Genomic DNA, 72,089 nt, shown 5'->3' on the forward strand with positions numbered 1-72,089 from the left:
GTAATGCACAAAGCATTCCCCTCCTGGAGGAAGAGTGACACGACGTGGCCACTCAGGAGTAACACACAAACAATCCCCCGCTCCCCCCCACCCCACCCCGGAGCAACAGTGATGTGTGTGGCCAATTCAGGTCATGCAGAAAGCATTTCCCTACTGGAGCAACAGTGACACTGGGTGGCCACTTGGAGTAATGCAGAAAGCATTTCCCTCACGGAGCAATGGTGACACTGCGTGGCCAATTCAGGTAGTGCTCAAATAAATTTCCTTCCTGGAGCAACAGTGACACCGGGCAGCCCCTTGGAGTAATACACACAAATCATTTCCTCACGGAGCACCAGTTGCACAAACTGAGTTTAATAATAAATGATAAAAATAATAATAATAAAACTAAACAAAAAATAGATAGCTAGATTTTCAGTGATTAGAAGGGATAGCAAAGAGAAGAAGGCAGATTGCTAAGCAACTACAAATACGCACGCATACTGAGCCTAAGATCTTCAACAGACTGGATTCAAGAAGTAATTTCCCATCCTACATGTCTTTCGGCAACTTGAAGAGTTTCTGTAGCTTCGACTTCCCGTTGTTTCTCTTTACAGACTACACTCCTGTTTCAGGCTGGACTTCCCCCTTCTCATTTTCTTTGTCACTTCAGGTACTTTCAGCAGCCTTTCTACTGCCCTGCATGATTTTCGTCCGCTCCGACTTTTCCATGGCTCCCGAGACCTCCCTTGTGGGAATGCACACCTACCCGTGTCCTGTGAAGGGACACGGCACGAGGAGAGAAGAGAAAGAGTGAGTTGGCAAACACAGGAGAGAAAACAGAGAAACATGAGAGCAAGGTGGGCAACTCACCACCTGGAGTCATCCTCTTGGATCCAAGCTTCAGTTGTGGAGAAGACACCGTTCCTGACCAGAGAAACGAGCAGCCTCTGAAAATGGGACCTTTTCTCCCTCGTAACCACAGCTGATCAGGAACCTTTTCTTACACACCGAACCCTAATGGACGGGGCTTCCCGACCCGGACTCAGGTGGGGCGTGAGCAGAGTCCTCACCAAACCAGACACTTCTCTCACCAAGACTGGCGAGAGCTCGGCTCCCAGATGGAGGGCTCTTGCCTGGTATCCCCAACGGTCACAGGCTCGCTGCTCTCACTCACATTCCGTCGCATGAGGGCAGTAGACTCTGAGGCTTGACTTCTTTTTCCTTGCTACTAAACCCAGCCCAAGGGGAAAAAAACAAGTAAGTTACCATTCTCAGTCGGCAACGTCTCGGAGGCTCCTCTCTTTGCCTCTCCCACACGGCGGGGATCCGCCCTCCACTCTCCTCCCATTACACCTGGAGCATCCCAACCAAAATCTCCTTTTCTAACGGCACCCCACAGAGTCACTCTGCTCAAGAGACTCTGGCCCCTCCCCACCTTCATCCCCCCGAGCCCCGTCCCCAGCGAGGACGCCCACGGCCGCTGAGGAGGACGACGACAGCGAGTGCGGACAAGGAACTGGAAGCACTGACCTGGCAGCCAGGTCTGCAGAGGGCAGAGAGCGGAGGCCTGGTTCCGCCTCCTTGGAAAGAGGCCCAAGCGGCTCAGGCCTCCTCCTGCCGTCTTCCCCTCCGGCGAGAGCTCCGGCACCATTCCTCGCCAGAGCCGCTGCGAAAGCCGAGCCGGAGCCCTCGCTCCACAGCGCTCGACATGTTGTGGGTCGTCTTGTGTTGAGTGAGTGTGTGTTTGTGAGATGTTGTGGGTCGTGTGTGTGATGTTTTGTGGGTGATGCTTTCCGTGTCGCGGTGTGTGTGTGTCTTTATCGTGTGTTATTTTGGTGTGTCGTGTTCTGTGCCCTTCTGTGTCATCGTATCGAAAAGCATTTTGGTTAATCATTCGAGGAGAGCTTTAGCACTAGTACTTGTCAATAATTTAAGTCTCCTTCGGAGTAATTTTCTTGAACCAATCGCTACGAACTCACCAGGAGAGAAGCTGGATTGCTGGAGTCTTTACCACTAGGGACTTGTAAAGAATGATTTTCTACCTTGAGTGATTTGCACGAACCTATCTGTTCCAACGCACCAAGGGGGAATGCCTTTGCTTTTCTGCTGGATGATTCCGTGGGAAATTTATCAGAAGACGGATGAGGAATGAATTGTCTCATTCCTAGTCATTTTCACGAACCGATTTGAGTCCAAATCTCCAGGAGCTAATTATGAATATAGTCCGGAGGATGATTCCATGTGTAATTAATTGCTAACATTGATCAGAAAGAACTGCCTCCTTTTTAGTAATTTCTACCAAATCGTCAACTGATATCTACCTAATCACAGGGAGCCAATCTGAAAGGCTTTTGGAGGATGATTCCATTTGTCATTGATTATTAGCATTGATCAGTTATAACGTTCTCTTCTTTAGCAATTTTCACGATAAATCTCTGCCAAATGCCGCAGAGAGAATAGACTTGCTTTTTGGTGGATGGTTCCATGAGAAAGACCTCAGGATACCTGATTACGAATGACGTTCTCATTCTGAGTAATTTTCGCAAACTGCTCTGTACCGTCTGACGAGAAGTGAATCCTCGGGGCTTTCAGGAAGATTCCCTCTCAAATTTATCTGTCGCACAGGTCAAAGATGAATTTCTCTAGTTTAGTACATTGCAAGAAACGATTTCTTCCAAATCACCAGCAGGGGATCGAAAAGCGTTTTGGTGAATCATTCGAGGAGAAATTGATGACTAGTACTTGTCAATAATGTATGTCTCATTAGGAGTACTTTTCTTGAACAGATCTCTACCAAATCATCAGGCGAGACTACGTATGGCTTTTCGAGGAAGAGTGCATGAGACGTCAACGGCTACATCTGATTAGTAATGAATGTCTCATTTTTAGCAATTTACACTACTCATCTGTATGTGTGACGTGTTCTGTGTGTGTCTGCGTCGGTGTCGTGCTGTGTGTGTTGTCTTGGGTGGCCACACAGGGTAATGCACAAAGCATTCCCCTCCTGGAGGAAGAGTGACACGACGTGGCCACTCAGGAGTAACACACAAACAATCCCCCGCCTCCCCCCCCCCCCACCCCCCACCCCGGAGCAACAGTGATGTGTGTGGCCAATTCAGGTCATGCAGAAAGCATTTCCCTCCTGGAGCAACAGTGACACTGGGTGGCCACTTGGAGTAATGCAGAAAGCATTTCCCACACGGAGCAATGGTGACACTGCGTGGCCAATTGAGGTAGTGCTCAAATCATTTCCCTCCTGGAGCAACAGTGACACCGGGCAGCCCCTTGGAGTAATACACACAAATCATTTCCTCACGGAGCACCAGTTGCACAAACTGAGTTTAATAATAAATAATAATAATAATAATAATAAAACTAAACAAAAAATAGATAGCTAGATTTTCAGTGATTAGAAGGGATAGCAAACAGAAGAAGGCAGATTGCTAAGCAACTACAAATACGCACGCATACTGAGCCTAAGATCTTCAACAGACCTGATTCAAGAAGTAATTTCCCATCCTACATGTCTTTCGGCAACTTGAAGAGTTTCTGTAGCTTAGACTTCCCGTTGTTTCTCTTTACAGACTACACTCCTGTTTCAGGCTGGACTTCCCCCTTCTCATTTTCTTTGTCACTTCAGGTACTTTCAGCAGCCTTTCTACTGCCCTGCATGATTTTCGTCCGCTCCGACTTTTCCATGGCTCCCGAGACCTCCCTTGTGGGAATGCACACCTACCCGTGTCCTGTGAAGGGACACGGCACGAGGAGAGAAGAGAAAGAGTGAGTTGGCGAACACAGGAGAGAAAACAGAGAAACATGAGAGCAAGGTGGGCAACTCACCACCTGGAGTCATCCTCTTGGATCCAAGCTTCAGTTGTGGAGAAGGCACCGTTCCTGACCAGAGAAACGAGCAGCCTCTGAAAATGGGACCTTTTCTCCCTCGTAACCACAGCTGATCAGGAACCTTTTCTTACACACCGAACCCTAATGGACGGGGCTTCCCGACCCGGACTCAGGTGGGGCGTGAGCAGAGTCCTCACCAAACCAGACACTTCTCTCACCGAGACTGGCGAGAGCTCGGCTCCCAGATGGAGGGCTCTTGCCTGGTATCCCCAACGGTCACAGGCTCGCTGCTCTCACTCACATTCCGTCGCATGAGGGCAGTAGACTCTGAGGCTTGACTTCTTTTTCCTTGCTACTAAACCCAGCCCAAGGGGAAAAAAACAAGTAAGTTACCATTCTCAGTCGGCAACGTCTCGGAGGCTCCTCTCTTTGCCTCTCCCACACGGCGGGGATCCGCCCTCCACTCTCCTCCCATTACACCTGGAGCATCCCAACCAAAATCTCCTTTTCTAACGGCACCCCACAGAGTCACTCTGCTCAAGAGACTCTGGCCCCTCCCCACCTTCATCCCCCCGAGCCCCGTCCCCAGCGAGGACGCCCACGGCCGCTGAGGAGGACGACGACAGCGAGTGCGGACAAGGAACTGGAAGCACTGACCTGGCAGCCAGGTCTGCAGAGGGCAGAGAGCGGAGGCCTGGTTCCGCCTCCTTGGAAAGAGGCCCAAGCGGCTCAGGCCCCCTCCTGCCGTCTTCCCCTCCGGCGAGAGCTCCGGCACCATTCCTCGCCAGAGCCGCTGCGAAAGCCGAGCCGGAGCCCTCGCTCCACAGCGCTCGACATGTTGTGGGTCGTCTTGTGTTGAGTGAGTGTGTGTTTGTGAGATGTTGTGGGTCGTGTGTGTGATGTTTTGTGGGTGATGCTTTCCGTGTCGCGGTGTGTGTGTGTCTTTATCGTGTGTTATTTTGGTGTGTCGTGTTCTGTGCCCTTCTGTGTCATCGTATCGAAAAGCATTTTGGTTAATCATTCGAGGAGAGCTTTAGCACTAGTACTTGTCAATAATTTAAGTCTCCTTCGGAGTAATTTTCTTGAACCAATCGCTACGAACTCACCAGGAGAGAAGCTGGATTGCTGGAGTCTTTACCACTAGGGACTTGTAAAGAATGATTTTCTACCTTGAGTGATTTGCACGAACCTATCTGTTCCAACGCACCAAGGGGGAATGCCTTTGCTTTTCTGCTGGATGATTCCGTGGGAAATTTATCAGAAGACGGATGAGGAATGAATTGTCTCATTCCTAGTCATTTTCACGAACCGATTTGAGTCCAAATCTCCAGGAGCTAATTATGAATATAGTCCTGAGGATGATTCCATGTGTAATTAATTGCTAACATCGATCAGAAAGAACTGCCTCCTTTTTAGTAATTTCTACCAAATCGTCAACTGATATCTACCTAATCACAGGGAGCCAATCTGAAAGGCTTTTGGAGGATGATTCCATTTGTCATTGATTATTAGCATTGATCAGTTATAACGTTCTCTTCTTTAGCAATTTTCACGATAAATCTCTGCCAAATGCCGCAGAGAGAATAGACTTGCTTTTTGGTGGATGGTTCCATGAGAAAGACCTCAGGATACCTGATTACGAATGACATTCTCATTCTGAGTAATTTTCGCAAACTGCTCTGTACCGTCTGACGAGAAGTGAATCCTCGGGGCTTTCAGGAAGATTCCCTCTCAAATTTATCTGTCGCACAGGTCAAAGATGAATTTCTCTAGTTTAGTACATTGCAAGAAACGATTTCTTCCAAATCACCAGCAGGGGATCGAAAAGCGTTTTGGTGAATCATTCGAGGAGAAATTGATGACTAGTACTTGTCAATAATGTATGTCTCATTAGGAGTACTTTTCTTGAACAGATCTCTACCAAATGATCAGGCGAGACTACGTATGGCTTTTCGAGGAAGAGTGCATGAGACGTCAACGGCTACATCTGATTAGTAATGAATGTCTCATTTTTAGCAATTTACACTACTCATCTGTATGTGTGACGTGTTCTGTGTGTGTCTGCGTCAGTGTCGTGCTGTGTGTGTTGTCTTGGGTGGCCACACAGGGTAATGCACAAAGCATTCCCCTCCTGGAGGAAGAGTGACACGACGTGGCCACTCAGGAGTAACACACAAACAATCCCCCGCTCCCCCCCACCCCACCCCGGAGCAACAGTGATGTGTGTGGCCAATTCAGGTCATGCAGAAAGCATTTCCCTACTGGAGCAACAGTGACACTGGGTGGCCACTTGGAGTAATGCAGAAAGCATTTCCCTCACGGAGCAATGGTGACACTGCGTGGCCAATTCAGGTAGTGCTCAAATAAATTTCCTTCCTGGAGCAACAGTGACACCGGGCAGCCCCTTGGAGTAATACACACAAATCATTTCCTCACGGAGCACCAGTTGCACAAACTGAGTTTAATAATAAATGATAAAAATAATAATAATAATAATAATAATAATAATAATAAAACTAAACAAAAAATAGATAGCTAGATTTTCAGTGATTAGAAGGGATAGCAAACAGAAGAAGGCAGATTGCTAAGCAACTACAAATACGCAGGAAAACTGAGCCTAAGATCTTCAACAGACTGGATTCAAGAAGTAATTTCCCATCCTACATGTCTTTCGGCAACTTGAAGAGTTTCTGTAGCTTAGACTTCCCGTTGTTTCTCTTTACAGACTACACTCCTGTTTCAGGCTGGACTTCCCCCTTCTCATTTTCTTTGTCACTTCAGGTACTTTCAGCAGCCTTTCTACTGCCCTGCATGATTTTCGTCCGCTCCGACTTTTCCATGGCTCCCGAGACCTCCCTTGTGGGAATGCACACCTACCCGTGTCCTGTGAAGGGACACGGCATGAGGAGAGAAGAGGAGAGAAGAGAAAGAGCGAGTTGGCGAACACAGGAGAGAAAACAGAGAAACATGAGAGCAAGGCGGGCAACTCACCACCTGGAGTCATCCTCTTGGATCCAAGCTTCAGTTGTGGAGAAGGCACCGTTCCTGACCAGAGAAACGAGCAGCCTCTGAAAAGGAGACCTTTTCTCCCTCGTAACCACAGCTGATCAGGAACCTTTTCTTACACACCGAACCCTAATGGACGGGGCTTCCCGACCCGGACTCAGGTGGGGCGTGAGCAGAGTCCTCACCAAACCAGACACTTCTCTCACCGAGACTGGCGAGAGCTCGGCTCCCAGATGGAGGGCTCTTGCCTGGTGTCCCCAACGGTCACAGGCTCGCTTCTCTCACTCACATTCCGTCGCATGAGGGCAGTAGACTCTGAGGCTTGACTTCTTTTTCCTTGCTACTAAACCCAGCCCAAGGGGAAAAAAACAAGTAAGTTACCATTCTCAGTCGGCAACGTCTCGGAGGCTCCTCTCTTTGCCTCTCCCACACGGCGGGGATCCGCCCTCCACTCTCCTCCCATTACACCTGGAGCATCCCAACCAAAATCTCCTTTTCTAACGGCACCCCACAGAGTCACTCTGCTCAAGAGACTCTGGCCCCTCCCCACCTTCATCCCCCCGAGCCCCGTCCCCAGCGAGGACGCCCACGGCCGCTGAGGAGGACGTCGACAGCGAGTGCGGACAAGGAACTGGAAGCACTGACCTGGCAGCCAGGTCTGCAGAGGGCAGAGAGCGGAGGCCTGGTTCCGCCTCCTTGGAAAGAGGCCCAAGCGGCTCAGGCCCCCCCCTGCCGTCTTCCCCTCCGGCGAGAGCTCCGGCACCATTCCTCGCCAGAGCCGCTGCGAAAGCCGAGCCGGAGCCCTCGCTCCACAGCGCTCGACATGTTGTGGGTCGTCTTGTGTTGAGTGAGTGTGTGTTTGTGAGATGTTGTGGGTCGTGTGTGTGATGTTTTGTGGGTGATGCTTTCCGTGTCGCGGTGTGTGTGTGTCTTTATCGTGTGTTATTTTGGTGTGTCGTGTTCTGTGCCCTTCTGTGTCATCGTATCGAAAAGCATTTTGGTTAATCATTCGAGGAGAGCTTTAGCACTAGTACTTGTCAATAATTTAAGTCTCCTTCGGAGTAATTTTCTTGAACCAATCGCTACGAACTCACCAGGAGAGAAGCTGGATTGCTGGAGTCTTTACCACTAGGGACTTGTAAAGAATGATTTTCTACCTTGAGTGATTTGCACGAACCTATCTGTTCCAACGCACCAAGGGGGAATGCCTTTGCTTTTCTGCTGGATGATTCCGTGGGAAATTTATCAGAAGACGGATGAGGAATGAATTGTCTCATTCCTAGTCATTTTCACGAACCGATTTGAGTCCAAATCTCCAGGAGCTAATTATGAATATAGTCCTGAGGATGATTCCATGTGTAATTAATTGCTAACATTGATCAGAAAGAACTGCCTCCTTTTTAGTAATTTCTACCAAATCGTCAACTGATATCTACCTAATCACAGGGAGCCAATCTGAAAGGCTTTTGGAGGATGATTCCATTTGTCATTGATTATTAGCATTGATCAGTTATAACGTTCTCTTCTTTAGCAATTTTCACGATAAATCTCTGCCAAATGCCGCAGAGAGAATAGACTTGCTTTTTGGTGGATGGTTCCATGAGAAAGACCTCAGGATACCTGATTACGAATGACGTTCTCATTCTGAGTAATTTTCGCAAACTGCTCTGTACCGTCTGACGAGATCTGAATCCTCGGGGCTTTCAGGAAGATTCCCTCTCAAATTTATCTGTCGCACAGGTCAAAGATGAATTTCTCTAGTTTAGTACATTGCAAGAAACGATTTCTTCCAAATCACCAGCAGGGGATCGAAAAGCGTTTTGGTGAATCATTCGAGGAGAAATTGATGACTAGTACTTGTCAATAATGTATGTCTCATTAGGAGTACTTTTCTTGAACAGATCTCTACCAAATCATCAGGCGAGACTACGTATGGCTTTTCGAGGAAGAGTGCATGAGACGTCAACGGCTACATCTGATTAGTAATGAATGTCTCATTTTTAGCAATTTACACTACTCATCTGTATGTGTGACGTGTTCTGTGTGTGTCTGCGTCGGTGTCGTGCTGTGTGTGTTGTCTTGGGTGGCCACACAGGGTAATGCACAAAGCATTCCCCTCCTGGAGGAAGAGTGACACGACGTGGCCACTCAGGAGTAACACACAAACAATCCCCCGCCTCCCCCCCCCCCACCCCCCACCCCGGAGCAACAGTGATGTGTGTGGCCAATTCAGGTCATGCAGAAAGCATTTCCCTCCTGGAGCAACAGTGACACTGGGTGGCCACTTGGAGTAATGCAGAAAGCATTTCCCACACGGAGCAATGGTGACACTGCGTGGCCAATTGAGGTAGTGCTCAAATCATTTCCCTCCTGGAGCAACAGTGACACCGGGCAGCCCCTTGGAGTAATACACACAAATCATTTCCTCACGGAGCACCAGTTGCACAAACTGAGTTTAATAATAAATAATAATAATAATAATAATAAAACTAAACAAAAAATAGATAGCTAGATTTTCAGTGATTAGAAGGGATAGCAAACAGAAGAAGGCAGATTGCTAAGCAACTACAAATACGCACGCATACTGAGCCTAAGATCTTCAACAGACCTGATTCAAGAAGTAATTTCCCATCCTACATGTCTTTCGGCAACTTGAAGAGTTTCTGTAGCTTAGACTTCCCGTTGTTTCTCTTTACAGACTACACTCCTGTTTCAGGCTGGACTTCCCCCTTCTCATTTTCTTTGTCACTTCAGGTACTTTCAGCAGCCTTTCTACTGCCCTGCATGATTTTCGTCCGCTCCGACTTTTCCATGGCTCCCGAGACCTCCCTTGTGGGAATGCACACCTACCCGTGTCCTGTGAAGGGACACGGCACGAGGAGAGAAGAGAAAGAGTGAGTTGGCGAACACAGGAGAGAAAACAGAGAAACATGAGAGCAAGGTGGGCAACTCACCACCTGGAGTCATCCTCTTGGATCCAAGCTTCAGTTGTGGAGAAGGCACCGTTCCTGACCAGAGAAACGAGCAGCCTCTGAAAATGGGACCTTTTCTCCCTCGTAACCACAGCTGATCAGGAACCTTTTCTTACACACCGAACCCTAATGGACGGGGCTTCCCGACCCGGACTCAGGTGGGGCGTGAGCAGAGTCCTCACCAAACCAGACACTTCTCTCACCGAGACTGGCGAGAGCTCGGCTCCCAGATGGAGGGCTCTTGCCTGGTATCCCCAACGGTCACAGGCTCGCTGCTCTCACTCACATTCCGTCGCATGAGGGCAGTAGACTCTGAGGCTTGACTTCTTTTTCCTTGCTACTAAACCCAGCCCAAGGGGAAAAAAACAAGTAAGTTACCATTCTCAGTCGGCAACGTCTCGGAGGCTCCTCTCTTTGCCTCTCCCACACGGCGGGGATCCGCCCTCCACTCTCCTCCCATTACACCTGGAGCATCCCAACCAAAATCTCCTTTTCTAACGGCACCCCACAGAGTCACTCTGCTCAAGAGACTCTGGCCCCTCCCCACCTTCATCCCCCCGAGCCCCGTCCCCAGCGAGGACGCCCACGGCCGCTGAGGAGGACGACGACAGCGAGTGCGGACAAGGAACTGGAAGCACTGACCTGGCAGCCAGGTCTGCAGAGGGCAGAGAGCGGAGGCCTGGTTCCGCCTCCTTGGAAAGAGGCCCAAGCGGCTCAGGCCCCCTCCTGCCGTCTTCCCCTCCGGCGAGAGCTCCGGCACCATTCCTCGCCAGAGCCGCTGCGAAAGCCGAGCCGGAGCCCTCGCTCCACAGCGCTCGACATGTTGTGGGTCGTCTTGTGTTGAGTGAGTGTGTGTTTGTGAGATGTTGTGGGTCGTGTGTGTGATGTTTTGTGGGTGATGCTTTCCGTGTCGCGGTGTGTGTGTGTCTTTATCGTGTGTTATTTTGGTGTGTCGTGTTCTGTGCCCTTCTGTGTCATCGTATCGAAAAGCATTTTGGTTAATCATTCGAGGAGAGCTTTAGCACTAGTACTTGTCAATAATTTAAGTCTCCTTCGGAGTAATTTTCTTGAACCAATCGCTACGAACTCACCAGGAGAGAAGCTGGATTGCTGGAGTCTTTACCACTAGGGACTTGTAAAGAATGATTTTCTACCTTGAGTGATTTGCACGAACCTATCTGTTCCAACGCACCAAGGGGGAATGCCTTTGCTTTTCTGCTGGATGATTCCGTGGGAAATTTATCAGAAGACGGATGAGGAATGAATTGTCTCATTCCTAGTCATTTTCACGAACCGATTTGAGTCCAAATCTCCAGGAGCTAATTATGAATATAGTCCTGAGGATGATTCCATGTGTAATTAATTGCTAACATCGATCAGAAAGAACTGCCTCCTTTTTAGTAATTTCTACCAAATCGTCAACTGATATCTACCTAATCACAGGGAGCCAATCTGAAAGGCTTTTGGAGGATGATTCCATTTGTCATTGATTATTAGCATTGATCAGTTATAACGTTCTCTTCTTTAGCAATTTTCACGATAAATCTCTGCCAAATGCCGCAGAGAGAATAGACTTGCTTTTTGGTGGATGGTTCCATGAGAAAGACCTCAGGATACCTGATTACGAATGACATTCTCATTCTGAGTAATTTTCGCAAACTGCTCTGTACCGTCTGACGAGAAGTGAATCCTCGGGGCTTTCAGGAAGATTCCCTCTCAAATTTATCTGTCGCACAGGTCAAAGATGAATTTCTCTAGTTTAGTACATTGCAAGAAACGATTTCTTCCAAATCACCAGCAGGGGATCGAAAAGCGTTTTGGTGAATCATTCGAGGAGAAATTGATGACTAGTACTTGTCAATAATGTATGTCTCATTAGGAGTACTTTTCTTGAACAGATCTCTACCAAATGATCAGGCGAGACTACGTATGGCTTTTCGAGGAAGAGTGCATGAGACGTCAACGGCTACATCTGATTAGTAATGAATGTCTCATTTTTAGCAATTTACACTACTCATCTGTATGTGTGACGTGTTCTGTGTGTGTCTGCGTCAGTGTCGTGCTGTGTGTGTTGTCTTGGGTGGCCACACAGGGTAATGCACAAAGCATTCCCCTCCTGGAGGAAGAGTGACACGACGTGGCCACTCAGGAGTAACACACAAACAATCCCCCGCTCCCCCCCACCCCACCCCGGAGCAACAGTGATGTGTGTGGCCAATTCAGGTCATGCAGAAAGCATTTCCCTACTGGAGCAACAGTGACACTGGGTGGCCACTTGGAGTAATGCAGAAAGCATTTCCCTCACGGAGCAATGGTGACACTGCGTGGCCAATTCAGGTAGTGCTCAAATAAATTTCCTTCCTGGAGCAACAGTGACACCGGGCAGCCCCTTGGAGTAATACACACAAATCATTTCCTCACGGAGCACCAGTTGCACAAACTGAGTTTAATAATAAATGATAAAAATAATAATAATAATAATAATAATAATAATAATAAAACTAAACAAAAAATAGATAGCTAGATTTTCAGTGATTAGAAGGGATAGCAAACAGAAGAAGGCAGATTGCTAAGCAACTACAAATACGCAGGAAAACTGAGCCTAAGATCTTCAACAGACTGGATTCAAGAAGTAATTTCCCATCCTACATGTCTTTCGGCAACTTGAAGAGTTTCTGTAGCTTAGACTTCCCGTTGTTTCTCTTTACAGACTACACTCCTGTTTCAGGCTGGACTTCCCCCTTCTCATTTTCTTTGTCACTTCAGGTACTTTCAGCAGCCTTTCTACTGCCCTGCATGATTTTCGTCCGCTCCGACTTTTCCATGGCTCCCGAGACCTCCCTTGTGGGAATGCACACCTACCCGTGTCCTGTGAAGGGACACGGCATGAGGAGAGAAGAGGAGAGAAGAGAAAGAGCGAGTTGGCGAACACAGGAGAGAAAACAGAGAAACATGAGAGCAAGGCGGGCAACTCACCACCTGGAGTCATCCTCTTGGATCCAAGCTTCAGTTGTGGAGAAGGCACCGTTCCTGACCAGAGAAACGAGCAGCCTCTGAAAAGGAGACCTTTTCTCCCTCGTAACCACAGCTGATCAGGAACCTTTTCTTACACACCGAACCCTAATGGACGGGGCTTCCCGACCCGGACTCAGGTGGGGCGTGAGCAGAGTCCTCACCAAACCAGACACTTCTCTCACCGAGACTGGCGAGAGCTCGGCTCCCAGATGGAGGGCTCTTGCCTGGTGTCCCCAACGGTCACAGGCTCGCTTCTCTCACTCACATTCCGTCGCATGAGGGCAGTAGACTCTGAGGCTTGACTTCTTTTTCCTTGCTACTAAACCCAGCCCAAGGGGAAAAAAACAAGTAAGTTACCATTCTCAGTCGGCAACGTCTCGGAGGCTCCTCTCTTTGCCTCTCCCACACGGCGGGGATCCGCCCTCCACTCTCCTCCCATTACACCTGGAGCATCCCAACCAAAATCTCCTTTTCTAACGGCACCCCACAGAGTCACTCTGCTCAAGAGACTCTGGCCCCTCCCCACCTTCATCCCCCCGAGCCCCGTCCCCAGCGAGGACGCCCACGGCCGCTGAGGAGGACGTCGACAGCGAGTGCGGACAAGGAACTGGAAGCACTGACCTGGCAGCCAGGTCTGCAGAGGGCAGAGAGCGGAGGCCTGGTTCCGCCTCCTTGGAAAGAGGCCCAAGCGGCTCAGGCCCCCCCCTGCCGTCTTCCCCTCCGGCGAGAGCTCCGGCACCATTCCTCGCCAGAGCCGCTGCGAAAGCCGAGCCGGAGCCCTCGCTCCACAGCGCTCGACATGTTGTGGGTCGTCTTGTGTTGAGTGAGTGTGTGTTTGTGAGATGTTGTGGGTCGTGTGTGTGATGTTTTGTGGGTGATGCTTTCCGTGTCGCGGTGTGTGTGTGTCTTTATCGTGTGTTATTTTGGTGTGTCGTGTTCTGTGCCCTTCTGTGTCATCGTATCGAAAAGCATTTTGGTTAATCATTCGAGGAGAGCTTTAGCACTAGTACTTGTCAATAATTTAAGTCTCCTTCGGAGTAATTTTCTTGAACCAATCGCTACGAACTCACCAGGAGAGAAGCTGGATTGCTGGAGTCTTTACCACTAGGGACTTGTAAAGAATGATTTTCTACCTTGAGTGATTTGCACGAACCTATCTGTTCCAACGCACCAAGGGGGAATGCCTTTGCTTTTCTGCTGGATGATTCCGTGGGAAATTTATCAGAAGACGGATGAGGAATGAATTGTCTCATTCCTAGTCATTTTCACGAACCGATTTGAGTCCAAATCTCCAGGAGCTAATTATGAATATAGTCCTGAGGATGATTCCATGTGTAATTAATTGCTAACATTGATCAGAAAGAACTGCCTCCTTTTTAGTAATTTCTACCAAATCGTCAACTGATATCTACCTAATCACAGGGAGCCAATCTGAAAGGCTTTTGGAGGATGATTCCATTTGTCATTGATTATTAGCATTGATCAGTTATAACGTTCTCTTCTTTAGCAATTTTCACGATAAATCTCTGCCAAATGCCGCAGAGAGAATAGACTTGCTTTTTGGTGGATGGTTCCATGAGAAAGACCTCAGGATACCTGATTACGAATGACGTTCTCATTCTGAGTAATTTTCGCAAACTGCTCTGTACCGTCTGACGAGATCTGAATCCTCGGGGCTTTCAGGAAGATTCCCTCTCAAATTTATCTGTCGCACAGGTCAAAGATGAATTTCTCTAGTTTAGTACATTGCAAGAAACGATTTCTTCCAAATCACCAGCAGGGGATCGAAAAGCGTTTTGGTGAATCATTCGAGGAGAAATTGATGACTAGTACTTGTCAATAATGTATGTCTCATTAGGAGTACTTTTCTTGAACAGATCTCTACCAAATGATCAGGCGAGACTACGTATGGCTTTTCCAGGAAGAGTGCATGAGACATCAACGGCTACATCTGATTAGTAATGAATGTCTCATTTTTAGCAATTTACACTACCCATCTGTATGTGTGACGTGTTCTGTGTGTGTGTGCGTCGGTGTCGTGCTGTGTGTGTTGTCTTGGGTGGCCACACAGGGTAATGCACAAAGCATTCCCCTCCTGGAGGAAGAGTGACACGACGTGGCCACTCAGGAGTAACACACAAACAATCCCCCGCCTCCCCCCCCCACCCCCCACCCCGGAGCAACAGTGATGTGTGTGGCCAATTCAGGTCATGCAGAAAGCATTTCCCTCCTGGAGCAACAGTGACACTGGGTGGCCACTTGGAGTAATGCAGAAAGCATTTCCCTCACGGAGCAATGGTGACACTGCGTGGCCAATTCAGGTAGTGCTCAAATCATTTCCCTCCTGGAGCAACAGTGACACCGGGCAGCCCCTTGGAGTAATACACACAAATCATTTCCTCACGGAGCACCAGTTGCACAAACTGAGTTTAATAATAAATAATAATAATAATAATAATAATAATAAAACTAAACAAAAAATAGATAGCTAGATTTTCAGTGATTAGAAGGGATAGCAAACAGAAGAAGGCAGATTGCTAAGCAACTACAAATACGCACGCATACTGAGCCTAAGATCTTCAACAGACTGGATTCAAGAAGTAATTTCCCATCCTACATGTCTTTCGGCAACTTGAAGAGTTTCTGTAGCTTAGACTTCCCGTTGTTTCTCTTTACAGACTACACTCCTGTTTCAGGCTGGACTTCCCCCTTCTCATTTTCTTTGTCACTTCAGGTACTTTCAGCAGCCTTTCTACTGCCCTGCATGATTTTCGTCCGCTCCGACTTTTCCATGGCTCCCGAGACCTCCCTTGTGGGAATGCACACCTACCCGTGTCCTGTGAAGGGACACGGCACGAGGAGAGAAGAGAAAGAGTGAGTTGGCGAACACAGGAGAGAAAACAGAGAAACATGAGAGCAAGGTGGGCAACTCACCACCTGGAGTCATCCTCTTGGATCCAAGCTTCAGTTGTGGAGAAGACACCGTTCCTGACCAGAGAAACGAGCAGCCTCTGAAAATGGGACCTTTTCTCCCTCGTAACCACAGCTGATCAGGAACCTTTTCTTACACACCGAACCCTAATGGACGGGGCTTCCCGACCCGGACTCAGGTGGGGCGTGAGCAGAGTCCTCACCAAACCAGACACTTCTCTCACCAAGACTGGCGAGAGCTCGGCTCCCAGATGGAGGGCTCTTGCCTGGTATCCCCAACGGTCACAGGCTCGCTGCTCTCACTCACATTCCGTCGCATGAGGGCAGTAGACTCTGAGGCTTGACTTCTTTTTCCTTGCTACTAAACCCAGCCCAAGGGGAAAAAACCAAGTAAGTTACCATTCTCAGTCGGCAACGTCTCGGAGGCTCCTCTCTTTGCCTCTCCCACACGGCGGGGATCCGCCCTCCACTCTCCTCCCATTACACCTGGAGCATCCCAACCAAAATCTCCTTTTCTAACGGCACCCCACAGAGTCACTCTGCTCAAGAGACTCTGGCCCCTCCCCACCTTCATCCCCCCGAGCCCCGTCCCCAGCGAGGACGCCCACGGCCGCTGAGGAGGACGACGACAGCGAGTGCGGACAAGGAACTGGAAGCACTGACCTGGCAGCCAGGTCTGCAGAGGGCAGAGAGCGGAGGCCTGGTTCCGCCTCCTTGGAAAGAGGCCCAAGCGGCTCAGGCCCCCTCCTGCCGTCTTCCCCTCCGGCGAGAGCTCCGGCACCATTCCTCGCCAGAGCCGCTGCGAAAGCCGAGCCGGAGCCCTCGCTCCACAGCGCTCGACATGTTGTGGGTCGTCTTGTGTTGAGTGAGTGTGTGTTTGTGAGATGTTGTGGGTCGTGTGTGTGATGTTTTGTGGGTGATGCTTTCCGTGTCGCGGTGTGTGTGTGTCTTTATCATGTGTTATTTTGGTGTGTCGTCTTCTGTGCCCTTCTGTGTCATCGTATCGAAAAGCATTTTGGTTAATCATTCGAGGAGAGCTTTAGCACTAGTACTTGTCAATAATTTAAGTCTCCTTCGGAGTAATTTTCTTGAACCAATCGCTATGAACTCACCAGGAGAGAAGCTGGATTGCTGGAGTCTTTACCACTAGGGACTTGTAAAGAATGATTTTCTACCTTGAGTGATTTGCACGAACCTATCTGTTCCAACGCACCAAGGGGGAATGCCTTTGCTTTTCTGCTGGATGATTCCGTGGGAAATTTATCAGAAGACGGATGAGGAATGAATTGTCTCATTCCTAGTCATTTTCACGAACCGATTTGAGTCCAAATCTCCAGGAGCTAATTATGAATATAGTCCGGAGGATGATTCCATGTGTAATTAATTGCTAACATTGATCAGAAAGAACTGCCTCCTTTTTAGTAATTTCTACCAAATCGTCAACTGATATCTACCTAATCACAGGGAGCCAATCTGAAAGGCTTTTGGAGGATGATTCCATTTGTCATTGATTATTAGCATTGATCAGTTATAACGTTCTCTTCTTTAGCAATTTTCACGATAAATCTCTGCCAAATGCCGCAGAGAGAATAGACTTGCTTTTTGGTGGATGGTTCCATGAGAAAGACCTCAGGATACCTGATTACGAATGACGTTCTCATTCTGAGTAATTTTCGCAAACTGCTCTGTACCGTCTGACGAGAAGTGAATCCTCGGGGCTTTCAGGAAGATTCCCTCTCAAATTTATCTGTCGCACAGGTCAAAGATGAATTTCTCTAGTTTAGTACATTGCAAGAAACGATTTCTTCCAAATCACCAGCAGGGGATCGAAAAGCGTTTTGGTGAATCATTCGAGGAGAAATTGATGACTAGTACTTGTCAATAATGTATGTCTCATTAGGAGTACTTTTCTTGAACAGATCTCTACCAAATGATCAGGCGAGACTACGTATGGCTTTTTGAGGAAGAGTGCATGAGACATCAACGGCTACATCTGATTAGTAATGAATGTCTCATTTTTAGCAATTTACACTACCCATCTGTATGTGTGACGTGTTCTGTGTGTGTGTGCGTCGGTGTCGTGCTGTGTGTGTTGTCTTGGGTGGCCACACAGGGTAATGCACAAAGCATTCCCCTCCTGGAGGAAGAGTGACACGACGTGGCCACTCAGGAGTAACACACGAACAATCCCCCGCCTCCCACCCCCCACCCCGGAGCAACAGTGATGTGAGTGATGTGTGTGGCCAATTCAGGTCATGCAGAAAGCATTTCCCTCCTGGAGCAACAGTGACACTGGGTGGCCACTTGGAGTAATGCAGAAAGCATTTCCCTCACGGAGCAATGGTGACACTGCGTGGCCAATTCAGGTAGTGCTCAAATCATTTCCCTCCTGGAGCAACAGTGACACCGGGCAGCCCCTTGGAGTAATACACACAAATCATTTCCTCACGGAGCACCAGTTGCACAAACTGAGTTTAATAATAAATAATAATAATAATAATAATAATAATAAAACTAAACAAAAAATAGATAGCTAGTTTTTCAGTGATTAGCAGGGATAGCTAACAGAAGAAGGCAGACTTCTAAGCAACTACAATATGCACGCATACTGAGCCTAAGATCTTCAACAGACTGGATTCAAGAAGTAATTTCCCATCCTACATGTCTTTCGGCAACTTGAAGAGTTTCTGTAGCTTAGACTTCCCGTTGTTTCTCTTTACAGACTACACTCCTGTTTCAGGCTGGACTTCCCCCTTCTCATTTTCTTTGTCACTTCAGGTACTTTCAGCAGCCTTTCTACTGCCCTGCATGATTTTCGTCCGCTCCGACTTTTCCATGGCTCCCGAGACCTCCCTTGTGGGAATGCACACCTACCCGTGTCCTGTGAAGGGACACGGCACGAGGAGAGAAGAGGAGAGAAGAGAAAGAGCGAGTTGGCGAACACAGGAGAGAAAACAGAGAAACATGAGAGCAAGGCGTTCAACTCACCACCTGGAGTCATCCTCTTGGATCCAAGCTTCAGTTGTGGAGAAGACACCGTTCCTGACCAGAGAAACGAGCAGCCTCTGAAAATGGGACCTTTTCTCCCTCGTAACCACAGCTGATCAGGAACCTTTTCTTACACACCGAACCCTAATGGATGGGGCTTCCCGACCCGGACTCAGGTGGGGCGTGAGCAGAGTCCTCACCAAACCAGACACTTCTCTCACCGAGACTGGCGAGAGCTCGGCTCCCAGATGGAGGGCTCTTGCCTGGTATCCCCAATGGTCACAGGCTCGCTGCTCTCACTCACATTCCGTCGCATGAGGGCAGTAGACTCTGAGGCTTGACTTCTTTTTCCTTGCTACTAAACCCAGCCCAAGGGGAAAAAACCAAGTAAGTTACCATTCTCAGTCGGCAACGTCTCGGAGGCTCCTCTCTTTGCCTCTCCCACACGGCGGGGATCCGCCCTCCACTCTCCTCCCATTACACCTGGAGCATCCCAACCAAAATCTCCTTTTCTAACGGCACCCCACAGAGTCACTCTGCTCAAGAGACTCTGGCCCCTCCCCACCTTCATCCCCCCGAGCCCCGTCCCCAGCGAGGACGCCCACGGCCGCTGAGGAGGACGACGACAGCGAGTGCGGACAAGGAACTGGAAGCACTGACCTGGCAGCCAGGTCTGCAGAGGGCAGAGAGCGGAGGCCTGGTTCCGCCTCCTTGGAAAGAGGCCCAAGCGGCTCAGGCCCCCTCCTGCCGTCTTCCCCTCCGGCGAGAGCTCCGGCACCATTCCTCGCCAGAGCCGCTGCGAAAGCCGAGCCGGAGCCCTCGCTCCACAGCGCTCGACATGTTGTGGGTCGTCTTGTGTTGAGTGAGTGTGTGTTTGTGAGATGTTGTGGGTCGTGTGTGTGATGTTTTGTGGGTGATGCTTTCCGTGTCGCGGTGTGTGTGTGTCTTTATCGTGTGTTATTTTGGTGTGTCGTGTTCTGTGCCCTTCTGTGTCATCGTATCGAAAAGCATTTTGGTTAATCATTCGAGGAGAGCTTTAGCACTAGTACTTGTCAATAATTTAAGTCTCCTTTGGAGTAATTTTCTTGAACCAATCGCTACGAACTCACCAGGAGAGAAGCTGGATTGCTGGAGTCTTTACCACTAGGGACTTGTAAAGAATGATTTTCTACCTTGAGTGATTTGCACGAACCGATCTGTTCCAACGCACCAAGGGGGAATGCCTTTGCTTTTCTGCTGGATGATTCCGTGGGAAATTTATCAGAAGACGGATGAGGAATGAATTGTCTCATTCCTAGTCATTTTCACGAACCGATTTGAGTCCAAATCTCCAGGAGCTAATTATGAATATAGTCCGGAGGATGATTCCATGTGTAATTAATTGCTAACATTGATCAGAAAGAACTGCCTCCTTTTTAGTAATTTCTTCCAAATCGTCAACTGATATCTACCTAATCACAGGGAGCCAATCTGAAAGGCTTTTGGAGGATGATTCCATTTGTCATTGATTATTAGCATTGATCAGTTATAACGTTCTCTTCTTTAGCAATTTTCACGATAAATCTCTGCCAAATGCCGCAGAGAGAATAGACTTGCTTTTTGGTGGATGGTTCCATGAGAAAGACCTCAGGATACCTGATTACGAATGACGTTCTCATTCTGAGTAATTTTCGCAAACTGCTCTGTACCGTCTGACGAGAAGTGAATCCTCGGGGCTTTCAGGAAGATTCCCTCTCAAATTTATCTGTCGCACAGGTCAAAGATGAATTTCTCTAGTTTAGTACATTGCAAGAAACGATTTCTTCCAAATCACCAGCAGGGGATCGAAAAGCGTTTTGGTGAATCATTCGAGGAGAAATTGATGACTAGTACTTGTCAATAATGTATGTCTCATTAGGAGTACTTTTCTTGAACAGATCTCTACCAAATGATCAGGCGAGACTACGTATGGCTTTTCGAGGAAGAGTGCATGAGACGTCAACGGCTACATCTGATTAGTAATGAATGTCTCATTTTTAGCAATTTACACTACCCATCTGTATGTGTGACGTGTTCTGTGTGTGTCTGCGTCGGTGTCGTGCTGTGTGTGTTGTCTTGGGTGGCCACACAGGGTAATGCACAAAGCATTCCCCTCCTGGAGGAAGAGTGACACGACGTGGCCACTCAGGAGTAACACACGAACAATCCCCCGCCTCCCACCCCCCACCCCGGAGCAACAGTGATGTGAGTGATGTGTGTGGCCAATTCAGGTCATGCAGAAAGCATTTCCCTCCTGGAGCAACAGTGACACTGGGTGGCCACTTGGAGTAATGCAGAAAGCATTTCCCTCACGGAGCAATGGTGACACTGCGTGGCCAATTCAGGTAGTGCTCAAATCATTTCCCTCCTGGAGCAACAGTGACACCGGGCAGCCCCTTGGAGTAATACACACAAATCATTTCCTCACGGAGCACCAGTTGCACAAACTGAGTTTAATAATAAATAATAATAATAATAATAATAATAATAAAACTAAACAAAAAATAGATAGCTAGTTTTTCAGTGATTAGCAGGGATAGCTAACAGAAGAAGGCAGACTGCTAAGCAACTACAATATGCACGCATACTGAGCCTAAGATCTTCAACAGACTGGATTCAAGAAGTAATTTCCCATCCTACATGTCTTTCGGCAACTTGAAGAGTTTCTGTAGCTTAGACTTCCCGTTGTTTCTCTTTACAGACTACACTCCTGTTTCAGGCTGGACTTCCCCCTTCTCATTTTCTTTGTCACTTCAGGTACTTTCAGCAGCCTTTCTACTGCCCTGCATGATTTTCGTCCGCTCCGACTTTTCCATGGCTCCCGAGACCTCCCTTGTGGGAATGCACACCTACCCGTGTCCTGTGAAGGGACACGGCACGAGGAGAGAAGAGGAGAGAAGAGAAAGAGCGAGTTGGCGAACACAGGAGAGAAAACAGAGAAACATGAGAGCAAGGCGTTCAACTCACCACCTGGAGTCATCCTCTTGGATCCAAGCTTCAGTTGTGGAGAAGACACCGTTCCTGACCAGAGAAACGAGCAGCCTCTGAAAATGGGACCTTTTCTCCCTCGTAACCACAGCTGATCAGGAACCTTTTCTTACACACCGAACCCTAATGGATGGGGCTTCCCGACCCGGACTCAGGTGGGGCGTGAGCAGAGTCCTCACCAAACCAGACACTTCTCTCACCGAGACTGGCGAGAGCTCGGCTCCCAGATGGAGGGCTCTTGCCTGGTATCCCCAATGGTCACAGGCTCGCTGCTCTCACTCACATTCCGTCGCATGAGGGCAGTAGACTCTGAGGCTTGACTTCTTTTTCCTTGCTACTAAACCCAGCCCAAGGGGAAAAAACCAAGTAAGTTACCATTCTCAGTCGGCAACGTCTCGGAGGCTCCTCTCTTTGCCTCTCCCACACGGCGGGGATCCGCCCTCCACTCTCCTCCCATTACACCTGGAGCATCCCAACCAAAATCTCCTTTTCTAACGGCACCCCACAGAGTCACTCTGCTCAAGAGACTCTGGCCCCTCCCCACCTTCATCCCCCCGAGCCCCGTCCCCAGCGAGGACGCCCACGGCCGCTGAGGAGGACGACGACAGCGAGTGCGGACAAGGAACTGGAAGCACTGACCTGGCAGCCAGGTCTGCAGAGGGCAGAGAGCGGAGGCCTGGTTCCGCCTCCTTGGAAAGAGGCCCAAGCGGCTCAGGCCCCCTCCTGCCGTCTTCCCCTCCGGCGAGAGCTCCGGCACCATTCCTCGCCAGAGCCGCTGCGAAAGCCGAGCCGGAGCCCTCGCTCCACAGCGCTCGACATGTTGTGGGTCGTCTTGTGTTGAGTGAGTGTGTGTTTGTGAGATGTTGTGGGTCGTGTGTGTGATGTTTTGTGGGTGATGCTTTCCGTGTCGCGGTGTGTGTGTGTCTTTATCGTGTGTTATTTTGGTGTGTCGTGTTCTGTGCCCTTCTGTGTCATCGTATCGAAAAGCATTTTGGTTAATCATTCGAGGAGAGCTTTAGCACTAGTACTTGTCAATAATTTAAGTCTCCTTTGGAGTAATTTTCTTGAACCAATCGCTACGAACTCACCAGGAGAGAAGCTGGATTGCTGGAGTCTTTACCACTAGGGACTTGTAAAGAATGATTTTCTACCTTGAGTGATTTGCACGAACCGATCTGTTCCAACGCACCAAGGGGGAATGCCTTTGCTTTTCTGCTGGATGATTCCGTGGGAAATTTATCAGAAGACGGATGAGGAATGAATTGTCTCATTCCTAGTCATTTTCACGAACCGATTTGAGTCCAAATCTCCAGGAGCTAATTATGAATATAGTCCGGAGGATGATTCCATGTGTAATTAATTGCTAACATTGATCAGAAAGAACTGCCTCCTTTTTAGTAATTTCTTCCAAATCGTCAACTGATATCTACCTAATCACAGGGAGCCAATCTGAAAGGCTTTTGGAGGATGATTCCATTTGTCATTGATTATTAGCATTGATCAGTTATAACGTTCTCTTCTTTAGCAATTTTCACGATAAATCTCTGCCAAATGCCGCAGAGAGAATAGACTTGCTTTTTGGTGGATGGTTCCATGAGAAAGACCTCAGGATACCTGATTACGAATGACGTTCTCATTCTGAGTAATTTTCGCAAACTGCTCTGTACCGTCTGACGAGAAGTGAATCCTCGGGGCTTTCAGGAAGATTCCCTCTCAAATTTATCTGTCGCACAGGTCAAAGATGAATTTCTCTAGTTTAGTACATTGCAAGAAACGATTTCTTCCAAATCACCAGCAGGGGATCGAAAAGCGTTTTGGTGAATCATTCGAGGAGAAATTGATGACTAGTACTTGTCAATAATGTATGTCTCATTAGGAGTACTTTTCTTGAACAGATCTCTACCAAATGATCAGGCGAGACTACGTATGGCTTTTCGAGGAAGAGTGCATGAGACGTCAACGGCTACATCTGATTAGTAATGAATGTCTCATTTTTAGCAATTTACACTACCCATCTGTATGTGTGACGTGTTCTGTGTGTGTGTGCGTCGGTGTCGTGCTGTGTGTGTTGTCTTGGGTGGCCACACAGGGTAATGCACAAAGCATTCCCCTCCTGGAGGAAGAGTGACACGACGTGGCCACTCAGGAGTAACACACAAACAATCCCCCGCCTCCCACCCCCCACCCCGGAGCAACAGTGATGTGAGTGATGTGTGTGGCCAATTCAGGTCATGCAGAAAGCATTTCCCTCCTGGAGCAACAGTGACACTGGGTGGCCACTTGGAGTAATGCAGAAAGCATTTCCCTCACGGAGCAATGGTGACACTGCGTGGCCAATTCAGGTAGTGCTCAAATCATTTCCCTCCTGGAGCAACAGTGACACCGGGCAGCCCCTTGGAGTAATACACACAAATCATTTCCTCACGGAGCACCAGTTGCACAAACTGAGTTTAATAATAAATAATAATAATAATAATAATAATAATAAAACTAAACAAAAAATAGATAGCTAGTTTTTCAGTGATTAGCAGGGATAGCTAACAGAAGAAGGCAGACTGCTAAGCAACTACAATATGCACGCATACTGAGCCTAAGATCTTCAACAGACTGGATTCAAGAAGTAATTTCCCATCCTACATGTCTTTCGGCAACTTGAAGAGTTTCTTTAGCTTAGACTTCCCGTTGTTTCTCTTTACAGACTACACTCCTGTTTCAGGCTGGACTTCCCCCTTCTCATTTTCTTTGTCACTTCAGGTACTTTCAGCAGCCTTTCTACTGCCCTGCATGATTTTCGTCCGCTCCGACTTTTCCATGGCTCCCGAGACCTCCCTTGTGGGAATGCACACCTACCCATGTCCTGTGAAGGGACACGGCACGAGGAGAGAAGAGGAGAGAGGAGAAAGAGCGAGTTGGCGAACACAGGAGAGAAAACAGAGAAACATGAGAGCAAGGCGTTCAACTCACCACCTGGAGTCATCCTCTTGGATCCAAGCTTCAGTTGTGGAGAAGACACCGTTCCTGACCAGAGAAACGAGCAGCCTCTGAAAATGGGACCTTTTCTCCCTCGTAACCACAGCTGATCAGGAACCTTTTCTTACACACCGAACCCTAATGGATGGGGCTTCCCGACCCGGACTCAGGTGGGGCGTGAGCAGAGTCCTCACCAAACCAGACACTTCTCTCACCGAGACTGGCGAGAGCTCGGCTCCCAGATGGAGGGCTCTTGCCTGGTATCCCCAACGGTCACAGGCTCGCTGCTCTCACTCACATTCCGTCGCATGAGGGCAGTAGACTCTGAGGCTTGACTTCTTTTTCCTTGCTACTAAACCCAGCCCAAGGGGAAAAAACCAAGTAAGTTACCATTCTCAGTCGGCAACGTCTCGGAGGCTCCTCTCTTTGCCTCTCCCACACGGCGGGGATCCGCCCTCCACTCTCCTCCCATTACACCTGGAGCATCCCAACCAAAATCTCCTTTTCTAACGGCACCCCACAGAGTCACTCTGCTCAAGAGACTCTGGCCCCTCCCCACCTTCATCCCCCCGAGCCCCGTCCCCAGCGAGGACGCCCACGGCCGCTGAGGAGGACGACGACAGCGAGTGCGGACGAGGAACTGGAAGCACTGACCTGGCAGCCAGGTCTGCAGAGGGCAGAGAGCGGAGGCCTGGTTCCGCCTCCTTGGAAAGAGGCCCAAGCGGCTCAGGCCCCCCCCTGCCGTCTTCCCCTCCGGCGAGAGCTCCGGCACCATTCCTCGCCAGAGCCGCTGCGAAAGCCGAGCCGGAGCCCTCGCTCCACAGCGCTCGACATGTTGTGGGTCGTCTTGTGTTGAGTGAGTGTGTGTTTGTGAGATGTTGTGGGTCGTGTGTGTGATGTTTTGTGGGTGATGCTTTCCGTGTCGCGGTGTGTGTGTGTCTTTCTCGTGTGTTATTTTGGTGTGTCGTCTTCTGTGCCCTTCTGTGTCATCGTATCGAAAAGCATTTTGGTTAATCATTCGAGGAGAGCTTTAGCACTAGTACTTGTCAATAATTTAAGTCTCCTTCGGAGTAATTTTCTTGAACCAATCGCTACGAACTCACCAGGAGAGAAGCTGGATTGCTGGAGTCTTTACAACTAGGGACTTGTAAAGAATGATTTTCTACCTTGAGTGATTTGCACGAACCGATCTGTTCCAACGCACCAAGGGGGAATGCCTTTGCTTTTCTGCTGGATGATTCCGTGGGAAATTTATCAGAAGACGGATGAGGAATGAATTGTCTCATTCCTAGTAATTTTCACGAACCGATTTGAGTCCAAATCTCCAGGAGCTAATTATGAATATAGTCCGGAGGATGATTCCATGTGTAATTAATTGCTAACATTGATCAGAAAGAACTGCCTCCTTTTTAGTAATTTCTACCAAATCGTCAACTGATATCTACCTAATCACAGGGAGCCAATCTGAAAGGCTTTTGGAGGATGATTCCATTTGTCATTGATTATTAGCATTGATCAGTTATAACGTTCTCTTTATTAGCAATTTTCACGATAAATCTCTGCCAAATGCCGCAGAGAGAATAGACTTGCTTTTTGGTGGATGGTTCCATGAGAAAGACCTCAGGATACCTGATTACGAATGACGTTCTCATTCTGAGTAATTTTCGCGAACTGCTCTGTACCGTCTGACGAGAAGTGAATCCTCGGGGCTTTCAGGAAGATTCCCTCTCAAATTTATCTGTCGCACAGGTCAAAGATGAATTTCTCTAGTTTAGTACATTTCAAGAAAATATTTCTTCCAAATCACCAGCAGGGGATCGAAAAGCGTTTTGGTGAATCATTCGAGGAGAAATTGATGACTAGTACTTGTCAATAATGTATGTCTCATTAGGAGTACTTCTCTTGAACAGATCTCTACCAAATGATCAGGCGAGACTACGTATGGCTTTTCAAGGAAGAGTGCATGAGACATCAACGGCTACATCTGATTAGTAATGAATGTCTCATTTTTAGCAATTTACACTACCCATCTGTATGTGTGACGTGTTCTGTGTGTGTGTGCGTCGGTGTCGTGCTGTGTGTGTTGTCTTGGGTGGCCACACAGGGTAATGCACAAAGCATTCCCCTCCTGGAGGAAGAGTGACACGACGTGGCCACTCAGGAGTAACACACAAACAATCCCCCGCCTCCCCCCCCCACCCCCCACCCCGGAGCAACAGTGATGTGTGTGGCCAATTCAGGTCATGCAGAAAGCATTTCCCTCCTGGAGCAACAGTGACACTGGGTGGCCACTTGGAGTAATGCAGAAAGCATTTCCCTCACGGAGCAATGGTGACACTGCGTGGCCAATTCAGGTAGTGCTCAAATCATTTCCCTCCTGGAGCAAGAGTGACACCGGGCAGCCCCTTGGAGTAATACACACAAATCATTTCCTCACGGAGCACCAGTTGCACAAACTGAGTTTAATAATAAATAATAATAATAATAATAATAAAACTAAACAAAAAATAGATAGCTAGATTTTCAGTGATTAGAAGGGATAGCAAAGAGAAGAAGGCAGATTGCTAAGCAACTACAAATACGCACGCATACTGAGCCTAAGATCTTCAACAGACTGGATTCAAGAAGTAATTTCCCATCCTACTTGTCTTTCGGCAACTTGAAGAGTTTCTGTAGCTTAGACTTCCCGTTGTTTCTCTTTACAGACTACACTCCTGTTTCAGGCTGGACTTCCCCCTTCTCATTTTCTTTGTCACTTCAGGTACTTTCAGCAGCCTTTCTACTGCCCTGCATGATTTTCGTCCGCTCCGACTTTTCCATGGCTCCCGAGACCTCCCTTGTGGGAATGCACACCTACCCGTGTCCTGTGAAGGGACACGGCATGAGGAGAGAAGAGGAGAGAAGAGAAAGAGCGAGTTGGCGAACACAGGAGAGAAAACAGAGAAACATGAGAGCAAGGCGGGCAACTCACCACCTGGAGTCATCCTCTTGGATCCAAGCTTCAGTTGTGGAGAAGACACCGTTCCTGACCAGAGAAACGAGCAGCCTCTGAAAATGGGACCTTTTCTCCCTCGTAACCACAGCTGATCAGGAACCTTTTCTTACACAGCGAACCCTAATGGACGGGGCTTCCCGACCCGGACTCAGGTGGGGCGTGAGCAGAGCCCTCACCAAACCAGACACTTCTCTCACCGAGACTGGCGAGAGCTCGGCTCCCAGATGGAGGGCTCTTGCCTGGTATCCCCAACGGTCACAGGCTCGCTGCTCTCACTCACATTCCGTCGCATGAGGGCAGTAGACTCTGAGGCTTGACTTCTTTTTCCTTGCTACTAAACCCAGCCCAAGGGGAAAAAAACAAGTAAGTTATCATTCTCAGTTGGCAACGTCTCGGAGGCTCCTCTCTTTGCCTCTCCCACACGGCGGGGATCCGCCCTCCACTCTCCTCCCATTACACCTGGAGCATCCCAACCAAAATCTCCTTTTCTAACGGCACCCCACAGAGTCACTCTGCTCAAGAGACTCTGGCCCCTCCCCACCTTCATCCCCCCGAGCCCCATCCCCAGCGAGGACGCCCACGGCCGCTGAGGAGGACGACGACAGCGAGTGCGGACGAGGAACTGGAAGCACTGACCTGGCAGCCAGGTCTGCAGAGGGCAGAGAGCGGAGGCCTGGTTCCGCCTCCTTGGAAAGAGGCCCAAGCGGCTCAGGCCCCCTCCTGCCGTCTTCCCCTCCGGCGAGAGCTCCGGCACCATTCCTCGCCAGAGCCGCTGCGAAAGCCGAGCCGGAGCCCTCGCTCCACAGCGCTCGACATGTTGTGGGTCGTCTTGTGTTGAGTGAGTGTGTGTTTGTGAGATGTTGTGGGTCGTGTGTGTGATGTTTTGTGGGTGATGCTTTCCGTGTCGCAGTGTGTGTGTGTCTTTCTCGTGTCTTATTTTGGTGTGTCGTGTTCTGTGCCCTTCTGTGTCATCGTATCGAAAAGCATTTTGGTTAATCATTCGAGGAGAGCTTAAGCACTAGTACTTGTCAATAATTTAAGTCTCCTTCGGAGTAATTTTCTTGAACCAATCGCTACGAACTCACCAGGAGAGAAGCTGGATTGCTGGAGTCTTTACCACTAGGGAATTGTAAAGAATGATTTTCTACCTTGAGTGATTTGCACGAACCGATCTGTTCCAACGCACCAAGGGGGAATGCCTTTGCTTTTCTGCTGGATGATTCCGTGGGAAATTTATCAGAAGACGGATGAGGAATGAATTGTCTCATTCCTAGTCATTTTCACGAACCGATTTGAGTCCAAATCTCCAGGAGCTAATTATGAATATAGTCCGGAGGATGATTCCATGTGTAATTAATTGCTAACATTGATCAGAAAGAACTGCCTCCTTTTTAGTAATTTCTACCAAATCGTCAACTGATATCTACCTAATCACAGGGAGCCAATCTGAAAGGCTTTTGGAGGATGATTCCATTTGTCATTGATTATGAGCATTGATCAGTTATAACGTTCTCTTTTTTAGCAATTTTCACGATAAATCGCTGCCAAATGCCGCAGAGAGAATAGACTTGCTTTTTGGTGGATGGTTCCATGAGAAAGACCTCAGGATACCTGATTACGAATGACGTTCTCATTCTGAGTAATTTTCGCAAACTGCTCTGTACCGTCTGACGAGAAGTGAATCCTCGGGGCTTTCAGGAAGATTCCCTCTCAAATTTATCTGTCGCACAGGTCAAAGATGAATTTCTCTAGTTTAGTACATTTCAAGAAACGATTTCTTCCAAATCACCAGCAGGGGATCGAAAAGCGTTTTGGTGAATCATTCGAGGAGAAATTGATGACTAGTACTTGTCAATAATGTATGTCTCATTAGGAGTACTTCTCTTGAACAGATCTCTACCAAATGATCAGGCGAGACTACGTATGGCTTTTCGAGGAAGAGTGCATGAGACATCAACGGCTACATCTGATTAGTAATGAATGTCTCATTTTTAGCAATTTACACTACCCATCTGTATGTGTGACGTGTTCTGTGTGTGTGTGCGTCGGTGTCGTGCTGTGTGTGTTGTCTTGGGTGGCCACACAGGGTAATGCACAAAGCATTCCCCTCCTGGAGGAAGAGTGACACGACGTGGCCACTCAGGAGTAACACACAAACAATCCCCCGCCTCCCCCCCCCACCCCCCACCCCGGAGCAACAGTGATGTGTGTGGCCAATTCAGGTCATGCAGAAAGCATTTCCCTCCTGGAGCAACAGTGACACTGGGTGGCCACTTGGAGTAATGCAGAAAGCATTTCCCTCACGGAGCAATGGTGACACTGCGTGGCCAATTCAGGTAGTGCTCAAATCATTTCCCTCCTGGAGCAACAGTGACACCGGGCAGCCCCTTGGAGTAATACACACAAATCATTTCCTCACGGAGCACCAGTTGCACAAACTGAGTTTAATAATAAATAATAATAATAATAAAACTAAACAAAAAATAGATAGCTAGATTTTCAGTGATTAGAAGGGATAGCAAACAGAAGAAGGCAGATTGCTAAGCAACTACAAATACGCACGCATACTGAGCCTAAGATCTTCAACAGACTGGATTCAAGAAGTAATTTCCCATCCTACATGTCTTTCGGCAACTTGAAGAGTTTCTGTAGCTTAGACTTCCCGTTGTTTCTCTTTACAGACTACACTCCTGTTTCAGGCTGGACTTCCCCCTTCTCATTTTCTTTGTCACTTCAGGTACTTTCAGCAGCCTTTCTACTGCCCTGCATGATTTTCGTCCGCTCCGACTTTTCCATGGCTCCCGAGACCTCCCTTGTGGGAATGCACACCTACCCGTGTCCTGTGAAGGGACACGGCACGAGGAGAGAAGAGGAGAGAAGAGAAAGAGCGAGTTGGCGAACACAGGAGAGAAAACAGAGAAACATGAGAGCAAGGCGGGCAACTCACCACCTGGAGTCATCCTCTTGGATCCAAGCTTCAGTTGTGGAGAAGACACCGTTCCTGACCAGAGAAACGAGCAGCCTCTGAAAATGGGACCTTTTCTCCCTCGTAACCACAGCTGATCAGGAACCTTTTCTTACACAGCGAACCCTAATGGACGGGGCTTCCCGACCCGGACTCAGGTGGGGCGTGAGCAGAGCCCTCACCAAACCAGACACTTCTCTCACCGAGACTGGCGAGAGCTCGGCTCCCAGATGGAGGGCTCTTGCCTGGTATCCCCAACGGTCACAGGCTCGCTGCTCTCACTCACATTCCGTCGCATGAGGGCAGTAGACTCTGAGGCTTGACTTCTTTTTCCTTGCTACTAAACCCAGCCCAAGGGGAAAAAAACAAGTAAGTTATCATTCTCAGTCGGCAACGTCTCGGAGGCTCCTCTCTTTGCCTCTCCCACACGGCGGGGATCCGCCCTCCACTCTCCTCCCATTACACCTGGAGCATCCCAACCAAAATCTCCTTTTCTAACGGCACCCCACAGAGTCACTCTGCTCAAGAGACTCTGGCCCCTCCCCACCTTCATCCCCCCGAGCCCCATCCCCAGCGAGGACGCCCACGGCCGCTGAGGAGGACGACGACAGCGAGTGCGGACGAGGAACTGGAAGCACTGACCTGGCAGCCAGGTCTGCAGAGGGCAGAGAGCGGAGGCCTGGTTCCGCCTCCTTGGAAAGAGGCCCAAGCGGCTCAGGCCCCCTCCTGCCGTCTTCCCCTCCGGCGAGAGCTCCGGCACCATTCCTCGCCAGAGCCGCTGCGAAAGCCGAGCCGGAGCCCTCGCTCCACAGCGCTCGACATGTTGTGGGTCGTCTTGTGTTGAGTGAGTGTGTGTTTGTGAGATGTTGTGGGTCGTGTGTGTGATGTTTTGTGGGTGATGCTTTCCGTGTCGCAGTGTGTGTGTGTCTTTCTCGTGTGTTATTTTGGTGTGTCGTGTTCTGTGCCCTTCTGTGTCATCGTATCGAAAAGCATTTTGGTTAATCATTCGAGGAGAGCTTAAGCACTAGTACTTGTCAATAATTTAAGTCTCCTTCGGAGTAATTTTCTTGAACCAATCGCTACGAACTCACCAGGAGAGAAGCTGGATTGCTGGAGTCTTTACCACTAGGGAATTGTAAAGAATGATTTTCTACCTTGAGTGATTTGCACGAACCGATCTGTTCCAACGCACCAAGGGGGAATGCCTTTGCTTTTCTGCTGGATGATTCCATGGGAAATTTATCAGAAGACGGATGAGGAATGAATTGTCTCATTCCTAGTCATTTTCACGAACCGATTTGAGTCCAAATCTCCAGGAGCTAATTATGAATATAGTCCGGAGGATGATTCCATGTGTAATTAATTGCTAACATTGATCAGAAAGAACTGCCTCCTTTTTAGTAATTTCTACCAAATCGTCAACTGATATCTACCTAATCACAGGGAGCCAATCTGAAAGGCTTTTGGAGGATGATTCCATTTGTCATTGATTATGAGCATTGATCAGTTATAACGTTCTCTTTTTTAGCAATTTTCACGATAAATCGCTGCCAAATGCCGCAGAGAGAATAGACTTGCTTTTTGGTGGATGGTTCCATGAGAAAGACCTCAGGATACCTGATTACGAATGACGTTCTCATTCTGAGTAATTTTCGCAAACTGCTCTGTACCGTCTGACGAGAAGTGAATCCTCGGGGCTTTCAGGAAGATTCCCTCTCAAATTTATCTGTCGCACAGGTCAAAGATGAATTTCTCTAGTTTAGTACATTTCAAGAAACGATTTCTTCCAAATCACCAGCAGGGGATCGAAAAGCGTTTTGGTGAATCATTCAAGGAGAAATTGATGACTAGTACTTGACAATAATGTATGTCTCATTAGGAGTACTTTTCTTGAACAGATCTCTACCAAATGATCAGGCGAGACTACGTATGGCTTTTCGAGGAAGAGTGCATGAGACATCAACGGCTACATCTGATTAGTAATGAATGTCTCATTTTTAGCAATTTACACTACCCATCTGTATGTGTGACGTGTTCTGTGTTTGTGTGCGTCGGTGTCGTGCTGTGTGTGTTGTCTTGGGTGGCCACACAGGGTAATGCACAAAGCATTCCCCTCCTGGAGGAAGAGTGACACGACGTGGCCACTCAGGAGTAACACACAAACAATCCCCCGCCTCCCCCCCACCCCCACCCCAGAGCAACAGTGATGTGTGTGGCCAATTCAGGTCATGGAGAAAGCATTTCCCTCCTGGAGCAACAGTGACACTGGGTGGCCACTTGGAGTAATGCAGAAAGCATTTCCCTCACGGAGCAATGGTGACACTGCGTGGCCAATTCAGGTAGTGCTCAAATCATTTCCCTCCTGGAGCAACAGTGACACCGGGCAGCCCCTTGGAGTAATACACACAAATCATTTCCTCACGGAGCACCAGTTGCACAAACTGAGTTTAATAATAAATAATAATAATAATAAAACTAAACAAAAAATAGATAGCTAGATTTTCAGTGATTAGAAGGGATAGCAAACAGAAGAAGGCAGATTGCTAAGCAACTACAAATACGCACACATACTGAGCCTAAGATCTTCAACAGACTGGATTCAAGAAGTAATTTCCCATCCTACATGTCTTTCGGCAACTTGAAGAGTTTCTGTAGCTTAGACTTCCCGTTGTTTCTCTTTACAGACTACACTCCTGTTTCAGGCTGGACTTCCCCCTTCTCATTTTCTTTGTCACTTCAGGTACTTTCAGCAGCCTTTCTACTGCCCTGCATGATTTTCGTCCGCTCCGACTTTTCCATGGCTCCCGAGACCTCCCTTGTGGGAATGCACACCTACCCGTGTCCTGTGAAGGGACACGGCACGAGGAGAGAAGAGGAGAGAAGAGAAAGAGCGAGTTGGCGAACACAGGAGAGAAAACAGAGAAACATGAGAGCAAGGCGGGCAACTCACCACCTGGAGTCATCCTCTTGGATCCAAGCTTCAGTTGTGGAGAAGACACCGTTCCTGACCAGAGAAACGAGCAGCCTCTGAAAATGGGACCTTTTCTCCCTCGTAACCACAGCTGATCAGGAACCTTTTCTTACACAGCGAACCCTAATGGACGGGGCTTCCCGACCCGGACTCAGGTGGGGCGTGAGCAGAGCCCTCACCAAACCAGACACTTCTCTCACCGAGACTGGCGAGAGCTCGGCTCCCAGATGGAGGGCTCTTGCCTGGTATCCCCAACGGTCACAGGCTCGCTGCTCTCACTCACATTCCGTCGCATGAGGGCAGTAGACTCTGAGGCTTGACTTCTTTTTCCTTGCTACTAAACCCAGCCCAAGGGGAAAAAAACAAGTAAGTTATCATTCTCAGTCGGCAACGTCTCGGAGGCTCCTCTCTTTGCCTCTCCCACACGGCGGGGATCCGCCCTCCACTCTCCTCCCATTACACCTGGAGCATCCCAACCAAAATCTCCTTTTCTAACGGCACCCCACAGAGTCACTCTGCTCAAGAGACTCTGGCCCCTCCCCACCTTCATCCCCCCGAGCCCCGTCCCCAGCGAGGACGCCCACGGCCGCTGAGGAGGACGACGACAGCGAGTGCGGACAAGGAACTGGAAGCACTGACCTGGCAGCCAGGTCTGCAGAGGGCAGAGAGCGGAGGCCTGGTTCCGCCTCCTTGGAAAGAGGCCCAAGCGGCTCAGGCCCCCTCCTGCCGTCTTCCCCTCCGGCGAGAGCTCCGGCACCATTCCTCGCCAGAGCCGCTGCGAAAGCCGAGCCGGAGCCCTCGCTCCACAGCGCTCGACATGTTGTGGGTCGTCTTGTGTTGAGTGAGTGTGTGTTTGTGAGATGTTGTGGGTCGTGTGTGTGATGTTTTGTGGGTGATGCTTTCCGTGTCGCGGTGTGTGTGTGTCTTTCTCGTGTCTTATTTTGGTGTGTCGTGTTCTGTGCCCTTCTGTGTCATCGTATCGAAAAGCATTTTGGTTAATCATTCGAGGAGAGCTTAAGCACTAGTACTTGTCAATAATTTAAGTCTCCTTCGGAGTAATTTTCTTGAACCAATCGCTACGAACTCACCAGGAGAGAAGCTGGATTGCTGGAGTCTTTACCACTAGGGACTTGTAAAGAATGATTTTCTACCTTGAGTGATTTGCACGAACCGATCTGTTCCAACGCACCAAGGGGGAATGCCTTTGCTTTTCTGCTGGATGATTCCGTGGGAAATTTATCAGAAGACGGATGAGGAATGAATTGTCTCATTCCTAGTCATTTTCACGAACCGATTTGAGTCCAAATCTCCAGGAGCTAATTATGAATATAGTCCGGAGGATGATTCCATGTGTAATTAATTGCTAACATTGATCAGAAAGAACTGCCTCCTTTTTAGTAATTTCTACCAAATCGTCAACTGATATCTACCTAATCACAGGGAGCCAATCTGAAAGGCTTTTGGAGGATGATTCCATTTGTCATTGATTATTAGCATTGATCAGTTATAACGTTCTCTTTTTTAGCAATTTTCACGATAAATCTCTGCCAAATGCCGCAGAGAGAATAGACTTGCTTTTTGGTGGATGGTTCCATGAGAAAGACCTCAGGATACCTGATTACGAATGACGTTCTCATTCTGAGTAATTTTCGCAAACTGCTCTGTACCGTCGACGAGAAGTGAATCCTCGGGGCTTTCAGGAAGATTCCCTCTCAAATTTATCTGTCGCACAGGTCAAAGATGAATTTCTCTAGTTTAGTACATTTCAAGAAACGATTTCTTCCAAATCACCAGCAGGGGATCGAAAAGCGTTTTGGTGAATCATTCGAGGAGAAATTGATGACTAGTACTTGTCAATAATGTATGTCTCATTAGGAGTACTTTTCTTGAACAGATCTCTACCAAATGATCAGGCGAGACTACGTATGGCTTTTCGAGGAAGATTGCATGAGACATCAACGGCTACATCTGATTAGTAATGAATGTCTCATTTTTAGCAATTTACACTACCCATCTGTATGTGTGACGTGTTCTGTGTGTGTGTGCGTCGGTGTCGTGCTGTGTGTGTTGTCTTGGGTGGCCACACAGGGTAATGCACAAAGCATTCCCCTCCTGGAGGAAGAGTGACACGACGTGGCCACTCAGGAGTAACACACAAACAATCCCCCGCCTCCCACCCCCCACCCCGGAGCAACAGTGATGTGTGTGGCCAATTCAGGTCATGCAGAAAGCATTTCCCTCCTGGAGCAACAGTGACACTGGGTGGCCACTTGGAGTAATGCAGAAAGCATTTCCCTCACGGAGCAATGGTGACACTGCGTGGCCAATTCAGGTAGTGCTCAAATCATTTCCCTCCTGGAGCAACAGTGACACCGGGCAGCCCCTTGGAGTAATACACACAAATCATTTCCTCACGGAGCACCAGTTGCACAAACTGAGTTTAATAATAAATAATAATAATAATAATAATAATAATAAAACTAAACAAAAAATAGATAGCTAGATTTTCAGTGATTAGAAGGGATAGCAAACAGAAGAAGGCAGATTGCTAAGCAACTACAAATACGCACGCATACTGAGCCTAAGATCTTCAACAGACTGGATTCAAGAAGTAATTTCCCATCCTACATGTCTTTCGGCAACTTGAAGAGTTTCTGTAGCTTAGACTTCCCTTTGTTTCTCTTTACAGACTACACTCCTGTTTCAGGCTGGACTTCCCCCTTCTCATTTTCTTTGTCACTTCAGGTACTTTCAGCAGCCTTTCTACTGCCCTGCATGATTTTCGTCCGCTCCGACTTTTCCATGGCTCCCGAGACCTCCCTTGTGGGAATGCACACCTACCCGTGTCCTGTGAAGGGACACGGCACGAGGAGAGAAGAGGAGAGAAGAGAAAGAGCGAGTTGGCGAACACAGGAGAGAAAACAGAGAAACATGAGAGCAAGGCGGGCAACTCACCACCTGGAGTCATCCTCTTGGATCCAAGCTTCAGTTGTGGAGAAGACACCGTTCCTGACCAGAGAAACGAGCAGCCTCTGAAAATGGGACCTTTTCTCCCTCGTAACCACAGCTGATCAGGAACCTTTTCTTACACAGCGAACCCTAATGGACGGGGCTTCCCGACCCGGACTCAGGTGGGGCGTGAGCAGAGCCCTCACCAAACCAGACACTTCTCTCACCGAGACTGGCGAGAGCTCGGCTCCCAGATGGAGGGCTCTTGCCTGGTATCCCCAACGGTCACAGGCTCGCTGCTCTCACTCACATTCCGTCGCATGAGGGCAGTAGACTCTGAGGCTTGACTTCTTTTTCCTTGCTACTAAACCCAGCCCAAGGGGAAAAAACCAAGTAAGTTATCATTCTCAGTCGGCAACGTCTCGGAGGCTCCTCTCTTTGCCTCTCCCACACGGCGGGGATCCGCCCTCCACTCTCCTCCCATTCCACCTGGAGCATCCCAACCAAAATCTCCTTTTCTAACGGCACCCCACAGAGTCACTCTGCTCAAGAGACTCTGGCCCCTCCCCACCTTCATCCCCCCGAGCCCCATCCCCAGCGAGGACGCCCACGGCCGCTGAGGAGGACGACGACAGCGAGTGCGGACGAGGAACTGGAAGCACTGACCTGGCAGCCAGGTCTGCAGAGGGCAGAGAGCGGAGGCCTGGTTCCGCCTCCTTGGAAAGAGGCCCAAGCGGCTCAGGCCCCCTCCTGCCTTCTTCCCCTCCGGCGAGAGCTCCGGCACCATTCCTCGCCAGAGCCGCTGCGAAAGCCGAGCCGGAGCCCTCGCTCCACAGCGCTCGACATGTTGTGGGTCGTCTTGTGTTGAGTGAGTGTGTGTTTGTGAGATGTTGTGGGTCGTGTGTGTGATGTTTTGTGGGTGATGCTTTCCGTGTCGCGGTGTGTGTGTGTCTTTCTCGTGTCTTATTTTGGTGTGTCGTGTTCTGTGCCCTTCTGTGTCATCGTATCGAAAAGCATTTTGGTTAATCATTCGAGGAGAGCTTAAGCACTAGTACTTGTCAATAATTTAAGTCTCCTTCGGAGTAATTTTCTTGAACCAATCGCTACGAACTCACCAGGAGAGAAGCTGGATTGCTGGAGTCTTTACCACTAGGGACTTGTAAAGAATGATTTTCTACCTTGAGTGATTTGCACGAACCGATCTGTTCCAACGCACCAAGGGGGAATGCCTTTGCTTTTCTGCTGGATGATTCCGTGGGAAATTTATCAGAAGACGGATGAGGAATGAATTGTCTCATTCCTAGTCATTTTCACGAACCGATTTGAGTCCAAATCTCCAGGAGATAATTATGAATATAGTCCGGAGGATGATTCCATGTGTAATTAATTGCTAACATTGATCAGAAAGAACTGCCTCCTTTTAGTAAGTTCTACCAAATCGTCAACTGATATCTACCTAATCACAGGGAGCCAATCTGAAAGGCTTTTGGAGGATGATTCCATTTGTCATTGATTATTAGCATTGATCAGTTATTACGTTCTCTTTTTTAGCAATTTTCACGATAAATCTCTGCCAAATGCCGCAGAGAGAATAGACTTGCTTTTTGGTGGATGGTTCCATGAGAAAGACCTCAGGATACCTGATTACGAATGACGTTCTCATTCTGAGTAATTTTCGCAAACTGCTCTGTACCGTCTGACGAGAAGTGAATCCTCGGGGCTTTCAGGAAGATTCCCTCTCAAATTTATCTGTCGCACAGGTCAAAGATGAATTTCTCTAGTTTAGTACATTTCAAGAAACGATTTCTTCCAAATCACCAGCAGGGGATCGAAAAGCGTTTTGGTGAATCATTCGAGGAGAAATTGATGACTAGTACTTGTCAATAATGTATGTCTCATTAGGAGTACTTTTCTTGAACAGATCTCTACCAAATGATCAGGCGAGACTACGTATGGCTTTTCGAGGAAGAGTGCATGAGACATCAACGGCTACATCTGATTAGTAATGAATGTCTCATTTTTAGCAATTTACACTACCCATCTGTATGTGTGACGTGTTCTGTGTGTGTGTGCGTCGGTGTCGTGCTGTGTGTGTTGTCTTGGGTGGCCACACAGGGTAATGCACAAAGCATTCCCCTCCTGGAGGAAGAGTGACACGACGTGGCCACTCAGGAGTAACACACAAACAATCCCCCGCCTTCCCCCCCCCACCCCGGAGCAACAGTGATGTGTGTGGCCAATTCAGGTCATGGAGAAAGTATTTCCCTCCTGGAGCAACAGTGACACTGGGTGGCCACTTGGAGTAATGCAGAAAGCATTTCCCTCACGGAGCAATGGTGACACTGCGTGGCCAATTCAGGTAGTGCTCAAATCATTTCCCTCCTGGAGCAACAGTGACACCGGGCAGCCCCTTGGAGTAATACACACAAATCATTTCCTCACGGAGCACCAGTTGCACAAACTGAGTTTAATAATAAATAATAATAATAATAAAACTAAACAAAAAATAGATAGCTAGATTTTCAGTGATTAGAAGGGATAGCAAACAGAAGAAGGCAGATTGCTAAGCAACTACAAATACGCACGCATACTGAGCCTAAGATCTTCAACAGACTGGATTCAAGAAGTAATTTCCCATCCTACATGTCTTTCGGCAACTTGAAGAGTTTCTGTAGCTTCGACTTCCCGTTGTTTCTCTTTACAGACTACACTCCTGTTTCAGGCTGGACTTCCCCCTTCTCATTTTCTTTGTCACTTCAGGTACTTTCAGCAGCCTTTCTACTGCCCTGCATGATTTTCGTCCGCTCCGACTTTTCCATGGCTCCCGAGACCTCCCTTGTGGGAATGCACACCTACCCGTGTCCTGTGAAGGGACACGGCACGAGGAGAGAAGAGAAAGAGTGAGTTGGCGAACACAGGAGAGAAAACAGAGAAACATGAGAGCAAGGTGGGCAACTCACCACCTGGAGTCATCCTCTTGGATCCAAGCTTCAGTTGTGGAGAAGACACCGTTCCTGACCAGAGAAACGAGCAGCCTCTGAAAATGGGACCTTTTCTCCCTCATAACCACAGCTGATCAGGAACCTTTTCTTACACACCGAACCCTAATGGACGGGGCTTCCTGACCCGGACTCAGGTGGGACGTGAGCAGAGTCCTCACCAAACCAGACACTTCTCTTACCAAGACTGGCGAGAGCTCGGCTCCCAGATGGAGGGCTCTTGCCTGGTATCCCCAACGGTCACAGGCTCGCTGCTCTCACTCACATTCCGTCGCATGAGGGCAGTAGACTCTGAGGCTTGACTTCTTTTTCCTTGCTACTAAACCCAGCCCAAGGGGAAAAAACCAAGTAAGTTACCATTCTCAGTCGGCAACGTCTCGGAGGCTCCTCTCTTTGCCTCTCCCACACGGCGGGGATCCGCCCTCCACTCTCCTCCCATTACACCTGGAGCATCCAAACCAAAATCTCCTTTTCTAACGGCACCCCACAGAGTCACTCTGCTCAAGAGACTCTGCCCCTCCCCACCTTCATCCCCCCGAGCCCCGTCCCTAGCGAGGACGCCCACGGCCGCTGAGGAGGACGACGACAGCGAGTGCGGACAAGGAACTGGAAGCACTGACCTGGCAGCCAGGTCTGCAGAGGGCAGAGAGCGGAGGCCTGGTTCCGCCTCCTTGGAAAGAGGCCCAAGCGGCTCAGGCCCCCTCCTGCCGTCTTCCCCTCCGGCGAGAGCACCGGCACCATTCCTCGCCAGAGCCACTGCGAAAGCCGAGCCGGAGCCCTCGCTCCACAGCGCTCGACATGTTGTGGGTCGTCTTGTGTTGAGTGAGTGTGTGTTTGTGAGATGTTGTGGGTCGTGTGTGTGATGTTTTGTGGGTGATGCTTTCCGTGTCGCGGTGTGTGTGTGTCTTTATCGTGTGTTATTTTGGTGTGTCGTGTTCTGTGCCCTTCTGTGTCATCGTATCGAAAAGCATTTTGGTTAATCATTCGAGGAGAGCTTTAGCACTAGTACTTGTCAATAATTTAAGTCTCCTTCGGAGTAATTTTCTTGAACCAATCGCTACGAACTCACCAGGAGAGAAGCTGGATTGCTGGAGTCTTTACCACTAGGGAGTTGTAAAGAATGATTTTCTACCTTGAGTGATTTGCACGAACCTATCTGTTCCAACGCACCAAGGGGGAATGCCTTTGCTTTTCTGCTGGATGATTCCGTGGGAAATTTATCAGAAGACGGATGAGGAATGAATTGTCTCATTCCTAGTCATTTTCACGAACCGATTTGAGTCCAAATCTCCAGGAGCTAATTATGAATATAGTCCGGAGGATGATTCCATGTGTAATTAATTGCTAACATTGATCAGAAAGAACTGCCTCCTTTTTAGTAATTTCTACCAAATCGTCAACTGATATCTACCTAATCACAGGGAGCCAATCTGAAAGGCTTTTGGAGGATGATTCCATTTGTCATTGATTATTAGCATTGATCAGTTATAACGTTCTCTTCTTTAGCAATTTTCACGATAAATCTCTGCCAAATGCCGCAGAGAGAATAGACTTGCTTTTTGGTGGATGGTTCCATGAGAAAGACCTCAGGATACCTGATTACGAATGACGTTCTCATTCTGAGTAATTTTCGCAAACTGCTCTGTACCGTCTGACGAGAAGTGAATCCTCGGGGCTTTCAGGAAGATTCCCTCTCAAGTTTATCTGTCGCACAGGTCAAAGATGAATTTCTCTAGTTTAGTACATTGCAAGAAACGATTTCTTCCAAATCACCAGCAGGGGATCGAAAAGCGTTTTGGTGAATCATTCGAGGAGAAATTGATGACTAGTACTTGTCAATAATGTATGTCTCATTAGGAGTACTTTTCTTGAACAGATCTCTACCAAATGATCAGGCGAGACTACGTATGGCTTTTCGAGGAAGAGTGCATGAGACATCAACGGCTACATCTGATTAGTAATGAATGTCTCATTTTTAGCAATTTACACTACCCATCTGTATGTGTGACGTGTTCTGTGTGTGTGTGCGTCGGTGTCGTGCTGTGTGTGTTGTCTTGGGTGGCCACACAGGGTAATGCACAAAGCATTCCCCTCCTGGAGGAAGAGTGACACGACGTGGCCACTCAGGAGTAACACACAAACAATCCCCCGCCTCCCACCCCCCACCCCGGAGCAACAGTGATGTGAGTGATGTGTGTGGCCAATTCAGGTCATGCAGAAAGCATTTCCCTCCTGGAGCAACAGTGACACTGGGTGGCCACTTGGAGTAATGCAGAAAGCATTTCCCTCACGGAGCAATGGTGACACTGCGTGGCCAATTCAGGTAGTGCTCAAATCATTTCCCTCCTGGAGCAACAGTGACACCGGGCAGCCCCTTGGAGTAATACACACAAATCATTTCCTCACGGAGCACCAGTTGCACAAACTGAGTTTAATAATAAATAATAATAATAATAATAATACTAATAAAACTAAACAAAAAATAGATAGCTAGTTTTTCAGTGATTAGCAGGGATAGCTAACAGAAGAAGGCAGACTGCTAAGCAACTACAAATATGCACGCATACTGAGCCTAAGATCTTCAACAGACTGGATTCAAGAAGTAATTTCCCATCCTACATGTCTTTCGGCAACTTGAAGAGTTTCTGTAGCTTAGACTTCCCGTTGTTTCTCTTTACAGACTACACTCCTGTTTCAGGCTGGACTTCCCCCTTCTCATTTTCTTTGTCACTTCAGGTACTTTCAGCAGCCTTTCTACTGCCCTGCATGATTTTCGTCCGCTCCGACTTTTCCATGGCTCCCGAGACCTCCCTTGTGGGAATGCACACCTACCCATGTCCTGTGAAGGGACACGGCACGAGGAGAGAAGAGGAGAGAAGAGAAAGAGCGAGTTGGCGAACACAGGAGAGAAAACAGAGAAACATGAGAGCAAGGCGGGCAACTCACCACCTGGAGTCATCCTCTTGGATCCAAGCTTCAGTTGTGGAGAAGACACCGTTCCTGACCAGAGAAACGAGCAGCCTCTGAAAATGGGACCTTTTCTCCCTCGTAACCACAGCTGATCAGGAACCTTTTCTTACACACCGAACCCTAATGGATGGGGCTTCCCGACCCGGACTCAGGTGGGGCGTGAGCAGAGTCCTCACCAAACCAGACACTTCTCTCACCAAGACTGGCGAGAGCTCGGCTCCCAGATGGAGGGCTCTTGCCTGGTATCCCCAACGGTCACAGGCTCGCTGCTCTCACTCACATTCCGTCGCATGAGGGCAGTAGACTCTGAGGCTTGACTTCTTTTTCCTTGCTACTAAACCCAGCCCAAGGGGAAAAAACCAAGTAAGTTACCATTCTCAGTCGGCAACGTCTCGGAGGCTCCTCTCTTTGCCTCTCCCACACGGCGGGGATCCGCCCTCCACTCTCCTCCCATTCCACCTGGAGCATCCCAACCAAAATCTCCTTTTCTAACGGCACCCCACAGAGTCACTCTGCTCAAGAGACTCTGGCCCCTCCCCACCTTCATCCCCCCGAGCCCCGTCCCCAGCGAGGACGCCCACGGCCGCTGAGGAGGACGACGACAGCGAGTGCGGACGAGGAACTGGAAGCACTGACCTGGCAGCCAGGTCTGCAGAGGGCAGAGAGCGGAGGCCTGGTTCCGCCTCCTTGGAAAGAGGCCCAAGCGGCTCAGGCCCCCCCCTGCCGTCTTCCCCTCCGGCGAGAGCTCCGGCACCATTCCTCGCCAGAGCCGCTGCGAAAGCCGAGCCAGAGCCCTCGCTCCACGGCGGTCGACATGTTGTGGGTCGTCTTGTGTTGAGTGAGTGTGTGTTTGTGAGATGTTGTGGGTCGTGTGTGTGATGTTTTGTGGGTGATGCTTTCCGTGTCGCGGTGTGTGTGTGTCTTTCTCGTGTCTTATTTTGGTGTGCCGTGTTCTGTGCCCTTCTGTGTCATCGTATCGAAAAGCATTTTGGTTAATCATTCGAGGAGAGCTTAAGCACTAGTACTTGTCAATAATTTAAGTCTCCTTCGGAGTAATTTTCTTGAACCAATCGCTACGAACTCACCAGGAGAGAAGCTGGATTGCTGGAGTCTTTACCACTAGGGACTTGTAAAGAATGATTTTCTACCTTGAGTGATTTGCACGAACCGATCTGTTCCAACGCACCAAGGGGGAATGCCTTTGCTTTTCTGCTGGATGATTCCGTGGGAAATTTATCAGAAGAGGGATGAGGAATGAATTGTCTCATTCCTAGTCATTTTCACGAACCGATTTGAGTCCAATCTCCAGGAGCTAATTATGAATATAGTCCGGAGGATGATTCCATGTGTAATTAATTGCTAACATTGATCAGAAAGAACTGCCTCCTTTTTAGTAATTTCTACCAAATCGTCAACTGATATCTACCTAATCACAGGGAGCCAATCTGAAAGGCTTTTGGAGCATGATTCCATTTGTCATTGATTATTAGCATTGATCAGTTATAACGTTCTCTTTTTTAGCAATTTTCACGATAAATCTCTGCCAAATGCCGCAGAGAGAATAGACTTGCTTTTTGGTGGATGGTTCCATGAGAAAGACCTCAGGATACCTGATTACGAATGACGTTCTCATTCTGAGTAATTTTCGCAAACTGCTCTGTACCGTCTGACGAGAAGTGAATCCTCGGGGCTTTCAGGAAGATTCCCTCTCAAATTTATCTGTCGCACAGGTCAAAGATGAATTTCTCTAGTTTAGTACATTTCAAGAAACGATTTCTTCCAAATCACCAGCAGGGGATCGAAAAGCGTTTTGGTGAATCATTCGAGGAGAAATTGATGACTAGTACTTGTCAATAATGTATGTCTCATTAGGAGTACTTTTCTTGAACAGATCTCTACCAAATGATCAGGCGAGACTACGTATGGCATTTCGAGGAAGAGTGCATGAGACATCAACGGCTACATCTGATTAGTAATGAATGTCTCATTTTTAGCAATTTACACTACCCATCTGTATGTGTGACGTGTTCTGTGTGTGTGTGCGTCGGTGTCGTGCTGTGTGTGTTGTCTTGGGTGGCCACACAGGGTAATGCACAAAGCATTCCCCTCCTGGAGGAAGAGTGACACGACGTGGCCACTCAGGAGTAACACACAAACAATCCCCCGCCTCCCCCACCCACCCCCCACCCCGGAGCAACAGTGATGTGTGTGGCCAATTCAGGTCATGCAGAAAGCATTTCCCTCCTGGAGCAACAGTGACACTGGGTGGCCACTTGGAGTAATGCAGAAAGCATTTCCCTCACGGAGCAATGGTGACACTGCGTGGCCAATTCAGGTAGTGCTCAAATCATTTCCCTCCTGGAGCAACAGTGACACCGGGCAGCCCCTTGGAGTAATACACACAAATCATTTCCTCACGGAGCACCAGTTGCACAAACTGAGTTTAATAATAAATAATAATAATAATAAAACTAAAGAAAAAATAGATAGCTAGATTTTCAGTGATTAGAAGGGATAGCAAACAGAAGAAGGCAGATTGCTAAGCAACTACAAATACGCACGCATACTGAGCCTAAGATCTTCAACAGACTGGATTCAAGAAGTAATTTCCCATCCTACATGTCTTTCGGCAACTTGAAGAGTTTCTGTAGCTTCGACTTCCCGTTGTTTCTCTTTACAGACTACACTCCTGTTTCAGGCTGGACTTCCCCCTTCTCATTTTCTTTCTCACTTCAGGTACTTTCAGCAGCCTTTCTACTGCCCTGCATGATTTTCGTCCGCTCCGACTTTTCCATGGCTCCCGAGACCTCCCTTGTGGGAATGCACACCTACCCGTGTCCTGTGAAGGGACACGGCACGAGGAGAGAAGAGGAGAGAAGAGAAAGAGCGAGTTGGCGAACACAGGAGAGAAAACAGAGAAACATGAGAGCAAGGCGGGCAACTCACCACCTGGAGTCATCCTCTTGGATCCAAGCTTCAGTTGTGGAGAAGACACCGTTCCTGACCAGAGAAACGAGCAGCCTCTGAAAATGGGACCTTTTCTCCCTCGTAACCACAGCTGATCAGGAACCTTTTCTTACACAGCGAACCCTAATGGACGGGGCTTCCCGACCCGGACTCAGGTGGGGCGTGAGCAGAGCCCTCACCAAACCAGACACTTCTCTCACCGAGACTGGCGAGAGCTCGGCTCCCAGATGGAGGGCTCTTGCCTGGTATCCCCAACGGTCACAGGCTCGCTGCTCTCACTCACATTCCGTCGCATGAGGGCAGTAGACTCTGAGGCTTGACTTCTTTTTCCTTGCTACTAAACCCAGCCCAAGGGGAAAAAAACAAGTAAGTTATCATTCTCAGTCGGCAACGTCTCGGAGGCTCCTCTCTTTGCCTCTCCCACACGGCGGGGATCCGCCCTCCACTCTCCTCCCATTACACCTGGAGCATCCCAACCAAAATCTCCTTTTCTAACGGCACCCCACAGAGTCACTCTGCTCAAGAGACTCTGGCCCCTCCCCACCTTCATCCCCCCGAGCCCCGTCCCCAGCGAGGACGCCCACGGCCGCTGAGGAGGACGACGACAGCGAGTGCGGACGAGGAACTGGAAGCACTGACCTGGCAGCCAGGTCTGCAGAGGGCAGAGAGCGGAGGCCTGGTTCCGCCTCCTTGGAAAGAGGCCCAAGCGGCTCAGGCCCCCTCCTGCCGTCTTCCCCTCCGGCGAGAGCTCCGGCACCATTCCTCGCCAGAGCCGCTGCGAAAGCCGAGCCGGAGCCCTCGCTCCACAGCGCTCGACATGTTGTGGGTCGTCTTGTGTTGAGTGAGTGTGTGTTTGTGAGATGTTGTGGGTCGTGTGTGTGATGTTTTGTGGGTGATGCTTTCCGTGTCGCGGTGTGTGTGTGTCTTTCTCGTGTCTTATTTTGGTGTGCCGTGTTCTGTGCCCTTCTGTGTCATCGTATCGAAAAGCATTTTGGTTAATCATTCGAGGAGAGCTTAAGCACTAGTACTTGTCAATAATTTAAGTCTCCTTCGGAGTAATTTTCTTGAACCAATCGCTACGAACTCACCAGGAGAGAAGCTGGATTGCTGGAGTCTTTACAACTAGGGACTTGTAAAGAATGATTTTCTACCTTGAGTGATTTGCACGAACCGATCTGTTCCGACACACCAAGGGGGAATGCCTTTGCTTTTCTGCTGGATGATTCCGTGGGAAATTTATCAGAAGACGGATGAGGAATGAATTGTCTCATTCCTAGTCATTTTCACGAACCGATTTGAGTCCAAATCTCCAGGAGCTAATTATGAATATAGTCCGGAGGATGATTCCATGTGTAATTAATTGCTAACATTGATCAGAAAGAACTGCCTCCTTTTTAGTAATTTCTACCAAATCGTCAACTGATATCTACCTAATCACAGGGAGCCAATCTGAAAGGCTTTTGGAGGATGATTCCATTTGTCATTGATTATTAGCATTGATCAGTTATAACGTTCTCTTCTTTAGCAATTTTCACGATAAATCGCTGCCAAATGCCGCAGAGAGAATAGACTTGCTTTTTGGTGGATGGTTCCATGAGAAAGACCTCAGGATACCTGATTACGAATGACGTTCTCATTCTGAGTAATTTTCGCAAACTGCTCTGTACCGTCTGACGAGAAGTGAATCCTCGGGGCTTTCAGGAAGATTCCCTCTCAAATTTATCTGTCGCACAGGTCAAAGATGAATTTCTCTAGTTTAGTACATTTCAAGAAACGATTTCTTCCAAATCACCAGCAGGGGATCGAAAAGCGTTTTGGTGAATCATTCGAGGAGAAATTGATGACTAGTATTTGTCAATAATGTATGTCTCATTAGGAGTACTTTTCTTGAACAGATCTCTACCAAATGATCAGGCGAGACTACGTATGGCTTTTCGAGGAAGAGTGCATGAGACATCAACGGCTACATCTGATTAGTAATGAATGTCTCATTTTTAGCAATTTACACTACCCATCTGTATGTGTGACGTGTTCTGTGTGTGTGTGCATCGGTGTCGTGCTGTGTGTGTTGTCTTGGGTGGCCACACAGGGTAATGCACAAAGCATTCCCCTCCTGGAGGAAGAGTGACACGACGTGGCCACTCAGGAGTAACACACAAACAATCCCCCGCCTCCCCCCCCCCCACCCCGGAGCAACAGTGATGTGTGTGGCCAATTCAGGTCATGCAGAAAGCATTTCCCTCCTGGAGCAACAGTGACACTGGGTGGCCACTTGGAGTAATGCAGAAAGCATTTCCCTCACGGAGCAATGGTGACACTGCGTGGCCAATTCAGGTAGTGCTCAAATCATTTCCCTCCTGGAGCAACAGTGACACCGGGCAGCCCCTTGGAGTAATACACACAAATCATTTCCTCACGGAGCACCAGTTGCACAAACTGAGTTTAATAATAAATAATAATAATAATAATAATAATAAAACTAAACAAAAAATAGATAGCTAGATTTTCAGTGATTAGAAGGGATAGCAAAGAGAAGAAGGCAGATTGCTAAGCAACTACAAATACGCACGCATACTGAGCCTAAGATCTTCAACAGACTGGATTCAAGAAGTAATTTCCCATCCTACATGTCTTTCGGCAACTTGAAGAGTTTCTGTAGCTTAGACTTCCCGTTGTTTCTCTTTACAGACTACACTCCTGTTTCAGGCTGGACTTCCCCCTTCTCATTTTCTTTGTCACTTCAGGTACTTTCAGCAGCCTTTCTACTGCCCTGCATGATTTTCGTCCGCTCCGACTTTTCCATGGCTCCCGAGACCTCCCTTGTGGGAATGCACACCTACCCGTGTCCTGTGAAGGGACACGGCATGAGGAGAGAAGAGGAGAGAAGAGAAAGAGCGAGTTGGCGAACACAGGAGAGAAAACAGAGAAACATGAGAGCAAGGCAGGCAACTCACCACCTGGAGTCATCCTCTTGGATCCAAGCTTCAGTTGTGGAGAAGACACCGTTCCTGACCAGAGAAACGAGCAGCCTCTGAAAATGGGACCTTTTCTCCCTCGTAACCACAGCTGATCAGGAACCTTTTCTTACACAGCGAACCCTAATGGACGGGGCTTCCCGACCCGGACTCAGGTGGGGCGTGAGCAGAGCCCTCACCAAACCAGACACTTCTCTCACCGAGACTGGCGAGAGCTCGGCTCCCAGATGGAGGGCTCTTGCCTGGTATCCCCAACGGTCACAGGCTCGCTGCTCTCACTCACATTCCGTCGCATGAGGGCAGTAGACTCTGAGGCTTGACTTCTTTTTCCTTGCTACTAAACCCAGCCCAAGGGGAAAAAACCAAGTAAGTTATCATTCTCAGTCGGCAACGTCTCGGAGGCTCCTCTCTTTGCCTCTCCCACACGGCGGGGATCCGCCCTCCACTCTCCTCCCATTACACCTGGAGCATCCCAACCAAAATCTCCTTTTCTAACGGCACCCCACAGAGTCACTCTGCTCAAGAGACTCTGGCCCCTCCCCACCTTCATCCCCCCGAGCCCCGTCCCCAGCGAGGACGCCCACGGCCGCTGAGGAGGACGACGACAGCGAGTGCGGACGAGGAACTGGAAGCACTGACCTGGCAGCCAGGTCTGCAGAGGGCAGAGAGCGGAGGCCTGGTTCCGCCTCCTTGGAAAGAGGCCCAAGCGGCTCAGGCCCCCCCCTGCCGTCTTCCCCTCCGGCGAGAGCTCCGGCACCATTCCTCGCCAGAGCCGCTGCGAAAGCCGAGCCGGAGCCCTCGCTCCACAGCGCTCGACATGTTGTGGGTCGTCTTGTGTTGAGTGAGTGTGTGTTTGTGAGATGTTGTGGGTCGTGTGTGTGATGTTTTGTGGGTGATGCTTTCCGTGTCGCGGTGTGTGTGTGTCTTTCTCGTGTGTTATTTTGGTGTGTCGTCTTCCTTGCCCTTCTGTGTCATCGTATCGAAAAGCATTTTGGTTAATCATTCGAGGAGAGCTTTAGCACTAGTATTTGTCAATAATTTAAGTCTCCTTCGGAGTAATTTTCTTGAACCAATCGCTACGAACTCACCAGGAGAGAAGCTGGATTGCTGGAGTCTTTACAACTAGGGACTTGTAAAGAATGATTTTCTACCTTGAGTGATTTGCACGAACCGATCTGTTCCAACGCACCAAGGGGGAATGCCTTTGCTTTTCTGCTGGATGATTCCGTGGGAAATTTATCAGAAGACGGATGAGGAATGAATTGTCTCATTCCTAGTCATTTTCACGAACCGATTTGAGTCCAAATCTCCAGGAGCTAATTATGAATATAGTCCGGAGGATGATTCCATGTGTAATTAATTGCTAACATTGATCAGAAAGAACTGCCTCCTTTTTAGTAATTTCTACCAAATCGTCAACTGATATCTACCTAATCACAGGGAGCCAATCTGAAAGGCTTTTGGAGGATGATTCCATTTGTCATTGATTATTAGCATTGATCAGTTATAACATTCTCTTTTTTAGCAATTTTCACGATAAATCGCTGCCAAATGCCGCAGAGAGAATAGACTTGCTTTTTGGTGGATGGTTCCATGAGAAAGACCTCAGGATACCTGATTACGAATGACGTTCTCATTCTGAGTAATTTTCGCAAACTGCTCTGTACCGTCTGACGAGAAGTGAATCCTCGGGGCTTTCAGGAAGATTCCCTCTCAAATTTATCTGTCGCACAGGTCAAAGATGAATTTCTCTAGTTTAGTACATTTCAAGAAACGATTTCTTCCAAATCACCAGCAGGGGATCGAAAAGCGTTTTGGTGAATCATTCGAGGAGAAATTGATGACTAGTACTTGTCAATAATGTATGTCTCATTAGGAGTACTTCTCTTGAACAGATCTCTACCAAATGATCAGGCGAGACTACGTATGGCTTTTCGAGGAAGAGTGCATGAGACATCAACGGCTACATCTGATTAGTAATGAATGTCTCATTTTTAGCAATTTACACTACCCATCTGTATGTGTGACGTGTTCTGTGTGTGTGTGCGTCGGTGTCGTGCTGTGTGTGTTGTCTTGGGTGGCCACACAGGGTAATGCACAAAGCATTCCCCTCCTGGAGGAAGAGTGACACGACGTGGCCACTCAGGAGTAACACACAAACAATCCCCCGCCTCCCCCCCCCACCCCCCACCCCGGAGCAACAGTGATGTGTGTGGCCAATTCAGGTCATGCAGAAAGCATTTCCCTCCTGGAGCAACAGTGACACTGGGTGGCCACTTGGAGTAATGCAGAAAGCATTTCCCTCACGGAGCAATGGTGACACTGCGTGGCCAATTCAGGTAGTGCTCAAATCATTTCCCTCCTGGAGCAACAGTGACACCGGGCAGCCCCTTGGAGTAATACACACAAATCATTTCCTCACGGAGCACCAGTTGCACAAACTGAGTTTAATAATAAATAATAATAATAATAATAATAAAACTAAACAAAAAATAGATAGCTAGATTTTCAGTGATTAGAAGGGATAGCAAAGAGAAGAAGGCAGATTGCTAAGCAACTACAAATACGCACGCATACTGAGCCTAAGATCTTCAACAGACTGGATTCAAGAAGTAATTTCCCATCCTACTTGTCTTTCGGCAACTTGAAGAGTTTCTGTAGCTTAGACTTCCCGTTGTTTCTCTTTACAGACTACACTCCTGTTTCAGGCTGGACTTCCCCCTTCTCATTTTCTTTGTCACTTCAGGTACTTTCAGCAGCCTTTCTACTGCCCTGCATGATTTTCGTCCGCTCCGACTTTTCCATGGCTCCCGAGACCTCCCTTGTGGGAATGCACACCTACCCGTGTCCTGTGAAGGGACACGGCACGAGGAGAGAAGAGGAGAGAAGAGAAAGAGCGAGTTGGCGAACACAGGAGAGAAAACAGAGAAACATGAGAGCAAGGCGGGCAACTCACCACCTGGAGTCATCCTCTTGGATCCAAGCTTCAGTTGTGGAGAAGACACCGTTCCTGACCAGAGAAACGAGCAGCCTCTGAAAATGGGACCTTTTCTCCCTCGTAACCACAGCTGATCAGGAACCTTTTCTTACACAGCGAACCCTAATGGACGGGGCTTCCCGACCCGGACTCAGGTGGGGCGTGAGCAGAGCCCTCACCAAACCAGACACTTCTCTCACCGAGACTGGCGAGAGCTCGGCTCCCAGATGGAGGGCTCTTGCCTGGTATCCCCAACGGTCACAGGCTCGCTGCTCTCACTCACATTCCGTCGCATGAGGGCAGTAGACTCTGAGGCTTGACTTCTTTTTCCTTGCTACTAAACCCAGCCCAAGGGGAAAAAAACAAGTAAGTTATCATTCTCAGTCGGCAACGTCTCGGAGGCTCCTCTCTTTGCCTCTCCCACACGGTGGGGATCCGCCCTCCACTCTCCTCCCATTACACCTGGAGCATCCCAACCAAAATCTCCTTTTCTAACGGCACCCCACAGAGTCACTCTGCTCAAGAGACTCTGGCCCCTCCCCACCTTCATCCCCCCGAGCCCCGTCCCCAGCGAGGACGCCCACGGCCGCTGAGGAGGACGACGACAGCGAGTGCGGACGAGGAACTGGAAGCACTGACCTGGCAGCCAGGTCTGCAGAGGGCAGAGAGCGGAGGCCTGGTTCCGCCTCCTTGGAAAGAGGCCCAAGCGGCTCAGGCCCCCTCCTGCCGTCTTCCCCTCCGGCGAGAGCTCCGGCACCATTCCTCGCCAGAGCCGCTGCGAAAGCCGAGCCGGAGCCCTCGCTCCACAGCGCTCGACATGTTGTGGGTCGTCTTGTGTTGAGTGAGTGTGTGTTTGTGAGATGTTGTGGGTCGTGTGTGTGATGTTTTGTGGGTGATGCTTTCCGTGTCGCGGTGTGTGTGTGTCTTTCTCGTGTCTTATTTTGGTGTGCCGTGTTCTGTGCCCTTCTGTGTCATCGTATCGAAAAGCATTTTGGTTAATCATTCGAGGAGAGCTTAAGCACTAGTACTTGTCAATAATTTAAGTCTCCTTCGGAGTAATTTTCTTGAACCAATCGCTACGAACTCACCAGGAGAGAAGCTGGATTGCTGGAGTCTTTACCACTAGGGACTTGTAAAGAATGATTTTCTACCTTGAGTGATTTGCACGAACCGATCTGTTCCAACGCACCAAGGGGGAATGCCTTTGCTTTTCTGCTGGATGATTCCGTGGGAAATTTATCAGAAGAGGGATGAGGAATGAATTGTCTCATTCCTAGTCATTTTCAAGAACCGATTTGAGTCCAATCTCCAGGAGCTAATTATGAATATAGTCCGGAGGATGATTCCATGTGTAATTAATTGCTAACATTGATCAGAAAGAACTGCCTCCTTTTTAGTAATTTCTACCAAATCGTCAACTGATATCTACCTAATCACAGGGAGCCAATCTGAAAGGCTTTTGGAGCATGATTCCATTTGTCATTGATTATTAGCATTGATCAGTTATAACGTTCTCTTTTTTAGCAATTTTCACGATAAATCTCTGCCAAATGCCGCAGAGAGAATAGACTTGCTTTTTGGTGGATGGTTCCATGAGAAAGACCTCAGGATACCTGATTACGAATGACGTTCTCATTCTGAGTAATTTTCGCAAACTGCTCTGTACCGTCTGACGAGAAGTGAATCCTCGGGGCTTTCAGGAAGATTCCCTCTCAAATTTATCTGTCGCACAGGTCAAAGATGAATTTCTCTAGTTTAGTACATTTCAAGAAACGATTTCTTCCAAATCACCAGCAGGGGATCGAAAAGCGTTTTGGTGAATCATTCGAGGAGAAATTGATGACTAGTACTTGTCAATAATGTATGTCTCATTAGGAGTACTTTTCTTGAACAGATCTCTACCAAATGATCAGGCGAGACTACGTATGGCTTTTCGAGGAAGAGTGCATGAGACATCAACGGCTACATCTGATTAGTAATGAATGTCTCATTTTTAGCAATTTACACTACCCATCTGTATGTGTGACGTGTTCTGTGTGTGTGTGCGTCGGTGTCGTGCTGTGTGTGTTGTCTTGGGTGGCCACACAGGGTAATGCACAAAGCATTCCCCTCCTGGAGGAAGAGTGACACGACGTGGCCACTCAGGAGTAACACACAAACAATCCCCCGCCTCCCCCCCCCACCCCCCACCCCGGAGCAACAGTGATGTGTGTGGCCAATTCAGGTCATGCAGAAAGCATTTCCCTCCTGGAGCAACAGTGACACTGGGTGGCCACTTGGAGTAATGCAGAAAGCATTTCCCTCACGGAGCAATGGTGACACTGCGTGGCCAATTCAGGTAGTGCTCAAATCATTTCCCTCCTGGAGCAACAGTGACACCGGGCAGCCCCTTGGAGTAATACACACAAATCATTTCCTCACGGAGCACCAGTTGCACAAACTGAGTTTAATAATAAATAATAATAATAATAATAATAATAAAACTAAACAAAAAATAGATAGCTAGATTTTCAGTGATTAGAAGGGATAGCAAACAGAAGAAGGCAGATTGCTAAGCAACTACAAATACGCACGCATACTGAGCCTAAGATCTTCAACAGACTGGATTCAAGACTTAATTTCCCATCCTACATGTCTTTCGGCAACTTGAAGAGTTTCTGTAGCTTAGACTTCCCTTTGTTTCTCTTTACAGACTACACTCCTGTTTCAGGCTGGACTTCCCCCTTCTCATTTTCTTTCTCACTTCAGGTACTTTCAGCAGCCTTTCTACTGCCCTGCATGATTTTCGTCCGCTCCGACTTTTCCATGGCTCCCGAGACCTCCCTTGTGGGAATGCACACCTACCCGTGTCCTGTGAAGGGACACGGCACGAGGAGAGAAGAGGAGAGAAGAGAAAGAGCGAGTTGGCGAACACAGGAGAGAAAACAGAGAAACATGAGAGCAAGGCGGGCAACTCACCACCTGGAGTCATCCTCTTGGATCCAAGCTTCAGTTGTGGAGAAGACACCGTTCCTGACCAGAGAAACGAGCAGCCTCTGAAAATGGGACCTTTTCTCCCTCGTAACCACAGCTGATCAGGAACCTTTTCTTACACAGCGAACCCTAATGGACGGGGCTTCCCGACCCGGACTCAGGTGGGGCGTGAGCAGAGCCCTCACCAAACCAGACACTTCTCTCACCGAGACTGGCGAGAGCTCGGCTCCCAGATGGAGGGCTCTTGCCTGGTATCCCCAACGGTCACAGGCTCGCTGCTCTCACTCACATTCCGTCGCATGAGGGCAGTAGACTCTGAGGCTTGACTTCTTTTTCCTTGCTACTAAACCCAGCCCAAGGGGAAAAAAACAAGCAAGTTATCATTCTCAGTCGGCAACGTCTCGGAGGCTCCTCTCTTTGCCTCTCCCACACGGCGGGGATCCGCCCTCCACTCTCCTCCCATTACACCTGGAGCATCCCAACCAAAATCTCCTTTTCTAACGGCACCCCACAGAGTCACTCTGCTCAAGAGACTCTGGCCCCTCCCCACCTTCATCCCCCCGAGCCCCATCCCCAGCGAGGACGCCCACGGCCGCTGAGGAGGACGACGACAGCGAGTGCGGACGAGGAACTGGAAGCACTGACCTGGCAGCCAGGTCTGCAGAGGGCAGAGAGCGGAGGCCTGGTTCCGCCTCCTTGGAAAGAGGCCCAAGCGGCTCAGGCCCCCTCCTGCCGTCTTCCCCTCCGGCGAGAGCTCCGGCACCATTCCTCGCCAGAGCCGCTGCGAAAGCCGAGCCGGAGCCCTCGCTCCACAGCGCTCGACATGTTGTGGGTCGTCTTGTGTTCAGTGAGTGTCTGTTTGTGAGATGTTGTGGGTCGTGTGTGTGATGTTTTGTGGGTGATGCTTTCCGTGTCGCGGTGTGTGTGTGTCTTTCTCGTGTCTTATTTTGGTGTGTCGTGTTCTGTGCCCTTCTGTGTCATCGTATCAAAAAGCATTTTGGTTAATCATTCGAGGAGAGCTTAAGCACTAGTACTTGTCAATAATTTAAGTCTCCTTCGGAGTAATTTTCTTGAACCAATCGCTACGAACTCACCAGGAGAGAAGCTGGATTGCTGGAGTCTTTACCACTAGGGACTTGTAAAGAATGATTTTCTACCTTGAGTGATTTGCACGAACCGATCTGTTCCAACGCACCAAGGGGGAATGCCTTTGCTTTTCTGCTGGATGATTCCGTGGGAAATTTATCAGAAGACGGATGAGGAATGAATTGTCTCATTCCTAGTCATTTTCACGAACCGATTTGAGTCCAAATCTCCAGGAGCTAATTATGAATATAGTCCGGAGGATGATTCCATGTGTAATTAATTGCTAACATTGATCAGAAAGAACTGCCTCCTTTTAGTAAGTTCTACCAAATCGTCAACTGATATCTACCTAATCACAGGGAGCCAATCTGAAAGGCTTTTGGAGGATGATTCCATTTGTCATTGATTATTAGCATTGATCAGTTATAACGTTCTCTTTTTTAGCAATTTTCACGATAAATCTCTGCCAAATGCCGCAGAGAGAATAGACTTCCTTTTTGGTGGATGGTTCCATGAGAAAGACCTCAGGATACCTGATTACGAATGACGTTCTCATTCTGAGTAATTTTCGCAAACTGCTCTGTACCGTCTGACGAGAAGTGAATCCTCGGGGCTTTCAGGAAGATTCCCTCTCAAATTTATCTGTCGCACAGGTCAAAGATGAATTTCTCTAGTTTAGTACATTTCAAGAAACGATTTCTTCCAAATCACCAGCAGGGGATCGAAAAGCGTTTTGGTGAATCATTCGAGGAGAAATTGATGACTAGTACTTGTCAATAATGTATGTCTCATTAGGAGTACTTTTCTTGAACAGATCTCTACCAAATGATCAGGCGAGACTACGTATGGCTTTTCGAGGAAGAGTGCATGAGACATCAACGGCTACATCTGATTAGTAATGAATGTCTCATTTTTAGCAATTTACACTACCCATCTGTATGTGTGACGTGTTCTGTGTGTGTGTGCGTCGGTGTCGTGCTGTGTGTGTTGTCTTGGGTGGCCACACAGGGTAATGCACAAAGCATTCCCCTCCTGGAGGAAGAGTGACACGACGTGGCCACTCAGGAGTAACACACAAACAATCCCCCGCCTCCCCCCCCCCACCCCGGAGCAACAGTGATGTGTGTGGCCAATTCAGGTCATGGAGAAAGCATTTCCCTCCTGGAGCAACAGTGACACTGGGTGGCCACTTGGAGTAATGCAGAAAGCATTTCCCTCACGGAGCAATGGTGACACTGCGTGGCCAATTCAGGTAGTGCTCAAATCATTTCCCTCCTGGAGCAACAGTGACACCGGGCAGCCCCTTGTAGTAATACACACAAATCATTTCCTCACGGAGCACCAGTTGCACAAACTGAGTTTAATAATAAATAATAATAATAATAAAACTAAAGAAAAAATAGATAGCTAGATTTTCAGTGATTAGAAGGGATAGCAAACAGAAGAAGGCAGATTGCTAAGCAACTACAAATACGCACGCATACTGAGCCTAAGATCTTCAACAGACTGGATTCAAGAAGTAATTTCCCTTCCTACATGTCTTTCGGCAACTTGAAGAGTTTCTGTAGCTTAGACTTCCCGTTGTTTCTCTTTACAGACTACACTCCTGTTTCAGGCTGGACTTTCCCCTTCTCATTTTCTTTGTCACTTCAGGTACTTTCAGCAGCCTTTCTACTGCCCTGCATGATTTTCGTCCGCTCCGACTTTTCCATGGCTCCCGAGACCTCCCTTGTGGGAATGCACACCTACCCGTGTCCTGTGAAGGGACACGGCACGAGGAGAGAAGAGAAAGAGCGAGTTGGCGAACACAGGAGAGAAAACAGAGAAACATGAGAGCAAGGCGGGCAACTCACCACCTGGAGTCATCCTCTTGGATCCAAGCTTCAGTTGTGGAGAAGACACCGTTCCTGACCAGAGAAACGAGCAGCCTCTGAAAATGGGACCTTTTCTCCCTCGTAACCACAGCTGATCAGGAACCTTTTCTTACACAGCGAACCCTAATGGACGGGGCTTCCCGACCCGGACTCAGGTGGGGCGTGAGCAGAGCCCTCACCAAACCAGACACTTCTCTCACCGAGACTGGCGAGAGCTCGGCTCCCAGATGGAGGGCTCTTGCCTGGTATCCCCAACGGTCACAGGCTCGCTGCTCTCACTCACATTCCGTCGCATGAGGGCAGTAGACTCTGAGGCTTGACTTCTTTTTCCTTGCTACTAAACCCAGCCCAAGGGGAAAAAAACAAGTAAGTTATCATTCTCAGTCGGCAACGTCTCGGAGGCTCCTCTCTTTGCCTCTCCCACACGGCGGGGATCCGCCCTCCACTCTCCTCCCATTACACCTGGAGCATCCCAACCAAAATCTCCTTTTCTAACGGCACCCCACAGAGTCACTCTGCTCAAGAGACTCTGGCCCCTCCCCACCTTCATCCCCCCGAGCCCCGTCCCCAGCGAGGACGCCCACGGCCGCTGAGGAGGACGACGACAGCGAGTGCGGACGAGGAACTGGAAGCACTGACCTGGCAGCCAGGTCTGCAGAGGGCAGAGAGCGGAGGCCTGGTTCCGCCTCCTTGGAAAGAGGCCCAAGCGGCTCAGGCCCCCTCCTGCCGTCTTCCCCTCCGGCGAGAGCTCCGGCACCATTCCTCGCCAGAGCCGCTGCGAAAGCCGAGCCGGAGCCCTCGCTCCACAGCGCTCGACATGTTGTGGGTCGTCTTGTGTTCAGTGAGTGTCTGTTTGTGAGATGTTGTGGGTCGTGTGTGTGATGTTTTGTGGGTGATGCTTTCCGTGTCGCGGTGTGTGTGTGTCTTTCTCGTGTCTTATTTTGGTGTGCCGTGTTCTGTGCCCTTCTGTGTCATCGTATCGAAAAGCATTTTGGTTAATCATTCGAGGAGAGCTTAAGCACTAGTACTTGTCAATAATTTAAGTCTCCTTCGGAGTAATTTTCTTGAACCAATCGCTACGAACTCACCAGGAGAGAAGCTGGATTGCTGGAGTCTTTACAACTAGGGACTTGTAAAGAATGATTTTCTACCTTGAGTGATTTGCACGAACCGATCTGTTCCGACACACCAAGGGGGAATGCCTTTGCTTTTCTGCTGGATGATTCCGTGGGAAATTTATCAGAAGACGGATGAGGAATGAATTGTCTCATTCCTAGTCATTTTCACGAACCGATTTGAGTCCAAATCTCCAGGAGCTAATTATGAATATAGTCCGGAGGATGATTCCATGTGTAATTAATTGCTAACATTGATCAGAAAGAACTGCCTCCTTTTTAGTAATTTCTACCAAATCGTCAACTGATATCTACCTAATCACAGGGAGCCAATCTGAAAGGCTTTTGGAGGATGATTCCATTTGTCATTGATTATTAGCATTGATCAGTTATAACGTTCTCTTTTTTAGCAATTTTCACGATAAATCTCTGCCAAATGCCGCAGAGAGAATAGACTTGCTTTTTGGTGGATGGTTCCATGAGAAAGACCTCAGGATACCTGATTACGAATGACGTTCTCATTCTGAGTAATTTTCGCAAACTGCTCTGTACCGTCTGACGAGAAGTGAATCCTCGGGGCTTTCAGGAAGATTCCCTCTCAAATTTATCTGTCGCACAGGTCAAAGATGAATTTCTCTAGTTTAGTACATTTCAAGAAACGATTTCTTCCAAATCACCAGCAGGGGATCGAAAAGCGTTTTGGTGAATCATTCAAGGAGAAATTGATGACTAGTACTTGTCAATAAGGTATGTCTCATTAGGAGTACTTTTCTTGAACAGATCTCTACCAAATGATCAGGCGAGACTACGTATGGCTTTTCGAGGAAGAGTGCATGAGACATCAACGGCTACATCTGATTAGTAATGAATGTCTCATTTTTAGCAATTTACACTACCCATCTGTATGTGTGACGTGTTCTGTGTGTGTGTGCGTCGGTGTCGTGCTGTGTGTGTTGTCTTGGGTGGCCACACAGGGTAATGCACAAAGCATTCCCCTCCTGGAGGAAGAGTGACACGACGTGGCCACTCAGGAGTAACACACAAACAATCCCCCGCCTCCCCCCCCCCACCCCGGAGCAACAGTGATGTGTGTGGCCAATTCAGGTCATGCAGAAAGCATTTCCCTCCTGGAGCAACAGTGACACTGGGTGGCCACTTGGAGTAATGCAGAAAGCATTTCCCTCACGGAGCAATGGTGACACTGCGTGGCCAATTCAGGTAGTGCTCAAATCATTTCCCTCCTGGAGCAACAGTGACACCGGGCAGCCCCTTGGAGTAATACACACAAATCATTTCCTCACGGAGCACCAGTTGCACAAACTGAGTTTAATAATAAATAATAATAATAATAAAACTAAACAAAAAATAGATAGCTAGATTTTCAGTGATTAGAAGGGATAGCAAACAGAAGAAGGCAGATTGCTAAGCAACTACAAATACGCACGCATACTGAGCCTAAGATCTTCAACAGACTGGATTCAAGAAGTAATTTCCCATCCTACATGTCTTTCGGCAACTTGAAGAGTTTCTGTAGCTTCGACTTCCCGTTGTTTCTCTTTACAGACTACACTCCTGTTTCAGGCTGGACTTCCCCCTTCTCATTTTCTTTCTCACTTCAGGTACTTTCAGCAGCCTTTCTACTGCCCTGCATGATTTTCGTCCGCTCCGACTTTTCCATGGCTCCCGAGACCTCCCTTGTGGGAATGCACACCTACCCGTGTCCTGTGAAGGGACACGGCATGAGGAGAGAAGAGGAGAGAAGAGAAAGAGCGAGTTGGCGAACACAGGAGAGAAAACAGAGAAACATGAGAGCAAGGCGGGCAACTCACCACCTGGAGTCATCCTCTTGGATCCAAGCTTCAGTTGTGGAGAAGACACCGTTCCTGACCAGAGAAACGAGCAGCCTCTGAAAATGGGACCTTTTCTCCCTCGTAACCACAGCTGATCAGGAACCTTTTCTTACACAGCGAACCCTAATGGACGGGGCTTCCCGACCCGGACTCAGGTGGGGCGTGAGCAGAGCCCTCACCAAACCAGACACTTCTCTCACCGAGACTGGCGAGAGCTCGGCTCCCAGATGGAGGGCTCTTGCCTGGTATCCCCAACGGTCACAGGCTCGCTGCTCTCACTCACATTCCGTCGCATGAGGGCAGTAGACTCTGAGGCTTGACTTCTTTTTCCTTGCTACTAAACCCAGCCCAAGGGGAAAAAAACAAGTAAGTTATCATTCTCAGTCGGCAAAGTCTCGGAGGCTCCTCTCTTTGCCTCTCCCACACGGCGGGGATCCGCCCTCCACTCTCCTCCCATTACACCTGGAGCATCCCAACCAAAATCTCCTTTTCTAACGGCACCCCACAGAGTCACTCTGCTCAAGAGACTCTGGCCCCTCCCCACCTTCATCCCCCCGAGCCCCGTCCCCAGCGAGGACGCCCACGGCCGCTGAGGAGGAAGATGACAGCGAGTGCGGACGAGGAACTGGAAGCACTGACCTGGCAGCCAGGTCTGCAGAGGGCAGAGAGCGGAGGCCTGGTTCCGCCTCCTTGGAAAGAGGCCCAAGCGGCTCAGGCCCCCTCCTGCCGTCTTCCCCTCCGGCGAGAGCTCCGGCACCATTCCTCGCCAGAGCCGCTGCGAAAGCCGAGCCGGAGCCCTCGCTCCACAGCGCTCGACATGTTGTGGGTCGTCTTGTGTTGAGTGAGTGTGTGTTTGTGAGATGTTGTGGGTCGTGTGTGTGATGTTTTGTGGGTGATGCTTTCCGTGTCGCGGTGTGTGTGTGTCTTTCTCGTGTCTTATTTTGGTGTGTCGTGTTCTGTGCCCTTCTGTGTCATCGTATCGAAAAGCATTTTGGTTAATCATTCGAGGAGAGCTTAAGCACTAGTACTTGTCAATAATTTAAGTCTCCTTCGGAGTAATTTTCTTGAACCAATCGCTACGAACTCACCAGGAGAGAAGCTGGATTGCTGGAGTCTTTACCACTAGGGACTTGTAAAGAATGATTTTCTACCTTGAGTGATTTGCACGAACCGATCTGTTCCAACGCACCAAGGGGGAATGCCTTTGCTTTTCTGCTGGATGATTCCGTGGGAAATTTATCAGAAGACGGATGAGGAATAAATTGTCTCATTCCTAGTCATTTTCACGAACCGATTTGAGTCCAAATCTCCAGGAGCTAATTATGAATATAGTCCGGAGGATGATTCCATGTGTAATTAATTGCTAACATTGATCAGAAAGAACTGCCTCCTTTTTAGTAATTTCTAACAAATCGTCAACTGATATCTACCTAATCGCAGGGAGCCAATCTGAAAGGCTTTTGGAGGATGATTCCATTTGTCATTGATTATTAGCATTGATCAGTTATAACGTTCTCTTTTTTAGCAATTTTCACGATAAATCTCTGCCAAATGCCGCAGAGAGAATAGACTTGCTTTTTGGTGGATGGTTCCATGAGAAAGACCTCAGGATACCTGATTACGAATGACGTTCTCATTCTGAGTAATTTTCGCAAACTGCTCTGTACCGTCTGACGAGAAGTGAATCCTCGGGGCTTTCAGGAAGATTCCCTCTCAAATTTATCTGTCGCACAGGTCAAAGATGAATTTCTCTAGTTTAGTACATTGCAAGAAACGATTTCTTCCAAATCACCAGCAGGGGATCGAAAAGCGTTTTGGTGAATCATTCGAGGAGAAATTGATGACTAGTACTTGTCAATAATGTATGTCTCATTAGGAGTACTTTTCTTGAACAGATCTCTACCAAATGATCAGGCGAGACTACGTATGGCTTTTCGAGGAAGAGTGCATGAGACATCAACGGCTACATCTGATTAGTAATGAATGTCTCATTTTTAGCAATTTACACTACCCATCTGTATGTGTGACGTGTTCTGTGTGTGTGTGCGTCGGTGTCGTGCTGTGTGTGTTGTCTTGGGTGGCCACACAGGGTAATGCACAAAGCATTCCCCTCCTGGAGGAAGAGTGACACGACGTGGCCACTCAGGAGTAACACACAAACAATCCCCCGCCTCCCCCCCCCACCCCGGAGCAACAGTGATGTGTGTGGCCAATTCAGGTCATGCAGAAAGCATTTCCCTCCTGGAGCAACAGTGACACTGGGTGGCCACTTGGAGTAATGCAGAAAGCATTTCCCTCACGGAGCAATGGTGACACTGCGTGGCCAATTCAGGTAGTGCTCAAATCATTTCCCTCCTGGAGCAACAGTGACACCGGGCAGCCCCTTGGAGTAATACACACAAATCATTTCCTCACGGAGCACCAGTTGCACAAACTGAGTTTAATAATAAATAATAATAATAATAAAACTAAACAAAAAATAGATAGCTAGATTTTCAGTGATTAGAAGGGATAGCAAACAGAAGAAGGCAGATTGCTAAGCAACTACAAATACGCACGCATACTGAGCCTAAGATCTTCAACAGACTGGATTCAAGAAGTAATTTCCCATCCTACATGTCTTTCGGCAACTTGAAGAGTTTCTGTAGCTTAGACTTCCCGTTGTTTCTCTTTACAGACTACACTCCTGTTTCAGGCTGGACTTCCCCCTTCTCATTTTCTTTGTCACTTCAGGTACTTTCAGCAGCCTTTCTACTGCCCTGCATGATTTTCGTCCGCTCCGACTTTTCCATGGCTCCCGAGACCTCCCTTGTGGGAATGCACACCTACCCGTGTCCTGTGAAGGGACACGGCACGAGGAGAGAAGAGGAGAGAAGAGAAAGAGCGAGTTGGCGAACACAGGAGAGAAAACAGAGAAACATGAGAGCAAGGCGGGCAACTCACCACCTGGAGTCATCCTCTTGGATCCAAGCTTCAGTTGTGGAGAAGACACCGTTCCTGACCAGAGAAACGAGCAGCCTCTGAAAATGGGACCTTTTCTCCCTCGTAACCACAGCTGATCAGGAACCTTTTCTTACACAGCGAACCCTAATGGACGGGGCTTCCCGACCCGGACTCAGGTGGGGCGTGAGCAGAGCCCTCACCAAACCAGACACTTCTCTCACCGAGACTGGCGAGAGCTCGGCTCCCAGATGGAGGGCTCTTGCCTGGTATCCCCAACGGTCACAGGCTCGCTGCTCTCACTCACATTCCGTCGCATGAGGGCAGTAGACTCTGAGGCTTGACTTCTTTTTCCTTGCTACTAAACCCAGCCCAAGGGGAAAAAAACAAGTAAGTTATCATTCTCAGTCGGCAACGTCTCGGAGGCTCCTCTCTTTGCCTCTCCCACACGGCGGGGATCCGCCCTCCACTCTCCTCCCATTACACCTGGAGCATCCCAACCAAAATCTCCTTTTCTAACGGCACCCCACAGAGTCACTCTGCTCAAGAGACTCTGGCCCCTCCCCACCTTCATCCCCCCGAGCCCCGTCCCCAGCGAGGACGCCCACGGCCGCTGAGGAGGACGACGACAGCGAGTGCGGACGAGGAACTGGAAGCACTGACCTGGCAGCCAGGTCTGCAGAGGGCAGAGAGCGGAGGCCTGGTTCCGCCTCCTTGGAAAGAGGCCCAAGCGGCTCAGGCCCCCTCCTGCCGTCTTCCCCTCCGGCGAGAGCTCCGGCACCATTCCTCGCCAGAGCCGCTGCGAAAGCCGAGCCGGAGCCCTCGCTCCACAGCGCTCGACATGTTGTGGGTCGTCTTGTGTTCAGTGAGTGTCTGTTTGTGAGATGTTGTGGGTCGTGTGTGTGATGTTTTGTGGGTGATGCTTTCCGTGTCGCGGTGTGTGTGTGTCTTTCTCGTGTCTTATTTTGGTGTGTCGTGTTCTGTGCCCTTCTGTGTCATCGTATCGAAAAGCATTTTGGTTAATCATTCGAGGAGAGCTTTTGCACTAGTACTTGTCAATAATTTAAGTCTCCTTCGGAGTAATTTTCTTGAACCAATCGCTACGAACTCACCAGGAGAGAAGCTGGATTGCTGGAGTCTTTACCACTAGGGACTTATAAAGAATGATTTTCTACCTTGAGTGATTTGCACGAACCGATCTGTTCCAACGCACCAAGGGGGAATGCCTTTGCTTTTCTGCTGGATGATTCCGTGGGAAATTTATCAGAAGAGGGATGAGGAATGAATTGTCTCATTCCTAGTCATTTTCACGAACCGATTTGAGTCCAAATCTCCAGGAGCTAATTATGAATATAGTCCGGAGGATGATTCCATGTGTAATTAATTGCTAACATTGATCAGAAAGAACTGCCTCCTTTTTAGTAATTTCTACCAAATCGTCAACTGATATCTACCTAATCACAGGGAGCCAATCTGAAAGGCTTTTGGAGGATGATTCCATTTGTCATTGATTATTAGCATTGATCAGTTATAACGTTCTCTTTTTTAGCAATTTTCACGATAAATCGCTGCCAAATGCCGCAGAGAGAATAGACTTGCTTTTTGGTGGATGGTTCCATGAGAAAGACCTCAGGATACCTGATTACGAATGACGTTCTCATTTGAGTAATTTTCGCAAACTGCTCTGTACCGTCTGACGAGAAGTGAATCCTCGGGGCTTTCAGGAAGATTCCCTCTCAAATTTATCTGTCGCACAGGTCAAAGATGAATTTCTCTAGTTTAGTACATTTCAAGAAACGATTTCTTCCAAATCACCAGCAGGGGATCAAAAAGCGTTTTGGTGAATCATTCGAGGAGAAATTGATGACTAGTACTTGTCAATAATGTATGTCTCATTAGGAGTACTTTTCTTGAACAGATCTCTACCAAATGATCAGGCGAGACTACGTATGGCTTTTCGAGGAAGAGTGCATGAGACATCAACGGCTACATCTGATTAGTAATGAATGTCTCATTTTTAGCAATTTACACTACCCATCTGTATGTGTGACGTGTTCTGTGTGTGTGTGCGTCGGTGTCGTGCTGTGTGTGTTGTCTTGGGTGGCCACACAGGGTAATGCACAAAGCATTCCCCTCCTGGAGGAAGAGTGACACGACGTGGCCACTCAGGAGTAACACACAAACAATCCCCCGCCTCCCCCCCCCACCCCGGAGCAACAGTGATGTGTGTGGCCAATTCAGGTCATGCAGAAAGCATTTCCCTCCTGGAGCAACAGTGACACTGGGTGGCCACTTGGAGTAATGCAGAAAGCATTTCCCTCACGGAGCAATGGTGACACTGCGTGGCCAATTCAGGTAGTGCACAAATCATTTCCCTCCTGGAGCAACAGTGACACCGGGCAGCCCCTTGGAGTAATACACACAAATCATTTCCTCACAGATCACCAGTTGCACAAACTGAGTTTAATAATAAATAATAATAATAATAATAATAATAAAACTAAACAAAAAATAGATAGCTAGATTTTCAGTGATTAGAAGGGATAGCAAACAGAAGAAGGCAGATTGCTAAGCAACTACAAATACGCACGCATACTGAGCCTAAGATCTTCAACAGACTGGATTCAAGACTTAATTTCCCATCCTACATGTCTTTCGGCAACTTGAAGAGTTTCTGTAGCTTAGACTTCCCTTTGTTTCTCTTTACAGACTACACTCCTGTTTCAGGCTGGACTTCCCCCTTCTCATTTTCTTTCTCACTTCAGGTACTTTCAGCAGCCTTTCTACTGCCCTGCATGATTTTCGTCCGCTCCGACTTTTCCATGGCTCCCGAGACCTCCCTTGTGGGAATGCACACCTACCCGTGTCCTGTGAAGGGACACGGCACGAGGAGAGAAGAGGAGAGAAGAGAAAGAGCGAGTTGGCGAACACAGGAGAGAAAACAGAGAAACATGAGAGCAAGGCGGGCAACTCACCACCTGGAGTCATCCTCTTGGATCCAAGCTTCAGTTGTGGAGAAGACACCGTTCCTGACCAGAGAAACGAGCAGCCTCTGAAAATGGGACCTTTTCTCCCTCGTAACCACAGCTGATCAGGAACCTTTTCTTACACAGCGAACCCTAATGGACGGGGCTTCCCGACCCGGACTCAGGTGGGGCGTGAGCAGAGCCCTCACCAAACCAGACACTTCTCTCACCGAGACTGGCGAGAGCTCGGCTCCCAGATGGAGGGCTCTTGCCTGGTATCCCCAACGGTCACAGGCTCGCTGCTCTCACTCACATTCCGTCGCATGAGGGCAGTAGACTCTGAGGCTTGACTTCTTTTTCCTTGCTACTAAACCCAGCCCAAGGGGAAAAAAACAAGTAAGTTATCATTCTCAGTCGGCAACGTCTCGGAGGCTCCTCTCTTTGCCTCTCCCACACGGCGGGGATCCGCCCTCCACTCTCCTCCCATTACACCTGGAGCATCCCAACCAAAATCTCCTTTTCTAACGGCACCCCACAGAGTCACTCTGCTCAAGAGACTCTGGCCCCTCCCCACCTTCATCCCCCCGAGCCCCGTCCCCAGCGAGGACGCCCACGGCCGCTGAGGAGGACGACGACAGCGAGTGCGGACGAGGAACTGGAAGCACTGACCTGGCAGCCAGGTCTGCAGAGGGCAGAGAGCGGAGGCCTGGTTCCGCCTCCTTGGAAAGAGGCCCAAGCGGCTCAGGCCCCCTCCTGCCGTCTTCCCCTCCGGCGAGAGCTCCGGCACCATTCCTCGCCAGAGCCGCTGCGAAAGCCGAGCCGGAGCCCTCGCTCCACAGCGCTCGACATGTTGTGGGTCGTCTTGTGTTGAGTGAGTGTGTGTTTGTGAGATGTTGTGGGTCGTGTGTGTGATGTTTTGTGGGTGATGCTTTCCGTGTCGCGGTGTGTGTGTGTCTTTCTCGTGTCTTATTTTGGTGTGCCGTGTTCTGTGCCCTTCTGTGTCATCGTATCGAAAAGCATTTTGGTTAATCATTCGAGGAGAGCTTAAGCACTAGTACTTGTCAATAATTTAAGTCTCCTTCGGAGTAATTTTCTTGAACCAATCGCTACGAACTCACCAGGAGAGAAGCTGGATTGCTGGAGTCTTTACAACTATGGACTTGTAAAGAATGATTTTCTACCTTGAGTGATTTGCACGAACCGATCTGTTCCGACACACCAAGGGGGAATGCCTTTGCTTTTCTGCTGGATGATTCCGTGGGAAATTTATCAGAAGACGGATGAGGAATGAATTGTCTCATTCCTAGTCATTTTCACGAACCGATTTGAGTCCAAATCTCCAGGAGCTAATTATGAATATAGTCCGGAGGATGATTCCATGTGTAATTAATTGCTAACATTGATCAGAAAGAACTGCCTCCTTTTTAGTAATTTCTACCAAATCGTCAACTGATATCTACCTAATCACAGGGAGCCAATCTGAAAGGCTTTTGGAGGATGATTCCATTTGTCATTGATTATTAGCATTGATCAGTTATAACGTTCTCTTCTTTAGCAATTTTCACGATAAATCGCTGCCAAATGCCGCAGAGAGAATAGACTTGCTTTTTGGTGGATGGTTCCATGAGAAAGACCTCAGGATACCTGATTACGAATGACGTTCTCATTCTGAGTAATTTTCGCAAACTGCTCTGTACCGTCTGACGAGAAGTGAATCCTCGGGGCTTTCAGGAAGATTCCCTCTCAAATTTATCTGTCGCACAGGTCAAAGATGAATTTCTCTAGTTTAGTACATTTCAAGAAACGATTTCTTCCAAATCACCAGCAGGGGATCGAAAAGCGTTTTGGTGAATCATTCGAGGAGAAATTGATGACTAGTATTTGTCAATAATGTATGTCTCATTAGGAGTACTTTTCTTGAACAGATCTCTACCAAATGATCAGGCGAGACTACGTATGGCTTTTCGAGGAAGAGTGCATGAGACATCAACGGCTACATCTGATTAGTAATGAATGTCTCATTTTTAGCAATTTACACTACCCATCTGTATGTGTGACGTGTTCTGTGTGTGTGTGCGTCGGTGTCGTGCTGTGTGTGTTGTCTTGGGTGGCCACACAGGGTAATGCACAAAGCATTCCCCTCCTGGAGGAAGAGTGACACGACGTGGCCACTCAGGAGTAACACACAAACAATCCCCCGCCTCCCCCCCCCCCCACCCCGGAGCAACAGTGATGTGTGTGGCCAATTCAGGTCATGCAGAAAGCATTTCCCTCCTGGAGCAACAGTGACACTGGGTGGCCACTTGGAGTAATGCAGAAAGCATTTCCCTCACGGAGCAATGGTGACACTGCGTGGCCAATTCAGGTAGTGCTCAAATCATTTCCCTCCTGGAGCAACAGTGACACCGGGCAGCCCCTTGGAGTAATACACACAAATCATTTCCTCACGGAGCACCAGTTGCACAAACTGAGTTTAATAATAAATAATAATAATAATAATAATAAAACTAAACAAAAAATAGATAGCTAGATTTTCAGTGATTAGAAGGGATAGCAAACAGAAGAAGGCAGATTGCTAAGCAACTACAAATACGCACGCATACTGAGCCTAAGATCTTCAACAGACTGGATTCAAGAAGTAATTTCCCATCCTACATGTCTTTCGGCAACTTGAAGAGTTTCTGTAGCTTAGACTTCCCGTTGTTTCTCTTTACAGACTACACTCCTGTTTCAGGCTGGACTTCCCCCTTCTCATTTTCTTTGTCACTTCAGGTACTTTCAGCAGCCTTTCTACTGCCCTGCATGATTTTCGTCCGCTCCGACTTTTCCATGGCTCCCGAGACCTCCCTTGTGGGAATGCACACCTACCCGTGTCCTGTGAAGGGACACGGCATGAGGAGAGAAGAGGAGAGAAGAGAAAGAGCGAGTTGGCGAACACAGGAGAGAAAACAGAGAAACATGAGAGCAAGGCAGGCAACTCACCACCTGGAGTCATCCTCTTGGATCCAAGCTTCAGTTGTGGAGAAGACACCGTTCCTGACCAGAGAAACGAGCAGCCTCTGAAAATGGGACCTTTTCTCCCTCGTAACCACAGCTGATCAGGAACCTTTTCTTACACAGCGAACCCTAATGGACGGGGCTTCCCGACCCGGACTCAGGTGGGGCGTGAGCAGAGCCCTCACCAAACCAGACACTTCTCTCACCGAGACTGGCGAGAGCTCGGCTCCCAGATGGAGGGCTCTTGCCTGGTATCCCCAACGGTCACAGGCTCGCTGCTCTCACTCACATTCCGTCGCATGAGGGCAGTAGACTCTGAGGCTTGACTTCTTTTTCCTTGCTACTAAACCCAGCCCAAGGGGAAAAAAACAAGTAAGTTATCATTCTCAGTCGGCAACGTCTCGGAGGCTCCTCTCTTTGCCTCTCCCACACGGCGGGGATCCGCCCTCCACTCTCCTCCCATTACACCTGGAGCATCCCAACCAAAATCTCCTTTTCTAACGGCACCCCACAGAGTCACTCTGCTCAAGAGACTCTGGCCCCTCCCCACCTTCATCCCCCCGAGCCCCGTCCCCAGCGAGGACGCCCACGGCCGCTGAGGAGGACGACGACAGCGAGTGCGGACGAGGAACTGGAAGCACTGACCTGGCAGCCAGGTCTGCAGAGGGCAGAGAGCGGAGGCCTGGTTCCGCCTCCTTGGAAAGAGGCCCAAGCGGCTCAGGCCCCCTCCTGCCATCTTCCCCTCCGGCGAGAGCTCCGGCACCATTCCTCGCCAGAGCCACTGCGAAAGCTGAGCCGGAGCCCCCGCTCCACAGCACTCGACATGTTGTGGGTCGTCTTGTGTTGAGTGAGTGTGTGTTTGTGAGATGTTGTGGGTCGTGTGTGTGATGTTTTGTGGGTGATGCTTTCCATGTCGCGGTGTGTGTGTGTCTTTCTCATGTCTTATTTTGGTGTGTCGTGTTCTGTGCCCTTCCGTGTCATCGTATCAAAAAGCATTTTGGTTAATCATTCGAGGAGAGCTTTTGCACTAGTACTTGTCAATAATTTAAGTCTCCTTCGGAGTAATTTTCTTGAACCAATCGCTACGAACTCACCAGGAGAGAAGCTGGATTGCTGGAGTCTTTACCACTAGGGACTTGTAAAGAATGATTTTCTACCTTGAGTGATTTGCACGAACCGATCTGTTCCAACGCACCAAGGGGGAATGCCTTTGCTTTTCTGCTGGATGATTCCGTGGGAAATTTATCAGAAGACGGATGAGGAATGAATTGTCTCATTCCTAGTCATTTTCACGAACCGATTTGAGTCCAAATCTCCAGGAGCTAATTATGAATATAGTCCGGAGGATGATTCCATGTGTAATTAATTGCTAACATTGATCAGAAAGAACTGCCTCCTTTTTAGTAATTTCTACCAAATCGTCAACTGATATCTACCTAATCACAGGGAGCCAATCTGAAAGGCTTTTGGAGGATGATTCCATTTGTCATTGATTATTAGCATTGATCAGTTATAACGTTCTCTTTTTTAGCAATTTTCACGATAAATCTCTGCCAAATGCCGCAGAGAGAATAGACTTGCTTTTTGGTGGATGGTTCCATGAGAAAGACCTCAGGATACCTGATTACGAATGACGTTCTCATTCTGAGTAATTTTCGCAAACTGCTCTGTACCGTCTGACGAGAAGTGAATCCTCGGGGCTTTCAGGAAGATTCCCTCTCAAATTTATCTGTCGCACAGGTCAAAGATGAATTTCTCTAGTTTAGTACATTTCAAGAAACGATTTCTTCCAAATCACCAGCAGGGGATCGAAAAGCGTTTTGGTGAATCATTCAAGGAGAAATTGATGACTAGTACTTGTCAATAAGGTATGTCTCATTAGGAGTACTTTTCTTGAACAGATCTCTACCAAATGATCAGGCGAGACTACGTATGGCTTTTCGAGGAAGAGTGCATGAGACATCAACGGCTACATCTGATTAGTAATGAATGTCTCATTTTTAGCAATTTACACTACCCATCTGTATGTGTGACGTGTTCTGTGTGTGTGTGCGTCGGTGTCGTGCTGTGTGTGTTGTCTTGGGTGGCCACACAGGGTAATGCACAAAGCATTCCCCTCCTGGAGGAAGAGTGACACGACGTGGCCACTCAGGAGTAACACACAAACAATCCCCCGCCTCCCCCCCCCCACCCCGGAGCAACAGTGATGTGTGTGGCCAATTCAGGTCATGCAGAAAGCATTTCCCTCCTGGAGCAACAGTGACACTGGGTGGCCACTTGGAGTAATGCAGAAAGCATTTCCCTCACGGAGCAATGGTGACACTGCGTGGCCAATTCAGGTAGTGCTCAAATCATTTCCCTCCTGGAGCAACAGTGACACCGGGCAGCCCCTTGGAGTAATACACACAAATCATTTCCTCACGGAGCACCAGTTGCACAAACTGAGTTTAATAATAAATAATAATAATAATAAAACTAAACAAAAAATAGATAGCTAGATTTTCAGTGATTAGAAGGGATAGCAAACAGAAGAAGGCAGATTGCTAAGCAACTACAAATACGCACGCATACTGAGCCTAAGATCTTCAACAGACTGGATTCAAGAAGTAATTTCCCATCCTACATGTCTTTCGGCAACTTGAAGAGTTTCTGTAGCTTCGACTTCCCGTTGTTTCTCTTTACAGACTACACTCCTGTTTCAGGCTGGACTTCCCCCTTCTCATTTTCTTTCTCACTTCAGGTACTTTCAGCAGCCTTTCTACTGCCCTGCATGATTTTCGTCCGCTCCGACTTTTCCATGGCTCCCG

This window comes from Caretta caretta, chromosome 25 (genome assembly GCF_965140235.1).
Source record: "Caretta caretta isolate rCarCar2 chromosome 25, rCarCar1.hap1, whole genome shotgun sequence".
Lineage (NCBI taxonomy): Eukaryota > Metazoa > Chordata > Testudines > Cheloniidae > Caretta > Caretta caretta.